Source organism: Python bivittatus, unplaced genomic scaffold (assembly GCF_059951505.1).
Source record: "Python bivittatus isolate LINGU-HERP-01145 unplaced genomic scaffold, Pbiv_v1 ctg000220_np1212, whole genome shotgun sequence".
Taxonomy (NCBI): Eukaryota; Metazoa; Chordata; class Lepidosauria; order Squamata; family Pythonidae; genus Python; species Python bivittatus.
The window spans coordinates 9,918,340-9,990,428 of NW_028277048.1; the positions used below are offsets into that span (position 1 = coordinate 9,918,340).

The following is a 72,089-nucleotide window of genomic DNA, read 5'->3' on the forward strand; positions in this document are numbered from 1 at the left end:
AGGAAGGAAGGAAGGACGGACCACTTGGAAGCTGGGTTTCAGAAGAAACAAATGAGCAATACTGTGAAAATGGCATGTGTGTTCAAAGAAGGGACAGGAGAAGTCTCAGGACCAAGGGAGTGGGTAGGAACTTCTCTTAGCCGTTCTTTCAGATTTTCAAGGCTGAGGAAAGAAGGGGTATGTGCGTAAGGAACGCATGTTAACATTTTTCCCAGAGCTTCAAAATGCCCCAACCAGTCCTTCCCTTGACAAACCTGCTATGAATATTTTTAGGCAGAGCATTTTATCTTTACAGCCAGGGGGAGTGATTTGGTGCATGTGTGGTCTGCTCCATAAGAAAAGGATGACCCGCCTGAGGCTTCCACAGAAGCCCCAGTGCCATCCCTGACTCAGTCAGGAGTGCAAGTTCTCCCCCTACTGTCTTCTTTTGAAAGAGCCTGCCCTTCCCACTCCAGAGCTCATTCTCTCCCTCAGCAAAAAAACAGACCAGAGCCCGTCGATGAACAGATATAATCTCAGCACTGTTGTTTGGTAATAGCAGATGGCTATGCTTAGCCAATCTTGAGTGATGAAAAGATAAACAGGGTTAGACCTGGTGAGTACTTGAATGGGAGGCCATCAGGAAATTAGGAGTTAGTCTGGAAATTTGGGAGAGCAAGTTTGGTGTAGTGGTTATGGGACCAGGCTAGAAATTGGGAGACTGTGAGTTTCCTTAGGCACAAAGCCAGCGGGGGGACCTTGGGCCAGTCACTCTCTCTCATCTGTAGGAAGGAAGCAATAGCAAACTACTTCCAAAATCATGTCAAGAAAACTGCAAGGACTTGTACAGACATTGCCAGGAGTCAACACTGACTCAAAGACACACACACACATATATACATTGGAAGGTTGCGGGGGGAGGGGGGGACCAGAAGACAGAGTGGCAAACCATTTCTGTGCAGCACTGTTGTCAGGTAAACCAGTTGCATCCAAATCTGAGGAGACCTCAGTTCTACTCTTTTTCTACTCTTACCTCATTTTGTACTGTTTGCTTGGTGCCCTTGAAATTCCATTGGTGAGTCTCAATGGAATTAGACTCTTCTTGGAATCTTTATCTCCTGCAACCTTTCTGAGCGAGGCAGGATCCCAGAAGACTTTGATAGCTTTCTGACCAGCCTCTTTCAACCAGGTGCCCTCCCAAAGTGTTGGAGCTCTCCTATTGTGGAAAATGAAGACTGCTTTATTTAGAGGGCACTGGGTTGGAGAAGGTGACTTGATCGGAGGAATCTGAGGGAAGCCATTCCTGATGCAAACTCCTTCCTCAGCAAGTGGCAACACCTGGCTGGGCTTGGGAGCAAAGCAAGCTGGGCCTGCTTAGTCCTTGGATGGGAGACCTCTGGGGAATAACAGGGATATAGGCTTGATGGGAAGTCAAACAACATTCAGGAAGAAGACAATAGCAAACCATTTTTGTGCTGTTGTCCCCCTAAAACTGCATGGGCATGTCCATCATGAATTTACCAGGAGCTGAGTTCTACTTAAAGGAGGCTTTATTTTCCTTTGTTTTAAAGGCAAACAGTATAGTCTCTTCCATGGGGAAAAAAATGAGTTCCTGGAAGTGTAAAACTGGATTCAACATTATGCTAAGATATAACGTATGTGTGTTTGCAAAATACACTAAACAGCAGCCAAACCAACCACATTATCATTTAGCATGTCCTCTTTGGGGGACAGGGGGACCAAAAATGCAATTAAAATAAAGGGCAGCTTTCTAACAAATGAATCCAGTAACTAAACAGCAGCCTCAGCTATAACGAAAGCCAATGGCAGGGATCAAAGATTGGGTGGTAGTGATTGTAACTATCTTCCTTTGTCCTTCAGGATTCTGGCAAACACCTTCTGGAGCTGTTACTGGAGGCCATCAAAACCTGTAGCTAAGAGTCCCCCTCAGCTAGACTCTGAAATGAAGGGGCAAGGCTGGGAATTCTGGCACTTGGGGTTCAGGAAATCCAGGGAAGGCTGGGTTGGGAAGGGCTGACCCAATGTAAGGAAGTTCAAGAGCTGCGTCCCTACAGTTGGTTCCTACACTGCAGAGTTGTAAATGTAGCCAAATGAAAAATGGCAGTCACATAGGTATTTCCCATCCAATCATCATCACCTGTGATGGAATGGGATTATGAAGGCCAGGCTCAGGGAGAATAACATTTTCTTACATCTCCTGAGGAGCATGGGAGATACAAGAGGATGAGACTGGCACCTCCCTGAGGAATTCACAGTGTTGTGGCTGGCATTACTTGGGGGCTGGGGTTTCAGTCTGGGAAGATTCTTGCTAGAGGTTGTAGCTAATAAACATAGCTGGACTGAATCTACATGGTCTCTTGGAGTTCCTTGGGCTAGGCCTGGCATCACCCCATGCAACGAGGTGCTGCTTTTGTGAGAACCTTTCATGTAGTGGGCCTCTTCTCATGAACATCCACCCACCACTCTTCAGTGCACACGTGACACTGCCCAGAGCCTCCTTTTCTAAATTTGCTATTGAGGGCAATGGATAGATTTCCTCACATATGCTGAGACCTTCCTTTCTTAGAATTGTTGTGTTACTCTTCAGTTTCAGTCAGTCCCTTGTGCCTCCCTCCCTCAACACTAGTTAAGTTCATTGCTTTTTATGATTCCAAGTATGTCAGCTTTTTTCAGAAAGTTTTCTCATTAACTTCTTGTTTATTTGTCTGTCGTAATTGTCTGGCAAGAGAGTGGGTCACTTAGGAAATCTAGTAACAAATGAGGTTGATTAAGGAGCAATTCCTTAAGGAGCTAATTAATAAACATTCTACTGTTGTCCCAGCACCTAGAAATGTTTTACTCTTTGCAGCAATCCTACATGAAACAAAAATCTACTCTGAAGTTATTAGCGTATGACCAATACCCAATATGTTAAGAACCACTTGAAAAATAAAAATCACTTGTACGTGTGAACTAACTGGGGTGTGACATGTAATTTTTTATATATATATAATTTTTATTAAAGGTTTTTAGAAAAAAAGATTAAAAACGAATGCAAAGTAATATAAAAAAGAAAAGAAAAATAAAGAAATCAAAGAGAAAACTAAAAGTACAAGAAAGGAAAAAAAGTGAAAAACAGAAAGAAAGAAAAAAGATACAAAGAAGTAGCTTCTGATCTTCTTTACAGCAGTTATAACTACTGTTAAAAATTTACCTCTTACTCTATGGTTACAACATAACGCTCTTCTTTCTATAGTCTATCCTGTGTAATCATCATAAATCAAAAGTTCATTTTTTTCTGTTTCACGCAAAAAGTCTATAAAGGGGTTTCCATTTAGCAATAAACATAGATCTTGTCTTTTCTCTGATCAAAGGAGCCAATTTAGCAATCAGCAAGTTCCATCATCCTCACCATCCATTCCTCCAATGTGGGTAGTGCCGAATCTTTCCATCTTTGTGCATGCAATAATCTCATTGCAGTTATCATGTACAAAAACAAAGCTCCGTGACCCTTTTCCAACTGTTTGTCCATCAATCCCAAAAGAAAAAGCTCTGGTTTCAACTGCGTAATAATCTTTAAAATCCTCTGAATCAGTGTATGTATTTGCGTGTAAATGCCTTTATATTTATTCTAGACAATTTCTCTGGAGACAAATACCAACAGTACATCATTTTATAAAAATTCTCTTTAAGTTTATAACATAATGTAAATTTCAGCCCTTTCAGCCACATATTTTCCCATTGATCCATCTGAATATTATAACCAAAATTTTCAACCCACTTTATCATACATTATTTCACTTGTTCTTCTTCTGTTTCAAGTTTCAATAAAAGTTTATATATTTAGCAATTACATGTTCATCATTTGTACACAATTCTATTTCACACGCAGTCTTATAATGTTCAAAACCATAAATTGTTTTGTCTACTTTAGATCTTTCTAATAATTGCAAATAAAAGAACCATTGACAAATATATACCTCTGCCACCAGTTTTTCTCTTGATTTTATTTTACATTCCCCTTGACAAAATTCTAGTATCTCACGATAAGTTAACATTTTGTGTTTCCCTATTATTTCTCATCTATAAAATGCTTTTTGTGCTGAGATCCACAAAGGTGTTTTTGGGCACAACCTGGGTTTATACCTATTCCATATTCTCAATATGGCACATCTAACATAATGGTTTTTAAAATCCACATCGACCTTGACTTTATCATTGCACAAATATCCATGCCACCCAAATCTCAGGTCATGGCCTCCTAACTCCAAGAGCCTTCTATTTCCCAGCAGCACCCACTCTTTCATCCAAACCAAACAGCAAGCTGCAAAATACAATTTCAAACCCAATCCTCCTCTTTCTTTGCCTCTTGTAACACCTTATATTTAACTTGTGGTTTTTCCCCCGCCACAGAAATTTAGATATATCCTTCTGCCACTGTTTAAATGGTGCATCAGTTGTCAAAGCAGGTACGTATTGACTGAAACAAAAACATCATTCTAGGCAAGACATTCATTTTTATCACAGCAACTCTCCCCAGCAATGACAGTTATAATTTCTCCCATCTTAACATATCTTTTTAAACTTCATTCCGTGTCTTAACATAGTTATTTTAGAATAACATACAATTCATATCTGTCATAGTGATACCCAGATATTTTACCTTCTTCTCAATCTTAAAACCGTTTTATTCCTCAATTCTGTTTGATCTTCTATTTTCATATTTTTTGTTAACATCTTTGTCTCCTGTTTATTAATCTTGAAACCTGCTAATGCACCAAATTCTTTTAATTTACTCATTAATATTCAATTCCCTTTAAAGGATCTTCCAGAACCAATAACAAGTCATCTGCAAAAGCTCTCAACTTATAAGTTTCTTTTTTAATCTTTACTCCCACAATCCTCTCCTCTTGCCTTATATCCCTGTTCACTATTTCAAGAACCAAAATAAACAAGAGAGAGGACAGTGGGGCATCCCTGTCTTCTTCCTTTTTGTATCTCACAGGGTTTTGTTAGATCTCCATTAACAATTATTTGTGCTTTCTGTGAAGTGAAAATCGATCTTACCCATGAAGTTCTTTCCAACATTCATATCTTCCCAAACCTTGAACAAGAAAGCCCAGGTCAAATGATCAAAGGCCTTCTCCGCACCTAAGAAAATCAATGTGGCTTGCTTTTCATTATGTTGCTCCAAATATTCCAAAATGTCCAACACATTTCTAAGATTGTCCTTTAACTCTCTTTTAGGCAAAAACCCACATTGATCCTCATGAATAAATTCTTGCAAAATTATTTTCAGTCTATCAGCTAGAATTATTGTGAACAACTTGTAGTCATTCTTCAATAATGATATCGGCCTATAGTTTCTTGTTAAAGCCAAATCTTGTCCCTCTTCGGGTATTATTGGTATATTGGCCTCTTTCCAACTCTCTGGCACCTTTCTTCCCTGCAAGAGGAGGAGTTCATTGTGTTTTTTAAAGGTTGTAAAAGTTCATCCTCAAAACATTTATAACAAGAACCTGATAATCCATCTGGCCTGGGCACCTTTCCTAGTTTAATTTTTTTTACAGCTTCAGAAACTTTCCTTATTGTTATAGGTCCATTCATAAATTTGTCGGGTGTGACGTGTAATTTCATAGCACAAACCAATTTCACCAGGATGTATGGAATGAATGGATATACAGTGGAACCTCGGGTTACGAACTTAATCCGTTCCGTGACTCTGGTCGCACCCCGAATTGGTCGCAACCCGAAGGAAATTTCTCCATAAGTTTCAATGTAATTACCGTTAATCCGTTCTGGCGTGGAGGACAGGGAGGCAGCTTTTGCTTGGAGGGAAAGTCCCCCTCCCTACAACCATGTGTCTGGGGCGGAAAAATGGCCGCGGACCACGTGTCAGGGGCGGAAAATGGCCGTGGACCACGTGTCAGGGGCGGAAAAATGGCCGCGGACCGTGCCACGGGAGGGAAAATGGCCACGTATCTTGTTCGTACCCCGAGGCGGAGTTTGCAAACCGAGGTAAATTTTTGCGGCTGGAGCTGGTCGTAACCTGAAAAGTTCGTTAACAGAGGCGTTGGTAACCCGAGGTACCACTATAGTAGGTTTTTGCTAGTTTAGTGCCCTTCTGCTATCTAGGTTACAGCTTCATCATTCCCAGACAGCTTCAGGAAGGCTGATTCCCACACTTAGCTGATGTTACTATTTACAGATGAGGCTGAGTGCTGATGTTCTCTGAATGGATTGTTTATTTTTTAAAAAACATAGAATAAAATGCAATAAAATCTAACAGTAAGACTCTACAATTATCAACACAGGAAAAAATACATAATCCCTCCACACAGGACACTAATTCCTCTTCATAAAAATTGTAGTCCAAATTCTAAAAACTTCCCAGTTTAGTCTATATTTTCTTGACTTTGGTGGGGATACATGGAGAAAGACCTTTAAATGACTTAGTTAGTCATTTATCATTTATGACAAGGTAATGTTTCTGTTGAGTTCAACTCCTAGTGATATCGGGTCTATGCAATTTTGTTGGGAACAATACAGAAGTGGTTCAGTGTTGCTGCTTTTCAGGTTGTCATTTTAACTTAGTCTAACCTACCACCCTAGCATTTCTTAGTGGTCTCCCCTCCAAGGGTCAGCCAGATCTGACCTGGCTTAGGTTTCTGAACTCTGTTAAGTTCAGCTAACTCTGTTAAGTTGCAGCACTGAGACATGTTCTGACCCCAAGCCATTTTAAAGGTCAGCATCAAATTTTGAGTTGCCCAGGAAATGGATTAGGAGCCATTGTGAAGTCAGAAATGAGTGTTTTTTTTTAAGAGAGTTTGTTTTGTTAAAAAAAAATCCAAACCAAAGAAAACTAAACCTGTTTCCTAAAATATTTTGGAGTTTCAGCTGGTGCTGAAGAGTGTGAACCCTATGTTATAACAGTTACTGCTTTTTCCAGGTCAAATTAAATGTGCTGGTTAGTGCCTTAGGACCAGCTTACTTGGAAGACCCCTTTATTCCATACAAACCAGCTGTACTTAACCCTAGTCTCTTAACTGGGGCAAGTAAAGCATCTTACTTAAGCAAGCCTTTAATTTATTGATCTGATTTGTCTTCTCTGCTGCTCTGTTTTATTTCTGTTTTCTTTTCTCTTTTGCTTTAAAGCTTTAACAGGTTGCTAATTTTTAAAATACGCTTACTTGATTTTTAGCTGTCCTTTGTATTGTGCACCTGTGGCAATACAAAACTTCTTATGTTTTCAAACATAAGGCAAAAAAGATTTGCTTAGGGGAGTTCTACAGAGTACTGTACATCACAGACACTCAAGGGGGCACTATTGTTCTGTTCAGATTTTGTTGAAATCCCTTTCTGATTAAAATGGGCCACTGCTTACTTGAACTTGAACTTTAGAGAAAACAGAGATGAAAGATCTGGCTGCATGAATCATCTGCGATAATGCTTATCAAGTCACACTTGATTTTTTAAAAAAGTATTGCCCATGTCCAACAGTATTAGGGTTAATAAGTTGCTGTGGAAGCTATGTTCCTTCATGTTTCCATGTGCGGTTTTAGTGGGGGGCGGGGGTTGAGATGTCCTTGGGCTGAGAGCTGTTTCTTTGCAAGTGGAAGAACCTCCTTCAATGATCAGGCTACAACCACATGGAGCCCAATGTTCTGTTTCCAGAATCAGCCAACTCAATCAGCGTTGTCTTTACTGCAGGGCAGCACTTATGTATCTGTTTCCACTTGTCTAGAACTCAGTGGGGTGAAATGGTATCTGCTGCCTGGAAAATTCTTAGAAACAAAAGAATTCTTGTAGCCTGTTGATCCATTAGAGTAGAAAATGACTTCCAAATATTTGGAAACATAACAGGTGGAAAATTAAGTATTAGTCTCTAGACTAAGTTAGCTGTTAAGATCTATAACATAGATCTAGATCTAGATATATAAGATATATCTAGATATATGAGTGGAACAGAAAGCAAGGTCCTTTTTTGCTTTGTTAAAGAAGGACTATAAAATTTGTACTGCTGAAACTGAGGAGTAGGAGTCTATCTGAAAATCACGGAACAATAAATTAGGAGATTAAAAATGCATTTACTTTTGTACCAATCAGATGTAAAACAAGCAAGGCCAGGAGCTTCCCAAGGTCACAGAATTCAGAGTTGTCACAAGTTCTGAAATCTGGGCAGGTAGGATGAAGTAGTTGGGTCTTGTGATAGCTGTGGTAGTCTTTCATGCCATAAAAAAGGATCTGTATCTCCACCTGTTGGTAAGAAATTGAAACTTTTTAGAGGAAGATTTTAAAAAATTCTGTTGATTAATTAGTGTAGAAGCTGTTTACACTTACTCATATATATCAGAAGTAGATTTGGTATTATACTGCTTAATTTGTTTAAATTTCAAAGCTGCTATATGTCTACCTTCTTTCCTAATAGTAGAGACTTAGAAAACTTTGATTTGGTTATCCGTGCTGTGCCTATCCGCTAATTGGACTGTTGGAATAAGTTCTATCTGGGGGTGCCCAAGTGACCTCTACTCCCCCATCATGTGTCTGAAATCCAGTAAGCTTCATCTATGAGGCATTGTAATAAACCACTGTAGCAAATCAAAAGGCCCCCAATGGCTAACTTTAATGCACAGTCCTGTCCTCCCAGCATACATAATATGGGGGCAACTTGCTTTTAAAATATTTTAATGATGTTCTCCAATAAAGATGACTAGATTTTGCTGCAAATAATTCACCATTCATATGGGAAGGTCAGCTTAGATATGCAGAGAAGATGATAGCAGATGATTTTTTTTTCCTGTCTAATGTTCTCATTTTGGGAATCTTAAATTCAGGATCATCTTCCTTATGGATAAATATTTATGTAAATATTTTGTTTTGATATTTGTGTAAATTACCCTGAGAATCAGGGAAACAGCGCTGAAAGATAAATAAGATATCCATGCATAAAAACAAACAACAAACAAATAAAATGTCTAACTGGCCTTCAAGGGGAGAGAGCACTCCATATCGTTGTGTACAAATTAATAAAGATGATATTTCTGCTCAGACGTACAGAGATATGATCAGGATCTGGTCTTGTAGCCTATTTGGGGAGTGCTGGGAGAAAAGGTATGTTTTGTTGGGAGAATGGGTAGCAGTTAGCAGCCTACTCCTTTTCTAATCCCCCTTTACATGAGCATGGCACTGATTTATACTCCAGAATTAGATATTCCATCATTTGAAAATACATTTCTGATATATGGATCTTTTCTGGTGGAAATGAAGGCCCCACAGGACCAAGGAGCTGAGATTTCCATGGATCATTCAATAAATGGAAGGGAAAGCTTGAGCAGAGGAAGTGGGGATGACCTTAAAAAAAGCCTAACCTAGTAACAACCTCAGATATGCGGACGATACCACCCTAATGGCAGAAAGTGAAGAAGAACTAAAGAGCCTCTTGATGAGGGTGAAAGAGGAGAGTGCAAAAGCTGGCTTGAAACTCAACATTAAAAAAACTAAGATCATGGCATCTGGACCCATCAATTCCTGGCAAATAGAAGGGGTAGAAATGGAAGCAGTAACAGACTTCATTTATTTGGGCTCCAAGATCACCGCAGACGGAGACTGCAGCCATGAAATTAAAAGACGCTTGCTCCTTGGGAGGAAAGCTATGGCAAGCCTAGATAGCATATTAAAAAGCAGAGACGTCACCTTGCCGACAAAGATCCGCATAGTCAAAGCTATGGTTTTTCCAGTAGTAATGTATGGCTGTGAGAGCTGGACCATAAAAAAGGCCGAGCGCCGAAGAATTGATGCCTTTGAACTGTGGTGCTGGAGAAGACTCTTGAGAGTCCCCTGGACTGCTAGGAGGTCAAACCAGTCAATCTTAAAGGAAATCAACCCTGATTGCTCATTGGAAGGATCGATAATGAAGCTCAAGCTCAGATATTTTGGTCACCTAATGCGAAGAGAGATCTCTTTGGAGAAGACCCTGATGCTGGGAAAGATTGAAGGCAAAAGGAGAAGAGGACGGCAGAGGATGAGATGGTTAGATAGCATCACTGAAGCAATGAGCATGAAACTGAGCAAACTCAGGGAGGCAGTGAAGGACAGGAAGGCCTGGCGCAATATGGTTCATGGGGTCACGAAGAGTCGGACACGACTTAACGACTAAACAACAACAAAGTAATTAACCAAATCCTCACTGTCCCAAATGGCTAGCCTTCGAAAAATGTGGTTGACTGACAGCATTATCTAAAGGATGAGCATAGCCATGCTTATGTCTAATTAGACTAACCTCTTCCATCCGGCACCCTCCAGTGTTGGTAGGCTGAACTCTCACATTTCTCAGCTGCCATTTAATTCCTGGTCATGTGCCTGGAAAATTCTGCTGATTGAAATCTGACATTGGAGAAACCTTCTCTGAAAGAACTTTTCTATTGTATTCTCCCATTTTTGACTGAGGGTTTCCCTCTTATCCCAGCAACAGTACAGTGTATGCTTTCATCTGCTAAGACATAGGTTGAAAATTCAGCTAGTGGTTGCACAGTGGGCCTGGGGATTTCATGTTGGAGAACCTCCACAACCCTGTAGATGTTTCTGTAACAAGATCCCTGCAGAGCTATATCCTCTTGCTGTTTCCTTCCATGGAAACCAAAGCTCACACCACTGACATTCTCACCCAGTTTCATACCACCTTTATATTTTCTTCTGTTTCCTTTTATGGGCAGTGCAATGAAACTGAGGCCCAGTTGTGCAAGATGTTCCTATCCACTGAACACTTCCACTGTGGTGAGGTCTTTATGTCTGTTTTGCATGACTTTCAGTGCTAAGGAAGATGGTTCTCCAACCTTAGACCTTCTGACCTGGAATGCTTTTCTCCTCTCTTCTCCATCTTCTTTTACAGGCAGTAGGAAATTCTAATTTCTCTTTGACCATCTACTTCACTTTGAAATCAAAATCCTCTTCCCTGTCCACTTGTACCATCTCTTGTTGCTTTGCCTTTGTGTTGGAGAGCACGAATGATTTTGCTTTTCCTACACTTCATTTCATTTGCTCATCCAGGAAGCATCCAGGCCTGGCTTTGTCAGACTGCTGAGATTCAACAGAGTAAGACTAAATTTTTCAAGTAATTTTCTCAGATGTGTTCATGTTGACTGTTTAGTGATATAAATGGAAGCTTTATAGCAAATGAACAGAACGCCCAACCAGGTATTATGTTTCAGAAACCAGTGATTACTTTTCATTCACTGAAATCCAGAGAGGGTTATCTTTAGCCAAGATTGCTCCTGAAGTTTACATTCCGCAAGTTTTTTCAATAAATGCCTTCATGTTTATCCTTCTCAGGATGCTCCAACCACTTCTGTATTATACAGAAGTCATGTTGAGTTAATTTGGCCTTGTCTCTATATCAAATCTCTGCACATACTACAGTATTCTCTTAAATGAGAGAACTTAATTTTAAGGAAATAAAATAGCTGTTCATATTTGGAATGTGCTCATTTGGATAGGAGTTCCACACTGATTTCCTTAAAAATCCACACCTCACTGAATCTATGAAGATGGTGTTTGAAACAAGTAGGAAAAAAAACACTTTATAGAAACTGTGTGGAAAAAACCTCGTATGCCTCCCCCCCCCCCCCGGTATGGAACAGAAACACCTTCCAGATTGGGGCAAAATCTGTAACTGCTGTTCTGTGAAAACGAAAATGCCCCATTTAAAAGTGTGAAGAATGTTACACGGAGTTAGATCCATCAGATTTCATTCAGGGAAACAGAGGTCATTTGCAAGGATTTCATGAGGACTGAAACATTATCTCCTCATTTCACTTCATATACTGAACTCCAGTCATGTCCAGTTTTTAGTTACCCATTAATGGAATGCTGTTTATTTTAGTGGGTTGATTCCTCTATTGTCTACTGGTTTCAATCTGCACTTGCTCTCCTTTAAATTCACCTTGTAAGACAGGGTTGTGTTCCTTACATGACCCATCTATGTACAACTTCTCCCATTTCATATCATGCATCCATTGAGATCTATGAAAGGTCATCTCGCAAGAATGCAATAGGTTTAGAATACAATGCCTAGCCCCTCTCCATATGTGTTCTACTAACTCTTTCATCCCCAGTCATACAAGTAGGATCATACTGGTTCAGGCTGAGTTACGTTGTACCTATAGAAAGACTGAATTCAAAGGACATTAGCTCACTGTTGTACATAGAAGAAGTGTTGCAGAACCTGAAGTAGGGCACCAATGTTTGTGCAGGAGAGCAAGACTCTAACCTGAGTGAGTGATTATTAGTGAAGCAGGTTTTATATCTATAATAGAATTGAAATTTAAGGAAGTCAGCGACAGAGGTAGACAAAACATGGTACAAGCAGACAAAGAAGAGACACAGAGTAAATCCTTAATTTACTACCCCTTGGAGTCAGTAGGTTGTGAGGTGCTGAAGAGTCAGTGCCATTGAATCCACATTTCCAGCAATATCCAGTGAGGGATGATACATCTCATTACTTCTGTAGTGCCCAATTTGGAGAGAAGATTTGCAAAGCCATGATCACAGTTTCCCATCCAACTTTACTTCTCTTCAATCCCCTTCTGACCAATGGACCAGTTCTGAAATGAGATTATTCATTATTACATTGGTTAGAATGTGAAACTGAAGGAACAACGATATAATCCCATTTCTTTTACTCTCATTTTCAGCTGAGCCATGGAAATGGAACAGGAGAACAACACCAACTTTGCTGGATTCATCCTCCTGGGTTTCTCCTCCTCACCAGAGTTTAAGGAACTTCTCTTCCCCTTCTTCCTCTGCATGTACCTGCTTAGCTTACTGGGAAACCTCTTGATCATGGTGTTGATCTTCTTCAGTAACAACCTTTTCCATGCCCCCATGTATTTTTTCCTCAGTCACCTATCGTTGGCTGACCTCGGTTTTAGTTCCAATGCTGTACCCAAGATGTTGCAAATCTTGGTATCCCAGAAAAACACCATATCCTACAGTGGATGCCTCAGTCAAATGTATTTCTTTGTGGTCTTTTGTACCACTGATAACTTTCTCCTGGCCTCCATGGCTTATGACCGCTATGTGGCTATCTGCCGTCCACTTCATTATACTACAATCATGAGCTACAAGCATTGCCTGGTCTTGGCTGCTGGGTCTTGGCTCCTCTCTTTTTCCCAAGGCCTATTGTATGTATTTACAATAGCTAACTTTTCTTTTTGTGGCTCCCGGGAGATACCCCATTTCTTCTGTGACCTCCATCCTTTACTCAAGCTTTCCTGCTCAGATACCTCTTCTGCAGAAACGCTGCTCATGATTGAAGGCACTGCTACCATGCTTGGGCCCCTTATACTTATCCTTCTGTCCTACATATTGATTATGTTCAAGGTGCTGAAAGTCCCTTCTGCTTCTGGGAAGTACAAAGCCTTCTCCACTTGCAGCGCACACATCACTACTGTTGCCTTGTTCTATGGGACTCTGATGGGCACCTACATCCGTCCGTCCTCCACCTATTCTGGGTCCACGTTGAGAATGGCATCAGTATTCTACACAGTGGTGACCCCCATGCTCAATCCTTTCATATACAGCCTGAGGAACAGTGAGATTCATGGGGCCATGAGGAAATTACTAAGGGTTTGGATGCAGAAGAGGGAAATCAAAGCAGAACTGAGATTACCACATAATAAGCCTGGAGCCAGTTTGGAAAACTACAAGGATGACTGCCAGTAGAATGATATATAATGTTCTTTAACCTTCATAATGTTCCTGATCATTTATTATATCATGTGCATAAAGTTACAGCAGGATGGTTATAATCTCTTACTATCTTCCAAGGATGTGTGCCAGTATGAAATGTGAATGTTGAAACTTTCATTCAGCTATGGCCTAATGCAATTTATGTACAGCATGTGTTACTTTAAGTGGTTTGTACTTCTATGCATTTCCCCAGCATTGCCCTTAATCACGTAAGTCACCATGAGTTTAGAAATAAGCTACCATTATATCCTGAAGCCCTGGGAGGAAGCTTTGGGGAATATTGAAAATAAGATTTGAATTAAGAGTGTATACATGTTAGTATACTTTTTTTCTGTTTTTAAAGGAAACATAAACTTGCCGTACTTCCACCCAGATCTTTGGTGTTGTTCCCACACCAATGTCTATGTTGGGCAGCTTAGCCAATTTTTTAATTTTAATTTAATTTTTAATTTTTTAATTTTTAATTTATTTTTGGCTCAGCCACAACATTAGAGAAATCAGAAATAGCAGAGCTTTGCAGCACTTGGACGTGGCTCCCATCTACTCTGTTCTCCCTTCTTCCTTCTCCCCTCTGAGGCTAAGGTGCCACGACACCTCACCCCCATTCACTTGCCTGTCATTGTACAGTATTTGGAAATGTAATGACATTTATAAGATATGTTATATTTACATATTCTGGTACGTATTCTAGTATGTCTGGGACTGTCTTCTTCAGGTAGAATTTGGACATCCTACATGATCTCATTGGGAGCAAATGTTCCTGATGCCCATCCTGAAAGAGATTGGGTGATTGGCATGTGGTGAATGATCTTTTCAGCAGTAGCCCTCCCAAACTGCTTGCCCTGGACATGAGATGTTCCCCAACTCTGATGGCATTTTGCAAAATGGCGAAAACAATCCTCTTTGGGATGGCATTTGGATCTACTTGAAAATAGCTTAAGTTTTTATTAATGGTTTTAAATTAAGAGGTTTATTAATAGTAGTAATGGTTTGTTTTTGTGAATGCTTTATACCTGCTTTTAAAATTTTTTAATGTACTTCATTTACATGCCAGCCATTTCCAAAGGCTCTGAGTAGCCTATAGTCAAAAACATCACAGAGTAATTTTAAGAACCTTCCAAAATAATAAAGTCACCCATAAAATAAATATATAGTATTTATTATAAACTGGCTATAACAATGAGAAGTGGCAGTATGCGTACATTGTAAAATATCAAATAAATATCAAACAATTTGTGTTGTTATTTTTAAAGTGATGTTTTATGCTTTGAATAATTTAATTGCTATGGGCTTGATGAGACCTCACTTATCTGGGGATTCCAGGAGGTGGATATTGGAAGTGAATACCTAGATATTTAAAGTCCTTAACTTGCTTTATAGGTTTCTCATTGATATGCCAGTTATGGGAAAGATTTTTATGTGAAAGTAAGCATGCTGGGATACAATTTCCCTTTGAAATTCTGACTAGCCCTATGGCATTATGAATCCCACTTATAGTCAAGGGCTGTCCTTTCTATTCTTTGAACACCTGCACTCAGGTTCCTCCCACTGGTTTTGGTCAATTGTTCACAGAACTTCCAAATAGCTTTAATGAGTAGAATGTTCCTTGCCCTCACTTTCACTTACACATTTATCTCTCCCACCACTCACCTGGCTCTTGCAACTAAGGTTGGCCAAACATCTAGCCTAAGGGCATGGAGGTCCTCTATCTGGATAGAGAAGCTCTACTGGAATCTTTTGTTTCAGGTTTGTTATAGTCTTGCCATTTGTTGGGCAAAATTGCCTAATACAATGTTGATTGATATGCTCTCACTTTAAATGTTTATTTCTCCAGCCAGCTTCCTCACTCTTCCAGGATCTGCTTTTCTAACCTCAGAAGTTTGATATGCCAAGTATCTAATAAGATGTGGACATGCTTCTCTCATTTCCAGATAATGACATCTTGAGCTCTCTTTCATTGATGTGGCTCAAGCTGTTTTGTAGCCTTCTTTTAAATTTTGTCATGGTGCTTGGATTGACAGTGTGAAACTGGCACGAGTCTAATCTCTAAAGTAATATCATAAGACATTCTAGAGAACTGTTCCAATTGAGAATCCTGTTTTTTGAGATTAGTAAATGTAATGTGGCTGCTAATCTCCAAAAAGACTTCACACTAACCCCACCGTACCCTTCCAAAGTCTGTACGTTATGCAGATTACTTGAGAATAGGTTCCATAATCTATGCTTCAAAGTTTGTGCATGTCTTTTGATATAATGTTTGACTATAGATTTTCATGTTTTCCTGTTCTGTAAAGATTAAATAAGAACATTGAACTGTAGTTTGGAAAAAACAAGAATACTTTGGACTTCAAGAATAACAAATAATCCAATCTAGATGAAGTAAAACCAGGCTTCTCACTGGAAGCATTGACATAATGCAAAATCAAGAGAAAATCCTGGAGAAGACTGATTCTCAGAAAAATTGCAGGCAACTGAAAAAGATACCAACAGATGAGGTGGTTAGATACTATTACTGATGGCCCAGGCATAGGTTTAAAAGAAAAGAAACAGTTACAGACAGACAGTTCTGGTGAAATGATACCCCTTGGATCACAAAGACGCAAAAGCAATTGAAGAATTGAACAACAACAACAACAACATACTCTAGGAACTTAAAAGCAAACATCATCAAGCCAACATCTATGTTATATCTATATCTATAACATATAACATATCTTGATGGATATTCTATTCCAGTAATGGTCAACCAGATGCCCAGAGGAACCCCACAAGCAGTATATGACTACAATAGCATTGTCCTTAATACATTCCCCAGCAACTGGCATTCAGATGCATACTTGGAGTAATGTCATCTGCTATATATTGGTAGGCCAGTGTACTCCCCAGCTAGAGGAAGTGGGCAGGAAGTGGTATGACTGCAGTTTATAAGAGAAATATCTCCATTTCAGGATTTCTGTGAACAGGTTCACACTGAGTATGAGTACCTAACTCTAGGACCAATTAGAGAGTCCTCTTGGTATTCTGACACTATCTAATGGCAACCCTTATTAAACTGATGGAACTCATCTTAGAGATGTCAATGGGGTCCCTTAGAGTTATGGTGCAAGGTGACTTGAAGAGTCACTTTGAGGTTAGTTTGGCAAGAGCGATTCAGGAATTTGTAGCACCTCTTACAACAGTGCGCCTATCCCAATTGGACACAAGGGCAATACATGATGCAAGTTACAAACTTGATATGATATTTATTTATCATGGAGGCACCCCATGCATATGTACATTTCAGATCTCTCAACTGTCACAACCAGATAATCAACTAACCAAGACTGGATTTGCAGTTGCATTCCAATTTGGGGGATGGATTTATTAGGATATTGCATAAAAAGATTATTGGGAATTAATGGGATTCCAAGACATCTTCGAAGACTTTGTGTTGTCCCAGGGGCATATACAATTAAAAAACCCTTTAACCTCCAGTTAAAAAAATCAAGATGGTGGACACAACTGTCCAATTCCATTTAGTATGTGAATACAGAAGGTGTATTAATTCAGGAACCAAATTAACTGTGTTCTATGAAGGTTGACAATCTCTTCACAATGGTCCCTGAGTCATTTGTGATTCAGAGCCTGTCTTGTTTTGGAAGGACTGCAAGAGGCCCCTCTGCTGAAAGCAATGGCCTGGCTGCCATTTTGTTTCTGGGCACCATACAAAGTGCTGGTTGCTTTTATTTTACTAAGAGCCTATGTAACATTGGCAAACATGCTAAGCAATTTACTTTCTTCTTAATTTACTGAATAATTGTTTTGTCATTATACATGCATATACAATAAGGGCAGAAAACATGCCCCTATTTTACTTATAATTAAAAAGAAACAGAGAAATGTATGGCACCATTAGATAGCTATTTGCCATTGAATATCAGCACTATAATCTCAGCTCTGAACCATTTGCAAAACCAGTAGGTATAGCATTCAGTAGAAAGATGATAAGTTTTATTTAGTGTTTGTCCTGTTCCAGTGCTTCTGTGCTCAGTATCTTTTCCTGGATTCCAGGATTCCAGTCCAGTAGAATCGAGACAGTCTGGGGTTATAAATATGTGTTTCTCCGTGAAAAGGGAAAGTGAATGCTGACTGTGATTCTGAAAGGTAAAGCTTTCCGATATAAGGCATATTATTTGACTGTCCAAATTTAAGCTGTAACTAAATGTATTTTCTCTCATATGGACAGTTTGAAGCTGAAAGTGTTTCTGTCAAATTCTTCTGTTTTGAAATGTTTGATAGCTTCTTCAGGCCATCAGAATCTGAGTCTGGACTCTATATCTGCCCAAAGAAAGAATAACTGGGTGCTTGGTATCGAACAGTAGCATAAACATTTTAAAACTCAATGAATAAACAAACAACACTTTTTCAAGGCTGATGTTGGTGATCTCAATGTGTTCCTGCAATACCTCAAAAGCCCCAAGATCTCCATAATTTGCTCAAACACAAAAAGTACCTTAAAATGTCCTGTGGCTGAGTAAAATTTGAGGAGAATAATTAAAAAACCTGGGAGTATTATCTCTACACATTGCCAGTATGAATCTATTACTGTATATATTTTGTTTCATTTCTCCCTGGCCTTAAGCAATTATATTCCTATCATGTAGAAGTATGAAATACTAGGTAAGCAGCTCATTTTAACTGAGAAGGTACAGTTCCCAAATAGGATGACCCCCAGGTCATGGAAGACCAAAAGTGCTTCTTCTGAGGGAATCTCAAGTTGTCCTGTTACAGTTTTCTCTTTTCCTGCATCGCTTCACTGCAATCTTTCAAATCCATGCCCCAATACTAAATTCTCATCCAGGATTTGTCTGTGATAGCCATTGTGGCCAATCATTCTCTGTTGGATTTCTTTCACCTAATCAAAAGCAGGCCAGCTTGTGAAGGAAGTCTCCCATGATGCTTGCCATGAATTCAGAAGTACTGTGAATTAATATGTTCATTTCTTCCCAGAGCAGTACAGCAATACAGCTGTTTAAAATAGGAGCAGGAGATGGTTCTGCCATTGTTAATTCATAGTCCTTCTTCAAAATGGTCAAAGTCAGTGTAGAACAGGAGTTGAGCTTTTTGTTTCCCTTAGCATGGTTTTTGACTTAGGTTCATTCACTGACCATATGTGCACATTACAGGGAATTTTTTTTTTTTTTTTTTGGTTTTGGTTTCCAGATAATAGTAATTGCATGGGTTCTGAGAATGTTTTAGTTATGTATTGCTTTAGCTTGATATGTCTTTGAGACTAATAGATATGGCCCCCCTGAAAATTCTGTTCAGAAGAACAACTAATAATATAAATGAAATGTTACACAGAGTTCTTCTATTCCTTTTTAACTTTCGGTTCCTTCATGTTTTCCTTCTTGAACAGTGAGTCAGTATTTACATTCATTAAGCAAGCTAAGTCCTCCATCTTGGGATGCTTTGCAACAAGATCCAGCCACATTTGAATTTCCTCACTGATTTTTAAGAGCCACTTGCATTTCCTTCCTGAGGTCAACATTGTATTCACCTAAAATAAAATGTTCCATGATGGAATGTTGAACATTAGCAAATGTTAATATTTGAAGAGACATTCTAGAATGATGGAACAAGTACTGTCCAATAGATAGCTCTGACTGTAACTCAAAATTAGCATGCTTCTATTGCTATATTTCTAGAGGAGGAAGGTGCCACTCTAACTGAAGCTCTAGGAGAGTGATGCTTTGGATTGTCTCCATTCCAGTTGATAAAAAATGTTTCTCAAAATTCACCTGAACATTTTGGGATGCTGAACATTTTCTAAATGTTTTCTCTATATTAAAATATTTTGAAATAGTAATGTTCTGACAGGACCATGAGGGAGACCACAGAGTGTAAAGGAAAGTAACACAGGCATTGTGTAAAAGGCTATAATTGCAGGACCATGGACAGCTCCATAGTTCTGCTAAACTGGAGAGAAATTTCCCGCCCATAGATCTGGAATTATTTTAATTATTTTTTTCCATACTATTTTTCTGCTAAAGCTATCAAGGGCTGTATACAACAGTCAAATAAAACTATAAAACAGCTATATCTCTGAATAAGCAAAGTAAAGAAAAAAAAAAGATGGCTATAATGGAACATTTCAAAGAAATTGATTTTTGCATAACAAAATATTTGGTCTTCAAGAAGAAATACAAACATTCTTTAAGAAAGCCCTTGTCCATCTCAGTAATGGGAAGAGGCTTCAAAATGTAGAGTTTTCATCTCACCAGATGCCAGAAGTTACTTTCAGCCTATGCTTCATGTCCAAGTATCATCTGACTTGGTAGCAGTGATAGAGAAAGAACAAGCCTTTTACAGAAGTCCCAGCCATTGAGTTAATCTAATAGTTTAGTTTATTATTATTGATGAGCCATTAGGCCATATCAAGATACAAACACATAAAACATAAGACATTATTAAGACCATATATTAAAAATAGGATAAGAGAAACAAATTAAAATTAAAATTAAAAAAGAAAGAAAAAAGATGCAAATCATATTTCTGTGTCACCCCTACAATTTACTCCAATCAGATCCACATATGCAGATCTCAACTGTACTGTTTTGTTCAAATAAAGGGCCATATTATATGTAATTTTTGAATTCTGACCGCAGATTAAATATGTTGTTTTAATATAAGGATCCCAATAGATCATTCGTCTAATGTGTGGTTCAAGATACTGATCCCTCTCTTTTTTATACAGTTGACATTCAAATAATATATGTGTCATGTCTTCTATCTCTGGAGCTCTGCAAATACAAGTGCGTTCAATATAAGGGACTTGGTTAAATCTTCCATATTTAACTATTGTGTCCAACTGCTCAAATCTTGCTCAAGTAAATACCTCCCTAAGATATTTGGGCATTTCTGTGTTTAAATACTTGGCAATTTGGAAGGTGCGATTATAATGGCTCATCCATTTCAGTGAGCCAGTCTTACTAAGGGTGGCTATATCTTTCTGTGTTTCTATATCCAAGAGTCTTTGTGCTGCAATCTTTTTAGCTTGTTCTCCGGAAACAGTTAGACATGAGACAGGGAGACCACAGCTCCTAACGTAATTTGTCAATTGTACTATCCAAGAAGTCTGTAATTGAGATTTTGTTTGTTCACAATTTTGAGAGTCTGTCAGTTTCCATAGCATTGATTTTGCACCAATAATTATAAGCCCTCATTTTAGACAAAGAACAAATTGTATGGATTCCCAATTCAGCTCTAATTACAGCAGCTTCTTTTATCCACACGCAGGATAGATGCTGTGATTGTGTTTGTTCTAATAGTGATATGCGTTTTGAGCCCCAAACTTCAGCACCATATATGAGCATAGGAGTAACCTTGGCCTTGTATGCTGTGATAAACTGGGGCTAAGGAGCCTGGATAGCTATGATTTATTAATTTGAGCAGTAAGTTCATATGTGTCCTTGCTCTAAGTGAGCTCCTTTGTTGATGAGGAAGCCAAGATCCAGTCTCAGAGAAGACTACCCCTAGGTAAGGGAAGGTATTAACTTGCTCTATTGTCTCACCATCTAATAGCCATCTATGGTTATGATGTCGTTTTCCAAAGACCATAATTTTTGACCTTGATTTATTAATATTAGAGAATTATTAAGACAGTAGGAGCCAAGTCTTCTTAACAACCTACACAACCCAACTTGCAAATATGATGGTAAAATATTGTCAGCGTATACCAAGGTGTTACAATACGCGTTTAACACCTGAGGCATATATACTTCAGGGTCCTTCATTAGTCCTGGTAAGTCATTAATATATAGGCTAAATAACAATGGTGCAAGTATGCATCCTTGTCTTACCCCTTTACAAGTATCAATCCTTTTTGTCATGGCTCCATTAATCCCAAACCCCACTCAGACTAGTCCTTTGATCAACACCAGCAGTCTGGGTTCCATTTTGAGGACAGTCAATTTCCTCCATAATATTTCTCTGTTTACTGTGTCAAATGCTGCACTAAGATCTATAAAGGCAGCAAACAGTTGTTTCTCCTTACTGATATATTTTGTAACTAGATGGTTCAAGACAAAGCAGTTATCAATAGTAGATCATCTCTGTCTAAAGCTGGCTTGTTCTTCTGTGAGATACGCTTTTCATCTACCCAACTCTCGACTCTACTCAGAAGGAACCTAGCATATATTTTAGCCACAATAACTATTAGGCTAATGGGCCTGTAATTGCTAGGGTCCTTTTTATTCCCTTTTTTATATATAGGAACTACTATTGCCAACTTCCACCCAGCTGGGATATGGTAGGTATTATTTATATGTGTAAATAAACCTGCCAATAGAGGGCCCCACCAGTTGGGATATTTTTTGAATAGCTTCTGGTGGCCAAAGAGGTGAGGCTTCAGTAAGTGATAAATCACTACTTGGATTCTTGTTTCTCAACAGGTTCTGATAGAACAAACAGGTAATGGTAGTAGTTTTCCCATTCCTTGGCAGAGATTGGTATATTGAATGCAAATCTCCATTCTTTCAGGATTCCAGCTACAGAATGCCAAAATATAGCCAAGTTATGACAGCTCAAGTCCAGACCAAATTGAGTTAATCTGATAGAGAAATAGATTATAGCATTCAAATCAGATGATCCAATTGTCTCCTACAACACCATTCTTTCTAGAGATTTCAGGACAATTTTAGAGCATTCTTCATGATCTTAGAATTAGCTAATGGTTTTGGTGTTATATTTCAAGAAATCAAGGGTGGTTCAGATAGTTTTATCTTCAGTTTTATCTGCCCACTCAGATAACCTGGCTCTATGCCATTTTGGACTTTATAAGTGATAACCAGCACCTTGAACTGCACATTTGGGAGCTCTTCACCCCCTATAAGGTTACAAACAGATATCTCTTCTTCCCATAACCCATCCCTTATCTATAAGCAAATCCATAAGTCATCAACTTTTCAATCCTGGTGTCAGCAAAAAGTCCATAAAGGGTTGCCAGAATTTCATAGAAACTTATCTTATTTTAACTTTGATCAAATAAATCAACTTTATATTCCTTCCTTTTACCTCTGAAAATTTTAATCTTTAGTTCGTTCAAATTTTGTCATAGGATTTGACAAGACCAAAGACACTGCCCCCTCCCTGAAATAGCCAACTCCACAACATGGACCCAACTGCAGGTCACCTCCTGATGGTATTAACAACCTGGGAGGGACCTGGATGTAAACATTTTGGAGAATCCTGTCCACTTCCTCAAAAGTCACCAGCTCAAACTCATCCCAGATCATACCAGTGCCTGATCACTCCAGGCACTTCAACCAGACTTGCCCAGTTGGAGTCCAACTCCAAGTGGATCTGCATGACTATCTGCCAGACAGATAGAATATTCCTCACAGCAGCCCTGTGGATGATCCTGTGGCCCATCCTTCCCCAACAGGAAACATGTCACCTAAACAGGGCTGCTGGATGACTATCGGCAGACACAATAAGGTTGGAGAAATATTGACATTTCACTGTTTTTATCATGAGTAATCCAGAATATGGGTTATGTTATGAGCATACCATCATATTTTAGCCAAGGAAGTGCAAAGTTATGCAGATAATAGCAAGCTTGATGGCTACTGTTTGCACAGAGGAGAAACCTTGCCTTACTGCAGGAAACTAGCCTCACAACAGGTAAGTGCTTGCCTTCATTTGAAAAAGAAAGCTATGGAAGAGGTCTGTCCTAAAGTATGCAAGAGAAAAATACTTTTTCCATGGGGGGAGTAAAGTAATTGAGAAACGCTAATGGTGGGAACATGAGTTACATGCCTATCAATTTTAAAAATGGTCCCTGTAACTATATCTCTCACAATAGTTTAAATGCAGGAATCATCAACCAAAGCTTTTTACGGTAAGAGGATAAAATGGTACATTCATCCCTACAAATCAAGTTATTCTGAAATGCAAACTGAAATAGCTGAGTGGAAAACAGGCAATATTAACACTGCAGTGCTGTGTTTGTTCTCAGTGTTTGCAACTGGGTGAAACTACTATGCAGTTTGACCCATTGGGTGTTGTTGTTATTTATTTAATTTTGCCAAAGTGGCTTTTTGTAATACTAGCCACAGATATTGATAACTCACATCTATCAGATGGGAAGAAGCAAGGCCTACTCTGGTCCGTAATGCTAATGTACTGGAGATAAGAGTTTGCTAATGTGAGACTGCACCACTACAACTGGTGACATGTACCACTGGGAAGTAGATTTCTGGAGATCCAACACAGTGCAAGAAATACTGTTTGCCCCAGTAAAGTATTATTCATTAAAAAAAAAACAGTTATGCTTGGTATCAGCCAACCTAGCCAATCTTAGATTGCTCGGTACTCCTGTTGAATAGTCTATCTTTGATTAAACAAGTTCCCTGAAGAGTGTCTTCATAACTTGTACTTCCTTTCCTTGGGGAACCACCATGAGGATGAATTATCATCATCTCATTACAACACGGGTCCTATTTATGCCATTGCCTGGTCACCTCTGCTTCAGGAAGGAAAATGCTACACTGCAAGGACTTTGTTCTTAGGTGAGTGATTATAGAATGAGAATCATCCCCACCAAAGAGATCCATTTTTAGTGATGACATCAAGGCTTCCAGTTCCAGTAGAGATATGCTATAGTGTCCAATTATATTTTATGGGCAAAGGACAATATCTCCTTAGCGCTTTATTCAGCATTTCCCCCCTTTCCTTTGTGTTTGCATCTATAACAACATATAACTCTGCACATCTTGCTTTCACGCTCTTTGAACTCAGTGTACTCTCAGCATGTTGTATCTGAATGAAACATAGGACAACGCTGTTAAAAGCTTCTTCTGTCTGTCGTTGTTGTGGTTCTATTATCCACATCCAAACTGCCTTTTGGCAAGCTGGGAGATATATACAGGGCTGGTATACAGTGAAGGTGTTGGTGAGAAAGCAGCCGGGAGAAGGAGATTTTGAATTGGAAAAGGATTGCCATCCCTTTGCTCATAGTGTGGACACAGTGAGGAAATAGCCTGGGTGAGAATCACAGAATAAGAAGGGCTACTGCTCAGTGAAAAAGAACCCAATTGGCATATAGTATGCCCCAAAAGCAGTCCTTGACTTTCAACATAGGGAGAAAAATGTGCCTAAAAAGCATGTGTTTGGCTGCTGCCAGTCAGCGTACACAGTAATAGGTGAGAGGAATAAATGTTCTGCACAGAAGAAGCAGGTTGCTCTATTCCCCCAAAATAAGCCATTTCAGCCTAAATAGTTACCACTTCATAGGAAGAAGGAACTGTGTTATTGGCAAAAGAATTCTGAAATCACTTTTTCTGTAACATCCTTAACTGATCAGTCCTATTGCCAGGAATGTTTCTTTTAATGCCTGTTCCCCTATTTGGAGAGGACTCTCTTTTTATGGGGTAACACTCATATAAATAATTTGCCATTGTACATTCTCCCATCTATCTGAAAACAAACAAAACAAGTCCTAACGTATCAATGAGGTCCTCAGTCGCTCAGAAAAAGTGAAAGAAGAGAGTTGTATGCAGACCTTGGGATCATTTGAGGTGAGTGTTTATTTTTTTTCAGTTGCTGGAATGCAAATTAAAATAAGCTATATCTCTTCTACAAGGTAAATTACTTTGAATGAAGGTATTTAACAGTTGTAAATATATTTCTTCCTCTCAAGCTAGTCTATTATCTTTGGGTCTAGTTGAAATACAGAGTAGAGAAGTAGACAAGAACTTGGTCCTAAATGCCTGAGCTGCACGATGAACAAGGAGCAGAAGAACCAAACCAACTTTGCTGGATTCATCCTCCTGGGTTTCTCCTCCTCACCAGACTCCCAAGGATTTATCTTTCCCATCTTCCTCTGTATGTACCTGCTTTGTCTGCTAGGAAATCTCTTGATAATCTTGCTGATTTTCTCCAACACCAATCTCCTCCACACTCCCATGTATTTCTTCCTCTGTCACTTGTCATTGGCTGACCTTGGATTTAGTTCTGCTGCAGTGCCTAAAATGCTATACAACTTATTGACCCAGACAAAAACAATATCCTACAATGGTTGTCTGACACAGATGTATTTCTTTGTGAGTTTTGCTGCAACAGATAACTTTCTACTGGCCTCCATGGCATATGACCGCTATGTAGCCATCTGTCGCCCTTTGCATTATGCCAGAGTCATGAGCTTCAAGCGCTGCCTTCTGTTGGCTGCTGGATCTTGGCTCATGGCTCATTCCCACTCTTTGTTATACATTCTGTTGGTATCTGATTTTACTTTCTGTTCTTTCCGAGAAATCCCTCATTTTTTCTGTGACCTCCACCCTTTATTGAAAATCTCTTGTTCTGACACCTCCGTTGTTGATAAGCTTCTTGTCAGTGAAGGTATAGCAATTGTCCTTGGGCCTCTCCTACTCATTCTCTTCTCTTACATCTTCATTGTTCTGAAGGTGGTGAAGCTTCCATCTAGGTCCAAAAAGTACAAAGCCTTCTCTACTTGCAGTGCCCACCTCACCACTGTGGCTTTGTTCTATGGCACGGTGATAGGCACCTACCTCCGCCCATCATCTTCCTATTCTGTCTCAAGGTTGAGAGTGGCATCAATATTCTACACAGTAGTCACCCCTATGCTCAATCCTTTCATCTACAGCCTGAGGAACAGTGAGATACACGCAGCCATAAAGAGATTGGCAAGGAATTGGTTTTAGCAGTATCGGCATCCCGAGCCACAGGCAAACAAATAAGCACGGCTGTTAATGCAAAGTTGCCCCATGTTCTTTAGCATTTAGAGTATTCCAGCTCTTCTGTTATTCTCATGTCTGTAAAATCATATCAAAGTGCAGGCAAGCTCCCTTTTTATATTAGCTGTTTCTCAGCATAAAAAGGTGCCTGAAGATCTGTCAATAGCATTACAAGCCACACTATTCCATGTCGTAAAATTAAACAGTTAGTACATCTCTGGCTTTTGGATAGCTCATTGCCTGAAAGAGCTTCTGTAATGGCTTTTCACACTGGTGGTTCTCTCCAGGCTACCAGAGCTGTCGCTTTCATCACAAGGCAGAGTTTTGTAAGTTGTGTTTGCTCAAAGAAAGAGACCGTAACTGGGAATATTATGGCTGAAAGGTATGAAGTAACTTACATTTATTGTTGCTTTTAAGGAACTGATTCTTTTGAAAAGCTACAGCTAGGGATCTCAATGTGCTTAAAATACTTGGTGTGTGTGTGTGTGTGTGTTCAAGTGATTATTGACTCCTGATGACTGCGGTTTTCTTGGCAACATTTTTGGAAGTACTTTGTTATTGCCTTCTTCCTAGAGAGAGTCATCAGCCCAAGGTCACCCAGCTGCCTTTGTGCCTGACTAGAGCTCACAGTGTCCTGCTTTCTAGTCTGGTGCCTTCAACCACTACACCAAAATGACCCTCAAAGCACTTCTAAAGTCCCCAAATCTCCATTACTCTCTTCTTACAAAAATTGGCTGGAAATGTCCATTTTTATTACTGGGGAAATTAGAGAGTACAAATCCCTCTCTCTAGAGAGAGAGAACTATCCTGCGGTTCCTCTATAACTTTATCAAGTTGGCTCCATTTTGCTGATTAATTTGTTTGCTTTTATCTTGCCCTTAAACAAGTTTTTTTTAGTATGGCTGTTATGCATAAGTGTGAAATTTATGCTAGGTAACGAGCTTCAGTTCTAGGTTACAGGAGTCTGACATTCATCAGAGTGAATCACCAACTCCTCTTCTGCCAGTTTTCTGTCTTCCTGAATCATAGCACTTGCTTTCCTTGCTGTCCCTCAGATCCATCTCCTGGTGCCAAAGATTTGTGGGTGAAATCACAGGAACATTTGAAGGATATCTTTGATGTGATTACCATATATTTGGAATTAAGTCCCTGGATCTAAAATTGTCTGCCTTTTTCTAACTCATATTTTTGGGCCAGTCGTTCTCTTTCAGCCCAACTTACCTCACAGGGTTGTTGTGGGGAAAAACAGGAAAGTGGAGATTATCCATGTTGTCTTGAGTTCCTGCATGAAATGTATGATATAAATCAAACAAATAAATATATTTCCTTTCTTCAGCCATACAATACATCAGTAGAGTTGTTCCAAAAACAGCAGAAGCAGTAAATCATATCATTCAAATCAATAAGTGTAATATCAGTTGATCTTATTGTTTCTGTCATAATTAATAAAGGGGTGAAGGTATTCATAAAATCTGACCAGCTCCTCTGTCTTCCTTTCTTTACATGTATAGATTTCAAATCCTATGATATGTGTGTCTGCACAAGCAGTTTAAATTGCAATTTTCCCCAACCTTGTGTCTTCTGAATGGATTGGACTTCAAGTTCCATCATCCTCAGCCAGCATAAAGATTGACTCATATGTATTCATGCCAAGCTGGATTTTATAGCATGTTTCTGTGTAGGTAAGAGAAATGGTGCCCCCCATCCCTTCTCCAAAAGAGATAACGATAATTTTGCAGATCTAGGAAATCTTCCAAATAGGCAGAAACATTGCTAGTTTTGAAAATCTTATTTGACTTCCAGACTGGATGTTTCTACTAGATGGAAAATATTAAACTACAAGAAAATGTTACACTGAGCACTTCTACTCAGTTTCAGTCTTCTATTTCTTTCCATTCTCTCTTCAGGTATTTCCAATTTTTCTTCCTGAAAAGTTAATCAGTATTTACATCCAATGAGCGTCGTCCTCATTGGGCTCCTCTGCAAAAGGAGGGAGTAATAAAGCCACTTGAATTTCACCACTGATTTCTAAGGGCAGTTCTCAGTTTCCTCCTTTTTTCGTTAACCATTTCTAGATGTTCTCTGGCTGATAGATCTTACTGTCCTGTTGTGACCACAAGGAAGCGCCTGGAAGAAGTTATGGAAGGCAGATGGATGCCTAATAGGTCAGACTTGCAGGACCCTGGACAGTTCCATATTTAGGCCCAACCCTAATTCCCAGCCTAAAGAGGGGAGGAGGACCCCAAAGCTATCTCATACTCTCCTGATAAGATATTGAAAAAAAACAAATGGCCTGTTGAATAAAGTAACTGGACTGCTTGTTTTAGAATTGGTACATATTTTCCATGTATATCATGAGTAGAAGAGACAGTAACATCTGTATACTACTAAAACTCTCATTGTGTTTATCTGTTTGTCTGTTTGTACTCTCAAGTTAGCCCAAGTGGTGCATTATACTGCAAAAGGTTTTGAATCAAGATACTTAAAATCTGCTAACTTAAAGAATGCATAAAAAATCCAGGACCCATTACTCCTGTGGAACTGAAATTTCCACGGTGTTCACACCAGTTTTATTCACAAAGTTGTGGCTGTTGCAGTGTCCCTGTGGTCACATGATTGTGATTTCTGACACTCCCTGCCAACTTCCCACAAGCAAAGTCAATGGGGAAGCTGGCAGGAAGTCGGAAGTCACTCCCACTGCCACCACCCATGGTCACTCTATCTATTTAGGTAAGTAAATATTGACTTATTATTGAAGTTCATTTCCCACTACAATTATTTTTATATTTATGATATATACCCTTCTTAGATGATCACAGGACTATCCAGCACTGAGGTAAAAAAAAAAAATTGTCAGCCTAAAATTTAATGTACATTCTGGTCACATCAGACTACACTACCTTTCTCTGAAAGGATGACCCAACAGGTCACAGGGTTGCCTAGTATAGCACCTTTTCAGATCCACATGCTTTATGAAAAAACATAAGCGTTCGTGAACTACAGCTCATTTCATCAGATGAATGGAGTGGCAAGACTGATGTGGGATTTCAAGTGGGATGATGCGGGGGGGGGGGAGGGAAAGCCAAGTGGTTATGCAGATATACAATAGATGTGAGACAGATTCCAAGTACCTTATCAATTAACAATTGCAATGTGTCAAAACCCCATCGTATTTGTTAAGACTTCCGGAGATGGCCTGAAATCTTTTGATATAGGGGATAAGGAAGAGATCATGCATGTCTCAGTCCCTGTCACCATCACCATGGCACAGGCATAGCCAGAGGAAATGAAGGCACATGCATCATGAAATCATCATTCAGATGATGCAGCTTACCTGCTGGCATCAAATGTTGTGACATCATACCATTTGTGCAATGAGCTCTTGATGTCATTATGGTTTGCTAGGCATGGTGGAGGGGAGAGGATAATGGTAGAGGTTTCTTGGGTGCCATCCAAACATTCATCAGCTACTCTCTAGTAACAAAATGGAGGATAATCACCTAGTTCTAGCAGTAACAATTAAACAGTTATCAGGATAAGAAAACTGTAGGAAGTGCCTGACTATCCAATGCCCATCTGACTAAGGTGCTAAATTGACCTGAACTCCTGGTTTTTGTCTAAGGTCCTGTCATATTCTAGAAATCCACCACTGATACTATAATCCATGGCATTTGCCAAGCATTTAGCAATGCCCAGTCATTCTACCATCAGTGGCAGCTGGTGAAGTTGATGGGGCCAATTAGGTGCCTTTTTTCATGCATTTACAACACATATCCTTTGTGCATGTCGGGAAGGGGGAGGATACGTAATTTCAAACCATCGGTGTATGCCAGTGAGAAGTCCTTAAAAATTCAAAGGGTGATAGTGAAGCATCTGCATTAACATAGTACACAGATCCTGACATCACTTGACTTCATTGCCCCTGGACTCCTTTTATCGTGGCTCAAGAAATCGTACTTATTGTACAATTATACTTCTGACACTCTGAAATGCAATATAAATATTAATTTTCACCATACTAACACCAGTTCCCATATTTCTCAAAGATAAAGTCTCTCGTATGGCACATACAATTATAAAAGTATAGACATTCCACAAGCTATAATTTTATCTTTCTGCAGTCATTCTTTGAAGATATGACTATGCAGCAGCCTCTCTTACAGCTGCTCCTAAACTTCATAGCAGGCTAATCTTCATTTCTATAGCAATTTTGCCTGGCATTCTTTCTGATGGGCAAACTTTTCTGTTGCCTTTTGATTAAAATTGACCATGTGCTGTATCATTTATTTTTCCAACAACAACATTGCCAAAGTGTTGTTTATCTTGGACAATCACTTCCTAGCTTGATAATAAAAAAACCTTACCCTGGAGGTAAGTATGCTAGAAGGTTTTGATTGGGCTTTCTGTTATAGGGGCTCAGCAGGATGGAGATTCAGGTGATGGTTATGTAAAGCTTCCCTGTTATCAGTGAAGAAACCTGCCTCTTTGCTGGATTATAGAAAGGCTATTAGAAAGAAAATCAGAAAGTGTCTACCCTAACGTACATGGTGATATATTGATTCTAAACTGGTAACATTTTAGTTGCTGGAATTCTTGTAACTGTTTCCCATTCATCTCAATAAATCTTGCTAAAGAGAACTCTGTAGAAATTGAATTCCATTTACCTGAGCTAGACCCTCCTGCTCAGCCTGAAAACAGCAAAACAAAGGGAAGGGAATAAACTTTAGAATTGCTTCTTCTTCCCAGAATTTCAGCTTGTCTGTCTATGTGGCCCAGCACTCATAATAGAAAGTTGACCAATCACAAAGAAATTGGAGAAATATCTGATGGGCTGGCTCTGATCTCAGTTACCTTCTGTCCAGGTGCTTCAATTGTTTTTTCAGGAAAAAAATGACTGATTCTTTGCCAGTCCAGCAGTTGCAGTGGGACATTTCTGCTTGCATATAAAGCAGCCAGTTTGGCCCTCCCTGTATTGAAAAAACTGGAACAAGGAAACTTAGCCTTTCCCTTCTTCTCCAACCAAGAGCTAGAGCAGTGTTTCTCAGCCTTGTTAACTTTAAGATGTGTAGACCAACATGGCTGGCTGGAGAATTCTGGGAGTTGAAGTCCACACATCTTAAAGTTGCCAAGGTTGAGAACACTGGCCTACAGTCATGATTCAGACATGAGAAAAGCAATAGAAAACTAAAAGAAGCTAGGATTAAATGGTAAGCACTGATGAAGGTTGCAGAGAAGTCTGTTTATTTTATTTATTTGTTTGTTTGTTTAATCTATTTATATAGCCACCCATCTCTCCACAGATGACTCTGGGTGGCTTACAACAAAGCTAAAAACAGTAAAATACATTAAAAATATATAAGACAAAATAAAACAGAGAATAAAAGGAAGTTAAAAACAAGGGAGCCACCCTTACTTAATAGATTTCATGCAGTAAAACATTTAATTTTATTTATTTCTCCTCTTTTCTTGGAAGGACCTGCCCTCAACAGGAGCCTGTTAGCTACCTAATAATTAGAAGCAAAATAATGGCATAGCAATGGCCAGGGAAAAAAAATGAACTGAAGTCCCAGGCTTGGATGTGATTGCATTTTCACAGTTAATATATGGAAAACTGAATTCTGAAGAACTTGCATACAAGGAGATGTTCATGAGGACCATCAGAGGTGGAAAAAGATGAATCCCACTCCTGACAATATCTTCAGTACAGGAGTGGTAAAGAGCTGTTAATATAATCCGCTTGAGCCAGTCTCAGATGCCTCTATGAAGTAGATTTTTGGAGGTCTGCCTAAAATGAACTACAGTTTTTTTCAGAAATCTGTGCTTGACTCAACTTTCATAATTTGTTATTGCTGTTGAATGTTCTAGCTTTAGTTAACAAGTTCCCCAAAGAGTCTTGTTTTTGCACCAGTGTCTCTTCCTTGGGGTGCCACAATCTAGAAATTATCCCTGCCTCCTTACCACATGTGCACATCTGCTTTGAGAAAGAAAATGCTCCCCCCTGAAGCCTGAGTCCTTGTTTGAAACTGAAGAAGTTATAAAGAATCTCTTCCCCATCAAAAGAACTGGACCTCAGTGGAGAGATCAAAGCTTTCTGCCAGAGGTACAGTATAACATTTGGTGATTTTTTTATGGACACAAGACAGTGAACTTTTTATTCAAGAGTTTTCTCTTTCTCTCTCTACATCGAAAAAGCACAGAACTGCACTTCATCCTCCCACACTATTTCTACCGCAATGCATCCTCAGCCTGTTGTATTTGAGTGAAACATAGGATCAAAGTAATTCCTTGTTCAGCCTTTCTCCCCCCTCCAATTACCTCCATCCAAACTGTCTTTTTGCAAGATGGGATAGTCTTACAGAGGTGGTATATGTAGGTGTTATGGGAGAAGGTGATTTAGCAATGAAAACATATTGTTATGGAGGGGGTTAAGTTCTTCCATTTAGACTCCTTGGCTAAATAGCACAGGAGGGAAGGGCTGATCCTCAGCCAGGGAGAAGAGGGTGTAGATGCTGAAAGTCACAATGGAACTCCTTGGCCGTCTTCAGACAGTGCTGGGAAAAATGCTTGTCAGAACATAGACAACCCCTCCATGTCCAGTCAGGGTATTGAAGACCGGGTAAGATGGATAAATGCTTTGCCTCAGTAGAAAGCACTCAGTATGATCATTTACATACTCTACTCTTACAAAGTACTTTCTACACAATGAGACCTCAGTATATTGCATCTGAATGAAACATAGGATGATGATGTTGCATGGTTCCTCTATCCGCCATTCTTGTTCAAATTATCCTCACCAAACTGCCTTTTTGCAAGCTGGGTGATATATACAGGAATGGTATATGGAGGTGTTGGTGAGAAAGCAGTCCAGAGAAAGAGGTGGAAAAGGACCATTATGGATAGAGTTCGGTTTGTACTACAGTAGCTAAATAGTGCAGGAGACAATCACAGAATCCGGAGAAAGGCTGTTGCTTAGTGGAAGAGAACTGCTTTGCATAGAGAATTCCCCAAACCCAATCCTTAGTCATCAACAAAGAGCCCCGGTGCTGCTGCAGGATGGATGAGATGAATGAGGGACCTGTGGCAGTAGACCTTGCTATGTTCCCAACGCTATCAAATGGGCCATTTCAGCCTGAGTAGTTATCACTTCACAGGAAGAAGGAACTGTCTTACTGGCAAGGAACAATGAAGTAATTTCCTTTGCAACATCCTGTATCATCACAATTAGCAATTTTATATATATATAAGCACACTCTGAAATTGATCAGCTTCCTCAGTCAGGCAAGTCCTGGTTCAGGAAGGCCACTATCCACTGCCACTTTTCATTCATTTCATGGCCAGCCATCTCTAAATTAGGCCTCCAGAGTGAATAGAAGAAATTAGGAGGTTTTTTGCCTGAGTATCCATGACTTTAGAATGGATTAACTTGAACATCATTTCCAATTTGAAATGTCATTCCTCCATACTGGAGAAGCCACATGAAACTCTTTGCTGTCTTTTTGTTTTGTTTTTAACTGTCCTAAATAATTAAGTGGCATTTGCTATTTAGCTACCTCATTCACAACAACACATACCTAGCCATAAATAAAGCATCATAACACCGACCCATTTCAGTGAGTCTAAGAGTAATTGCCATAGAACACCAAATGCCCAATATCAATCTTCTTCATTATAAGTTTCTGTTCTGTGAAGGAATTTGAAGAAATTTATGCAGGCCTTGACCATTGCCAGCAGTACACTGAAGTAAATATGCCCCCCATGCTCCATTTTTGGAATGCAAATCAAAATAATTCAGATGTCTTTCCCTTTATGTCTAGGTGAAATACAAACCAGATATGTAAATAAAAATGCATTTTTATCCATCTGGTCCATATTTTCAGCTGACTTATGGAAAAGAATCAGGAGAACCAAACCAACTTTGGTGGATTCGTCCTCCTGGGTTTTTCTTCCTCTCCAGAGTTTCAAGGACTTCTTTTTCCTGTTTTCCTTTGTATGTACCTGCTTTGTCTGCTAGGAAACCTCTTGATAATCTTGCTGATCTTCTCCAATGCCAGCCTCCTCCATGCTCCCATGTATTTCTTCCTCTGTCACTTGTCATTGGCTGATCTTGGGTTGAGTTCCACCATTATACCTAAAATGCTGCAGAACCTGCTGTCCCACACAAACTTCATATCCTTCAGTGGTTGCCTGACCCAGGTGTATTTCTTTGTAAGTTTCTGTGCAACAGAGAACTTTCTCCTGGCCTCCATGGCGTATGACCGGTATGTAGCCATCTGCCGCCCCTTGTATTATACCAGAATTATGAGCTACAAATGTTGCTTATGTTTGGCTGTTGCTTCTTGGCTCCTGGCTTACGTCCACTCTCTACTGTATGCTCTTTCAATGTATAATTTTACTTTTTGTGCTTCCCGAGAGATTCCCCATTTCTTCTGTGACCTCCATCCTTTATTGAAGCTCTCCTGCTCTGACACCGCATCTGTTGAAATGTTGCTTGTCAGTGAAGGCACTGCAGTTCTTCTTGGACCCCTTTGTCTGATTCTCTTTTCCTACCTTTTCATTCTATTCAAAGTTTTCAAAATACCATCAGGTCTCAGGAAATACAAGGCCTTCTCCACCTGCAGTTCCCATCTCACTACTGTTGCTTTGTTCTATGGGACTCTGTTAGGCATCTATATCCGTCCATCCTCCACCTATTCGGGGTCTAAGTTGAAAATTGCATCAATATTATACACAATGGTGACTCCCATGCTCAATCCTTTTGTATACAGCCTGAGGAACAGCAAGATGCATGAGGCTATGAAAAAAATAGTAAGTGGTTGGTTTCAGAAGAGGTGAGCTGTAATGAAACTGAGGTTGCTGCAAAAAAAACTACAAATCAGTTGGAAAACTGGTAAGCATAGCATTTGGAAAAAAGATGAGAAGTTTCATGTAGTGTTCGTTGTTCCAGACTGAAAATAGAAGCCCTATAAAATCACAAAAGGGCAAGATTCTCTAAGAAGGTCAACTGTTGGTTATACACACCATATATTACGTCTTTCATTCTGATGTGGAAAAGTGAATTCTGATTGTGACTCTGAAAGACGACATTTTTATGCTATTAATGTTACTGTGAGGTATACTATTCCACTATCTAAAATTTAACATTAGTCTAAAGACTATTCCATTAGTCTTTAGACTTACGTTGGTAATCTCAGTATATCCTGTATAACCTCTAAATTTCCCAAATTCCAGAATGTTCACATTTTACAGTTTGGCTTTCAGTGTCTGTGACTGAGTGAAATAACAAGCATGAATTATTTTATAGCTTGGGATTAGTGTATTTACAGCTTTACACCTAATATGTATGTTTCTACCCTCCCATCAAGCAAAATTTTTCTTGCATGCGGATGAGAAATGCTAAGGTGTATCATGAAGATATGGGTCTTACGAAGGCTGATTTCCAGGTCACCAAGTCCTGGAAATGCTTCTCTGCCAGATCCCCTGTTTCCCAAATTGAACCTTTTAAACTCCCTTTCAATCTTTCAGATCTGTCTACCAGTGGCAAAGACTGATCAACTTTGACAGGAGGCCTTGCTACATTTTGTGATGTATGCCAACATTTTCTGCTTTGTGTCTAATAAATGCTTTCATTTCTTCTCACAACAATGCATAAATATAGCTGTTCTAAATATAGCTGTTCTAGGAGGTACTCTTGCCTCCTATTTTCTCCGTAGCAACCTGATGAGGGGGGATGTCTTGAGAGAGAGGGACTGGCCCACCCAGCTGGCCTTCGTGTCCATGGCAGGCCTGGAACTCACCATCTCCCTGTTTCTAGGCCAGAACTTTAACCACTGCACCAACCTGGCTCTCTTTGTCATGAATGGGGGGAAATTCCATTACAGGAGGTTCAGGCACAGTAAGGGTTAAAGGAAATCCAGGCCTATCAATCTAGGTAAATGGGCAGAGACATTGGAAGTCTGGGAAAATCCATCTCATACTCAAACTAATCAGGAGAGGAAGGTTCCCCTCCCAGATGGGCTTTAAAGAAGAGAAAGGTGCAGCTCCAGTTTCCTTTTATTTTATCTTTTCCTGTCAGATCATGGCCAGCTAAAAGCTAAGTAAGAAAAGAAGGCCCATCTCATGGTTATCCAGGCTAGAGAGCAGGGAATTATATAACAGTTTAGGGACTAGTGGAGCCAGATGCAGTATTAGTTGAATTGGATTGTAGAACACTGCAATGTGTATGTTGTGAAACATCCTAGGCTAAGGGGGTCAGCTGGCTGAAATCCACCTCTTCGTGTTCACTTCTCCTTCCTCTTTTTCTGCCTGTCATTTTTCTTCAATTCTTGCATCTCAATAGGCATAATACAGACTTGATGAATCAATGAGGCTCATTGTAGGAGAAAGAACTAGCCATTAGAATATGTTTTCCCTTCTGGTGGGACTAATGAAGGAAGAAGGATCACCATTTGCCTCTTCTGGAGTAAACCAGGGCAGAGGGGGATTTCTCTGAAGTAAAATAGCTGATGTTGAGCATTACCAAATTCATTTTTCCCAGGAGTTGTGGAGAGATATATTAAGTTTGTGGGGAGTGAGTTGAGAGACTCAGTTGTGGGAGCCAGTGGGAACTAATCCACCACAATTCATGTGTGCTTGTGTGTGCACCCCATTACAGACTTCAAGTTTATTGTCCTGCTTTGCTTCCCAAATGATAGATAAGAGGCCCCTAAACATTCTATTCAGTGGAACAAGTTATAGCCTAAAAGAAATGTTACACTGAGGATGACCCTGTAAATGACCATCTTCATCTGGTAGTCCTTCTGCAACCATCTGGCAGGGGCAGGATGGGGATCGTGCATTCATCCTTACTTTGCTTGACTTCTCAGCGGCCTTTGACACCAACAACCATGGTATCCTTCTGGACTGGCTCCAGGGATTGGGGGTGGGCGGCATTGTATTGTGCTAGGTTCTCCTCCTTTCTCTGGGGTTGATACCAGTTGGTGGTGATTGGAGAGGAGAGATCCTGCCCTAAGCCCCTGCTTTGTGTGGTTCTGCAGGGTTAGGTACCCTTTCCTGTCCTTTTTAACATCTTCATGAAGCCTCTGGATGAGGTCATCCACCACCAAGGGATGCAGTATCACTAGTACACTGACGATACCCAGTTATATCTTTCTGCCCCTGGTGGATTAAGCAATGCTGTTGATGTCCTATCCCGGTGCCTGGAGACTGTGGGGGTCTGGATGGGGAACAGGCTTCTGCGCAACCCTGGCAGCGGCTCTGGGTTTTGGGGCCCTCTGGTTTAGGGACTATGCCAACTTTAGTACTGGATGGGGTTGCACTGCCCCAAACAGACCCGGTGTGCAATCTGGGGGTCCTCCTAGACTCATAACTCCTGCTTGAAGAGGAGGTGGCAGTCGTGGCTAGGAGGGCCTTTGCACAGCTTCATGTTGTGTGCCAGTTGCACCCATTCCTGGACAGGGAGGTTCTGCTAATGGTCACTCATGACCTGGTCACCTCCTGGATAGATTATTGCAACGGGGTTTACATGGGGCTGCCATTGAAGAGTATTCAGAAGCTTTAGCTGGTACAAAATGTGGTGGTGTGGGCAGTTATGTGTGCCTCTAGAATGGCACACATTATACTTCTGCTCTGCAAGCTGCATTGGTTGCCATTTTGCTTCTGGGTCCAATTCAAGGTGCTGGTTTTGACCTTTAAAGTCCTTCATGGCATGGGGCCAGGTTATTTGTGGGACCGCCTCCACCCAATTACATCCTATCTCATTAGGTCTGGCAGAAGGGATATGCTACAGGTCCCGTCTGCGAAGGAGTTACATCTGGCAGGACCCAGGAGATGGGCCTTTTCTGGTGTGGTACCCACCCCGTGGAACATCATTTTCCCCAAGGTGAGACTGACCCCATCTCTGACATCCTTCTGGAAGTCCCTTAAAACATGGTTGGGGATCTCAAGGAAGTGATGAATTAGCAAGATGGCTGTATTGCCTATAATAACTCTCTCTGCTACTCTATCACTCGTAATTCCGGTTGGTGGTCTTCCGTGTAGAATGTTTTTCTTTTTTAACTGTTAGTTTTTATGATGTGTTTTTATTGTATGCTGCCCAGAGTCATGTTCTGTGAGATGGGTGGCTATATAAATATGATAAAAAACAAACAAGGTTGGAAAATCTACTAATCAAAATCACAACACCTCTTATACATTTGGTATTACCATTGCCATACATCTCTGCCACCTAATTCAGAGGCACACTTTGTCATACTGTGTCCACCTACAATAATAAAGGAATTTGTGTCGCTTCCCATGAATAACATTGCTGATTTCTTTGGGGTTCACTGTGCAGGAAAAGCAGGGAGCAAAACCTGGAAGGAATTTTGACAACGCACCTACTTTGCCCATACAAGGTTGATCCATGGTCTTGTGAAGATAAAGCAGGAACCCTCTCAAAACTTGCTCCAAGCTTTCTTCACCACTTGCATAAGTGCACTGAGAGACTCAAACACAAAGGGGGTAGAGAAGCATATACATTTTTTAGGGGAAGGAGCAACCACTGTATCCCAAATAATGGACAAGTCAGTTATTTTGGGGTGCTGTCCAGATGAAACTTTTGTCCATTATATCCAGTCTGCTCAACCAACACCTGTTAAATCAAAACTCCTTAATATATTCCAGGAAGACCATAACATGAAGAGAGTTTTGCCTATTTAATGATATCAGTAAATTGCACTTTTAAAAATCCATACTTTGTGGTCAATCTAAGAAACTTCAGAAAAAAATGATCTTTAAAAAAAAATTAAATTAAATTCATTAATTTAAATTAAAGGCTGATTGGCTGAATGAAAAGCAAAAGATGAAACAAGATGAGTTCTTCAACATCTAGCTGATCATCTTCTGGCGGGACAAATATTTCCACTTCCATAAAGAAGAGATGAAAATTCTTCCTCTTGTTCTGGAATTCCAACTACACACAGATTGGACTAATGAAACTGAGATTCTGACCACAGAGCTTTGTCCTGAAGAATCTTGTTAGACTTCATTAAATCAGTTATACATGTGTCAACAGGCTTCCTATGATCTTCCTCTGGAATATGCCATTCTCAATCACATCTCTTCTGGTATTTATGGAGTTAATATTAATGTAATATATTTTATATTCCTACTCATTTGTATATGGACAATTGTTACATCTGACTCAATCTCTGTGACTGTTGCTTAAGTAGAAAACTTTCTTGGGTGCTATTCAAGCAATCAATTCTCAATTTTTTTAAAAAAAATCACCTCTGGTTGTACTAGTAGCAATTAAACAGCTACAAGGATAGGAAAACTACAAGGAGTGCCTGAGTACGTCAATGCCCATCTGACTGTTGCATTATCTTGATTGGAAGGGGTGGATGTCTCCTAAATGCTCTGCCGTACCGTGGAAAGCCACCACTGAAATTATAATTCATGGTGTTTACACAGGATTTAGCAATTTTCACTTATGGTACCATTATTTGCACTAAAGAAAATGAACCGAGGGGTTGGGATTGGACCTAACTGCATTTATTAGTTCAGAGTGATTGTCATTAAAAGGAAAACTGAGCTCTATAGAGGCAGCATATGGGTGAATGAATGAATGAATGAATGAATGAATGAATGAATGAATGAATCCTTCTCCCAACAATATCTCCAACACAGGAGAAATAAAAAAATCGTTAATATAATACATGAACTAATGTAATGTGCTTATTTATTTATACATACATACATACATACATACATACATACATACATACATACCATTTATATATCCGGCCATCTCACACAAGTAACTCTGGGCGGCTTACAAGATTAAAAACACCCCCCCCCCCAACAAATCATGAAGCATTATGAAGTAGATCTCCACCAAACTGCTGGAGATATTAAGTATGTTTTTCTTTTGGCCAAATTTGTCTCAGAAATCTGTGCTTGATATCAACTATGCAATCTTACATCACCAATTCCAGTCCAATTCCAATCTTACATCACCAAAACGAATTCCTTCTAACTTTGGTTAACAAGTTCCCTAAAGAGTCACTTTAGATACTATTGTCTTTTCTTTTGGGAGCAAGTCTATAAATCACCTCCACCTCTTTATGCCATCCATCCTGATTTCTTTTACTGCCTGGGTATATCTGCTTGGGAAGAAAAATGCTCCACTCTGAAACCCGAGTGTTTGTTCTTAATTGGGAAGGTATATAGGAACCTCTCCTCTGACAAGGAATCAGTTCTCAGTGGAGATCCAGCAGAGGTACAGTATAGCCTGAGCATTTCATTCAAGATGGTCTCTTCTCTGACTGTACTTTCCCTGTACTTACAGGAAACGCTGCACTTCCCTCTTCCACACCTTTTCTATCCCTGTGCATAGGACAAAGATATTCTTTATTCAGACTCCCTCCCCCTCAAAATTATCCCATCCAAACTGCCTGTTTGCCAACTGGTGAATACATACAGGTGTGATATATGGAGGTGTTGGTGAGAAAGCAGCCTGGAGAAGGAGATTTTGAATTGGAAAGGGACTGTTATCCCTTTACTCATGGTGTAGACACAGGGGGAAAATAGCCTGGGAAAGAATCACAGAATCCAGAGAAAGGCTTTTCCTTAGTGGAAGAGAACCACTTTGTGTACTGAATGCCCAGATACAGTCCTTGGCCCTCCAAAAAACCTGTGTCTGTGCCCCATGCTGCTGGCAGTCTGTATAAACAGTGGGATGAATGAAGGCAGCTTGCTATGTTCCCAGTGCTGCAGAATAGGGCATTTCAGTCAGATTACATATCCCTTTGCAGAAGAATGGGAAAAAAAAAATATTGGCAGAGGAACTCTGAAATCATCCTGTGTCTTAACTCATCATCCCAATGAAAAGGTATCTTTTTTTTTTTTTACATATGGAATCATATCATTCGAGGCTTTGAAACTGATCAGTTTGCTCAGTGAGGTAGATCTTGTTTAAGGGGAAAATGCCATACTGTCAGCTCAACAAAGTAGATCAGACTAAGAAACCAATGCAATAGAAGTCAGGACTACATTTATTGTAACCACTGTAGTAACAGAATCTTGCAAATCTGAATGTGCTTCCCCCTCCCTCACTTTATCTTTGTGTGAACTAGGGAGGAGCTTGTCTGAGATGTTTCTTCAGGATATTCTCTTGGCCCAGGCTCAAGTCCCGCTTATCTGACAATTGCCTTGGTAGCAGCTCTTCCTCCTGTCCTTCAAGGCCATTCCCTCTGCCCTCTACACCTACTGACACCACTCAATATTCCTTTCATGGTTCACTCTGAGAAGTGTGAGTTCAGTGACACTGGCTTTTCACTCCACATCCTGTTGGCCACAAGGGAGAGTGGGGCGTAAAAAGAAAGTTAAGAATGTACTTTGTCAACTTTATCTATCATTCTGCTTGCTCTTTGTTTAAAAGTTTGCTAATCTGAGTTTACTTCCTTCTCCCTTAGTTTCCAGGCATGGGTGCGCAGCGTGCTTGCTCACTCTTTCTTTTCCTGATAAGAAGCAGTTGCTGAAGGTATTAGGTTTTGTTTCTCTATTGCTATCATCATTTCTTTAAATAAATTTCCTTTCTGTCTGTTGTAGCTATAAAACCTGCTGCCTCGCTAATCATGGCTCACATTAGATTCCTACTTTCAAGAACGCTCATACACACTACAAATACTTTCCCTCTAACCCAGACCACAGCAATGAATAGAAAAATTAGAAATGTTTTTCCCCCAGGTAAACATTATTAGAACTGATGATATTGAGTACCTTTTGAAGTGTGAAGGCCCATCCCTTCAGTGAACCCCTTTGCAGTCTCTTTTTGTTTAATCATCTCAGTAATTGAATGGCATCAGCTATTTAGCCACCTAACTAATAGGAACATGTGCTCAGCCATAAATAGAGCATTTTACCACCATACCATCATACAAAGCAACTTGTACAGCAAGTGGAACAGAGTACTAAGTGCCCTGTATCAATCTTCTGCCTTACTAATTCCTCTTGCTTTGAAGTGAATTTGGAAATATTTAGGCAGGCATATGAGGCATATGGATGTGGGTGGCTTTTTTGTTTTGTTTTTATTTCATTTTTGGAATACAAAAAATGGGGTGTGTGTGTCAGATGATTTAAAGAATAGAAATCACCTGTAGCAACTTCTGTCATGCCATGAATTATTTTTTTCAAGTACTTCATGTTCCATGTACATCCTCTTTTTTGTGTCTAGGTGAAATGTAGGCCAAATACATGAATAATAATGCACTGATTTACATTTTCAGATGATTCATGGAAAAAGAACAGGAGAACCAAACCAACTTTGCAGGATTCATCCTCCTGGGTTTTTCTTCCTCTCCAGAGTTTCAAGGACTTCTTTTTCCTGTTTTCCTTTGTATGTACCTGCTTTGTCTCCTAGGAAACCTCTTGATAATCTTGCTGATCTTCTCCAACACCAGCCTCCTCCATGTTCCCATGTATTTCTTCCTCTGTCACTTGTCATTGGCCGATCTTGGATTGAGTTCCACCATTGTACCTAAAATGCTGCAGAATCTGCTGTCCCACACAAACCTACAGTGGACAACCTACAGTGGTTGCCTGACCCAGGTGTATTTCTTTGTGATCTTCATTGCAACAGATAACTTTCTCCTGGCCTCCATGGCATATGACCGCTATGTAGCCATCTGCCACCCCTTGTATTACACTAGAACCATGAGCTATAAATGCTGCCTAGAATTAGCTGCTGCATGTTGGTTCCTGGCTCATGTTCACTCCCTCTTGTATGTTCTTTCAGTATCTGATTTTACTTTCTGTGCTTCCCGGGAAATCCCCCATTTTTTCTGTGACTTTCACCCTTTACTGAAGCTCTCCTGCTCTGACACCTCATCTGCTGAAGTGCTGCTTGTCAGTGAAGGCACCGCAATTCTTCTTGGACCCCTTTTTCTGATTCTCTTTTCCTACCTTTTCATTCTATTCAAAGTTTTCAAAATACCATCAGGTCTCAGGAAATACAAGGCCTTTTCCACCTGCAGTTCCCATCTCACTACTGTTGCTTTGTTCTATGGGACTCTGTTAGGCATCTACATCCGTCCATCCTCCACCTATTCGGGGTCTAAGTTGAAAATTGCATCAATATTATACACAATGGTGACTCCCATGCTCAATCCTTTCATATACAGCCTGAGGAACAGCAAGATGCATGAGGCTATGAAAAAAATAGTAAGTGGTTGGTTTCAGAAGAGGTGAGCTGTTGAGGAATTGAGGTTGCTTCAAAAGAAAGTGTGAGTAATGAGCACACATAGCTTGCAACAGAAAGATGAGAAGTTTCATGAAGTCTTTGTTGTATTCCGGACAAGTTCGTTTCAATTTTCCACCTTTTTTGCTGACAATCACATAAGTGCAAGACTCTGTAAGAAGCCCCACAGTTGGTAATGAACACCGTATATTACATATTTCATTGTGATAAGAAAAAATGAATTCTGACTGTGACTCTGAAAGATAAAACCTTTATGCTTTCAATATTATTATGAGGTATACTATTCCACTATCTACCACGTTAGGGATAGATCATCATGGAGAAAATCTATCTATGTGGTCACTAGGAGTCGAAAATGACTTGATGGCATATAATCAGTCAGTCAATCAATCAATCCATTCCACAATTTAAAATTAAGCTTTATTTTTTTTCTCATTTGGACAATTTGAAGCTAAATGTTTCTGTGTAAGTGTTCTGACTTTTAATAGATGGTGGTTTCTTCGGGCCATCAGAATTTGTGATTCCGCAGAAGGCAGAAGAAATTTTGTAGTTTGCATCTTCCCAAAGAATTAACAACAACCCTCTTAGTTTTGGACAGCCTCATACAAGTTTAAAAATTCAATAACAAGTTTTGAAGGCTGGTAGTTATCTCATCGTGTTTCTGCAAACAGCTCAAAAGCCCCAAGATCTCCACAATTTTCTCATTATAAAAATTGGCTTAAAATTTCATGGCTGAATTAAATGGTGAGTATGAATCATTAAAGAACCTGGGAGTAATATTTTTACACATGTGCCAGTATGAATCTATTGTTCTGCTGTAATTTGTTTTATTTCTTCTTGTCCTTTGGCATGTTTTCTATTATGTAGAAGTATGAAATATGAGGTAAGCAGCTCGTTCCTAGTGAAAAGGCGTAGCTCCCTTGTAGGATGAGTTCCAGATCACAGGAAGTGGTTTTCTCTTCCTAAATCAAACTTCCATGCAGGCTTTCAGATCTGTCTCCCAGTATCATCCCAGATTAATGTACTTTTGAAAGATATTTCTGGTGCTGGATCTTTTTCTTTTTTTCTTTTTTTCCTAATTAATGCTGTTATTTCTTCTCGTAACAACATACTGTGACAGTATGGGTGTTCCAAACATGGTAGGGAGAGAGAAAGAGCTCTTAATTCATAACTGTTGTTGGAATGTGTCAAAGTCAGCACAGAACAGCAGCTGAGCTTTTCACTTCTGTAGTACATGCTGAAGTGTTGAAGGCATTTGTTAAATGCGACAATCTCCTGTCTGCTGCCTTTCTTCAGAGCTGAACTGAGTTGTGGTACATTCTGCTTTATATGTGTGTGTGTGTGTGTGTGTGTGTGTGTGTGTGTAGCAAGACATGCAGCTGGCTGAAATCAATCTCTTCAGAAGTAAATAATGTTTTTCTTCCATTTTTCCTTTCTTCTTTTGTGTTTGTCAGTTCCTTCAAGTTGTTGTGGTTGTTGCTTTAGATCTTTTTATCCCACCTTTATTATTTTTATAAATAACTCAAGGTGGCGAACAGACCTAATACTCCTTCCTCCTCCTATTTTCCCCACAACAACAATCCTGAGAGGTGAGTGGGCTGAGAGAGAGAGGCTGGCCCAAAGTCACCCAGCCGGCTTTCGTGCCTAAGGCGGGAGTAAACTCCCCGTCTCCTGCTTTCTAGCCTGGTGCCTCAACCAATAGACCAAACTGGCTCTCTTTGACCTTGATATCCATAATAAAGACTTAATGAAAAGGAACTAACTTTTAGTATATGTTTTTCTTTCTGGTGGGGCTAGTGAAGGAAGAAGGATCACCATTTGCCTCTTCTGGAGTAAACCAGGGAAGTGAGGGATTTCTCTGAAGTAAAATGGCTGATGGCAGCACTATTGAGTCCACTCTTCCCCAGAGTTGTGGAGAGATATATTAGTGTTGTGGGCAGTGAGTTCAGAGACTTGGTTGTGGGAACCAGTGGGGCCCTATGCACCACAACCCATGTGTGTTTGTGTGTGCACCCCATTACAGACTTCAGGTTTATTGTCCCGTTTTGCTTCCCAGCTGGTAGATACGAGGGCCTTAAATATTCTATTCAGTGGAACAAGTTATAGCCTAAAAGAAATGCTACACTGAGGATACCCTCAGTGAGGGTACCCTCACTGACCCTACACTGAGGATACCCTCAGTGACCCTGTAAATGACCATCTTCATCTGGTAGTCCTTCTTCAACCATCAGGTTGGAAAATCTATTGAGGAAAATCGTAACACCTCTGGTGTATTCGGTATTACCATTGACATCTGTCTCTGCCACCTAATTCAGAGCTTCTCATATTTTGTGGTACCATACAATGATAAAGGAATTTGTGTGGCTTCTCATGAATAAAATTGCTGATTTCTTTGGGGTTCACTGTACAAGAAAAGTAGAGATCAAAGTCTGGAAGAGGTTTTGACAACATACCTACTTTGCCCGTGCAAGCCTGATCAGCTTAAATATAAAATTATGCCACCACCACCCCGCAGTAAATGGCTCATATCCTCCACAGACATTGTGACCAACAGTTTAAAAAACCTTGGTTTTGGTAATAAATGTTTCTCTGTTGAAAGACTGTGAGGGTCCTGGAAGAAGCAATTTCAGCTTCCTTTTTAAAAAATCTTAAATAATACTTCCCTGTGCTTAGAAGAAGCCAAACACTTCACATGCTATGACATAAAATAAACTGCAATTAAAATAATTAATTTTAGTAACAGAGCATGCAAAAAGTAGTCACCGTACCATTCTTCTTATAGTTTTTTTTCCTGCCTTCGAGTCTTGACTCCTGGCAATTGCCTGGACAAGTTGATGTGGTTTTTTTGCAACATTTTAAAAACAGCAACTGGCTTGCTGTTGCCTTCTTCCGAGGGCTGAGAGAGAGTGACTGGCTGAAAGTCACCCACATGGTCCCCTGGTTTCTAGTCTGTTAAGATATAAGTAACTTCAGTAAAAGGAAAGAAAAAGAGGAGGAGGAGGAGGAGGAGGAGGAGGAGGAGGAGGAGGAAGAGGCGGCGGCGGCGGCAGCGGCAGTAATGGACGATTCCAGTTTTCATCTTTTCCTGTTTGCCAAAGTTGAATACAGAAAATAAATATGTGCTTACTGAGGAGCTGAAAATAAACACTTTGGCAGTCTGAAGTTGACTGAAGGCACAATAGCAACATATGAAACTTCTGACATCCTTCAAAGAGATCTCATCAGGAACATGACTTACCAGGACATTTTTCAATTTGTCTAGATGTCTGGTTTCTAGACAAAAAACAGAAGAAACGTAGCTGCATACCTAACCAATTACTGAACATTTTTCTCACCAGCTTTCCTATTTCAAGCACCTTGATTTAACAGACAATTTGGCGGGGAAGGGTGGTCCATTAAACCTGAATGTCCATTAAATATGAAACCTATGCCATTCTTGATGCCAGACTTAGGTACGGTTGAAGGGCTGTTTTTATCCTACCGCTCAGTCAGCAAAGCAAGAGTCAGTGGAGCAGGAACTGGAATGGGAGAAAGGAATCATGACTGCTATGCTTCACCACTGCTTACGCTTATTTGCATCATATCAATGGCTTTTATGAGTTAAATGAAGCCAGAACAGCTTTTTTATTTTTATTATCATGCTCACCCACTCACTTGATTTTCTCAGCATCTTATCTCCCTCCCCATCAGGCCTCCATCATCATTCCAGTGCCTCCCCAGCCTCCTTCCCTTGACTCAGCCACCATGGCCACCACTCCAATCTGCTTCCTGCTGTGCCCAGCACTTTCCCTCTCTCCCTGAGGAAGCAACTGGGGGAAAAACCTATTTCTGCTAAACGGCCTGCTAACATATACAGTATGTATCTTCAATGAGTCCTGATTTAAATAGAGAGAAGAAGACAGGGATGGAGGAGGAGGAGGAAGAGGAAGCAGCAGCAGGGGCTAATCTCTTTGCAAAAGGGACCGCTGCAGTTTATCAACTTTTGCAACGTTAAATTAAACATTAAAGGAAATAGGGGACAATCCTCATCATATTCTACATCTCATTTTGATTGCTGATGAAATGATCCCATTAGTAACTACCAGAGCAGAAGCATTAGAATAAAAATTTGTAATCCAAGAAATGCATTCAGCAGGAAATTCATTTTTTTGTCATAACTTGTTCCAAAAACTTTATTTTCACCATACTATATCAATGGCTTTTTATGAATCTAATAAAACCAGAACAGATATTTCATCTTTATTAGCTTACAATGTCAATATGCCCACCAGTAATCTAATATTGTCAGAGGCATGGCATCCTTTAATAAAATCTGACTTTGATGACTTTGATTTTTACCTTCTGTAAACTTTGTGATAAAGCGGCTCTTGAAATCTTGGCCTCGTTTAACAAAAATGTTAGTGATAGCTTACACAATTCATAAGGACCTTTCGCAGTTTCATAATACCCATGATATAAGTCTCATAGGATGATGTTGGTAGGTCCCCTTTTTCAAAAGATATCTCAGATAAAATAAATGCCAAGTTCTCATTTTTATATCACTTTGTGAGCATCCCATCCAACTGAGAGGTCTTTCTAGATTTCGTTGTTTTAATAGTGTTAAAAATTCCTATATTGTTAAAGGTGTGGCTAAATCTTTAAATGGGTATCCAACATTTCTGGAAAATTTATTCCATTTTAGAAAGCATTATTTGCTCAACGAATACATTTGCAGAATATAGGTCTGCATAAAACTCCATAAATTGGGAATTTTTCATATAATTAAGTATAAAATATCCTAAAGCATAGCTTCTTATAAATATTGGGGCATCCATGAATGAACAGGATCAACAGATTCAAGATGGTGGCCATGTCCTACTATTTCAAATGAGAAGCCAATAGTTTAACAGATTTTTCTCCTTTCCCAATACAATTAGTATTCAAGACATATAAATGATCAACCTTCTATTTAACCAATCTAAAAGCATAATACAAACTGTGATTTCCAGCATATATGTTCAAAGTTTCATTTACTTCTTTTTCTTACTTTCTATAATGGGAGTCTCTCATTTTTTCCTTCAAGAAGCATAAGCTTTCATCTTAACATGTATACAGGCTTTAAATGCATCTCAAAATAATCACATATGAATCAATCCTCTGTTTGTTTGTGTTGATTGACAAAATAACAGTAACTTGTTCAAATATTACCTTCCAGCTTGATCTTTTTTCTTTAACCTCAATGGCATTACACTGGTGTATGATAAGAAACTGCAGTTTAATCACTATAACATTTCTCAGCTAATTTAACCATTGATCAAGATATTAAAAATAGTCTGAATATGTGCCATGTGGGGATAATAAAAGTATTTTCCTGCTTGTTTGGATTTAATTGTTTCTCTATGTCCGTTACATTAAATTCACAAATGTTTGCATGGACAACATTCCATCTCTGGTGGTTTTTTCCCCCTTAAAATCTTGATTCTTATCCGCAGCTAGATCCAAAAGTTTTATCCATATAAAAATCCTCAGCTATAATTATAGTAATTTATAATCATTTGGTTGACCTATGAACAAAATAGGGTTGCAAAACAGTTATGTAAAGTTTCAGGTTTATCTTTAATTGGAACATCATAATTTATCCAGCACGCCCAAATCTAATGGCACTGATTTTTCAGCAGTTCCTGGGCTACTGATATAAGAGGGCAGTAAGGCTTAAACAGAGAATTAAGAATTCACTCAGTGTTGGTCTTTACTGTCACTCTGCCTGCTCTTTGTCTAAGACAGTGTTGTCCAAACTTGGCCACTTTAAGATGAGTGGACTTCAACTCCTAGAATTCCCCAGCCAGCATGGCTGGCTGGGGAATTCTGGGAGTTGAAGTCCACTCATCTTAAAGTGGCCAAGTTTGGACAACACTGGTCTAAGAGATTGCTAAAGTGAGGTCACTTCCTTTTGCCTTTGACTCCAGGTAAACAGAGTATATGCTCTTTGACTCTCCTCTTGGTAGGATGTAGTTAGCAACGTTCTAGGACTGGCCTCCCCCTATAATGCATTTCCTGTAGTAAATTTCCTTTCTGTAACAAAACCTGCTTCACTGATCATTGCTCAGATCAGATTCTAGCTTTCAGGAGCTCTCACACATACACATAGAACACTTCATCCTCCAACCCCAACAGTCTCCATGATCAACTATCAGAATTATGTAATACCATATGCCAGTGTCAAAAATCTCTAGTTCAATTATGAAAATAGAAGGTTTCTTAATGGAAATCAGTACCCCTCTGGCAGATTTCAAATTTCCAATTTTGTGGATCTGCTAAAATCCTGCTGGCTAAAAGATATTTTTCATCAGGGAGAACATGAGTTTCTTGTAAGAATAATAATATTCCATGCGATGAAAATTGATGTCATTTAATTTTTTTTTAATATGTAATTTTTCAGAGTGAAGATCAGGCTAGATCCTGTGTCCTGGGACAAGAGTACAGAAGCTCAAAAAATGGGAGACTTTGTCTTAATCAACCCAGCAATCAATCTTAAAAAAGAACCTCTGTCAATAGATATAATATAAAAAGCATATAGCAATACAGAGAAAATGGAAATCCTGACTATGATAACAACCATAGCATAATTATAGAAAAATCTACATACTACATGCTTAATTAAAAAAAGAGAGAGCAAAGATTTTAAAAAAATGAAAGAACAATTAACTGAAATTAAAGGGAAAAATATCTGTAGGTATTCCCCAGTAGGGACATACCAAGATGATAGATACTGTACTCTCCCTCCCTCTGAGCTGAATCTGAATTGCATGAGGAAAAAGATAAGGAAAAAAAGAAGAAAAAAAAGGGGGGGGGACAGAAAAACCCTCACTCCCATTTTCGTAGGCCATAAGTCTAAAGGACAAAGCCTCTAGTCAAACGAATAATTTCTCAGCAGACGATTGTGGTGTTCCTATCTAGGAATCTTTATTTGAAATAATTACCAACCATTTTTTCCCTTTTATTTTTGTGAATGTGTATTGTTATAGGTTTTAACTGTATAATTATTTATGGTTTTAACGTGTTGGGAGCCGCCCAGAGTCCCCCATTGGGGGGAGATGGGCTGGGGACAAATTTAATAAATAAATAAATAAATAAAATGAATAAATAAAATTTCTGGATTACAGAATTTCCTCACAGCAGAATCCAGCTAGGCCAAAAATGGCAGGCTATAGCAAAAACAACAACATTAACCAAACACCAAACTTCCTAATGCCTCTTTACCATTCTTAGGGGCAGTTCTGGAAATGACGTTAGATTTTTGTTATCCCGTTCCAAAACATTTGCTTTCCTGGCAGGCTGTAATTTGTTATTGCGTACGGAACTTGAAAAAAATTCACAACAACAGGATTTGGACTTTGTAGAGATTTATACCTGGAAGATGCACAAACGTCTCTATCAGTGAAATTATTGCAGTATAGTCTAATTGGAACAGCTCTTAAAAAGACTATTTTTGATCTTCTAGGTAAAGAAAATTCACAACACATTTCTCCTCCTGCTTGCTTGTCCTTGAATCTAATCCAGTTCTTCTTGCCAAGCCAACAACTGTTTTCATGTTAGGTTTAGTTATTCTATATACAACAACCTTTTCCTCTTTTATCTTAAAATCTCTCTCTCTCTCTCTCTCTCCCTCCCTCCCTCCCTCCCTCTCTCTCTCTCTCTCTCTCTCATCTTTTCCCATATGTCTATTTTTGCAGCATATTCCAAGAGCGATCTATTAACAGCCTGTATCACAACCATTTTGTTGAAATACGTTACATTTTGGACTTGTACATTGGAAGGAACTTCTCACTGCTGGACTTAGAATGGTTTTCTGTGTATCTCTCATTTGAACTGGAGTTCCAGCCTATGACCCCACCTCATAAAAGGATCGTTAATCGTTATGACAATACTGGGAAGGCACACTTCCCAGCTTTGCAATGACATTCCCTGAAGCCATAGTTAAGGCAGGCTGTTCAAGAGTAACTAGCTGTTCAGTGGAGGGAGAAGGCTGTTTCTGGTATCTGTGATGCATTTTATCTCCCAAAGCATTTCCAAAGTGACAGAGAATTTTCTAATTAACAATTCTTATCATCACAAACAGTCCAAATACTTGTTTCCCATCTCACAGAGGGAGAAAGAAATAACTGTGGCTTAGCAGATCACCAGCTTGCTGGCAGTCAGGTTTCTTGTACCAAATGTCTTTCTATTTTGTGGGACCTTCTTAATAAAATCTAGCAAGATCATAAAATGAAGAACATAACATTCTTCTGTCCACAGATTGGCCTTTCTTTAAGATTTCATACTCTGTGGCAAAGATGGAAGAAATACTCCAGACCTTCAGGAGATTGACTACCCACCCAATGGGATCAATAGACAAATTAATAAAGCCAGATCAGTGTCATGGAATTTTTGCCAAAGACAGGAGCACAACACTGAGGAGAAGAACCATGTTTATTGCAATGATCATTGGGTGCCTGTTTTCCAAGAAAGAGGGACCCTGAACAATAGAAAAGCATAGAATTTATAGACTTTTGAGGTTGAGAGGTGGGAAATCTGAGGGATCTGACTGGAGGATAGATTTGGTTAGGTGTTAGATGGGGGATAAATGGTTTTTTCTTTTGTGAGATAAGAACCAAAAACCCTTAAACAGCCAGGTGATGGCCCTCTCATTGTTTCAGTATGAACATGGTCACTCGTGGGTCATGCAATAGCTTGGAGCTAATCCAACTTTGCATGAGCAAAGAATGGCAGGAGGAAGTGGAGAAGAGAGATTGCAGGAGAGGCAAGGGTAGGGGGCAGAAAGAGAGACAAGGGAGAAGGGGGAGTAAAGAGTTTGCTGGAGAGGCGGGGGTGGGGGGAAGAGTGTCCAGCTTTATTTTATTATTTTTCCATCACATCAGTTTGCAGGGAGGACCCACTGGTAGGCAAGAGACAGGCAAATCCCACCCCCAACGACAGGACACCATTGGTTGTCATCTATAGCTCATGGTTCAAACCACTAGGCATGCAGACAACTACCAACCTGAAGCAGATTTTCACAAGCAACAGGAAACAACAGGACAAACATGGAAACCAGACCCTGCAACAATCCCTGATGTCTACTTTGCCCCCACACTTACACCAACAGCATCATCACAGACCAGATAACTACACACACAAGATTGGAGGTGCCTTCACACATGGTCTTCCTCTAATATGACATACGCCATTACCTACCAGCAATGCCTCTCCAGATTCTACGTAGGATAAACAGACTAAACTTTGTGCAAAAGAATTAATGGACACAAATTTGACATTAGGATTCAAAACAAGGACAAAGTAATGTCAGAGCATTTCAACCTCCCAGAACACTGTATTGCAGATCTCGAAGTAACCATTTTGGAAAAAATAAACCTTAACAGCATAGTTCAGTGAGAAATTGCTCAACTCACATATATCAAAAAGTTCAGGCAATCTCAGAAGGACTCAAGAAACACAATGGATTTTTAGCACATTACGACTGTTAATTGATAATATACTTGTAATTTGTTTCACATGTAACCTGTATCCATATAAACTGCTTCTCTTCTCCCCTCTTCTCCTCACATCATCCCAATTTAAATCTTACATCAGTTTAGCCACTCTGTGTATCTGATGAAGTGAGCTGTAGCTCATGAAAGCTTATCCCTTTTAATTAACTGTTAGTCTGAAAAGATGCTACCAGATTTCTTCTGAGTTATGGCAAAGACATTTCACAAACACACACACAAACACGCACAGATAGCCAAGGTTTATCTGCTGAATGAAAATAAAAAACTGAAACTGATGGGCTCTTCAACATCTAGCTGATAAACATCTGGCATGACTAATACTTCATGTATTTGCTTTTCCATAAAGAAGAGACTAACATTCTTCCTCTTGTTCTGGAATTCTGATAACACATAGATTGGACTGAGGAAACAGATTCTGACTTAATCCTGAAGACTCTTATGAGACTTTATTAATTCAATTACACATGTGTCCACAGACTTTCCACAATCTTTCTTTTGAATCATTCTGTTCTCACCCACATGTAAGCTGGTTCTTATAGAGTTAACATTATTTTACTATATTTCATATTCATTCTCATTTGTATAGAATAGACATCATGTCAGTCTCAGAAAGATGGTGGTAGAACGTTCTTGGGTGCCACCCAAGCAATCAACCAACAGACACTTTCCAATAACAAAAGATAGTCACCTCTTTCTAGTTCCAGCAGTAGTAATTAAACAATTACACAGAAAACTTCAGGCAGTACCTGACTATACCCATGCCCATCTGATCAAGGCACTATCTTGACCAGAAGATAAATCTGGTCTTCACCTAACTAAATGTTCTGCCATACTCTAGAAAGCCATTATTGATATTATTGACTTATGGTATTTACATAGCATTTAGCAATTTTCAGCCATGCTCACTTTATTAGCAAGAAAACAAGGAACGTATGTAGCAGTGACCACGAAAACTGAATTGAAGTTCTAGGATTTGATCGCATTGCTCTTACTGATTTACGGTTATAAATATTACATGGAAAACTGAGTTCTAAAGAGCCTGCACATGAGAAGACGTCCATAAGGTCCATCAAATGTGGAAAAAATGGGTCCCACTCCTGTCAATGTCACTAACACATGAGTGATATAGCGTTGTTAATATAATACCCATAAACTAGTGTCATGTGCCACTACGAAGTAGATTTTTGGAGGTCACCCCAGTTGCCAGAGATATTGTTTGTGTTATTTTTTGGGTGAAATTAAATACTATTTATTCCAAGATCTATGCTTTGCATTCATTTTCCAATCTTATGTCACTTGTTTTTGTTGAATATACTACCAAGTTCCCCAATGAGTCTTTTTTAAAGCAATTACTCTTCCTTTGGGAGCCAGCTCTACCTCCTTACTGCATGCATTCTGGTTTTTTCCACTCCATACATATATTTGCTTTGGGAAAGAAAATATTCCACTAAAAAGCCTGGGACCTTGTTCTGAGTTGGGCTGGTAGATAAAGAATCTCTCAACTAAAATAGAATCAGTTCCAGTGGAGATCCATCAGAGGTGCAGTATAACCTTCTATGATGTTTTATGGATAAAAGGCAGTATCTCACCGAGCATTTTATCCAAGATACTTTTCTTATCTATCTATACCTACAATTGTATGGAACTCTGCACTCCCCCCTCCCCCCCGCAATTATCTCCATCCATGGGGGTGATATATGTATAGGTGTTGTGGGAGAAGGTGATTTAGCAATGAAAACATATTGTTATGGAAGAGGTTGAGTTCTTCCTTTTGGACTCCTTGGCTAAATAGCACAGGAGGGAAGGGCTGATCCTCAGCCAGGGAGAAGAGGCTGTAGATGCTGAATGTCACAATGGAACTCCTTGGCCATCTTCAGACAGTGCTGGGAAAAATGCTTGTCAGAACATAGACAGCCCCTCCATGTCCAGTCAGGGTATTGAAGACTGGATGAGATGAATGAATGCTCTGCCTTAGTAGAAGGCACTTGGTATGATCTTTTACACAAAATTAAACTCTTACAGACTACTTTCTACACAATGAGCCCTCAGCGTGTTGTATCTGAATGGAACTTAGGAGAATGATGTTGCACGGTTCCTCTTCCTGCAGTTATTATTTTTCAGTTATCCCCATACAAACCTTCTTTTTGCAAAGAAGGTTTTTCTTTTCTTCTTTTTTATACAGGGGTGTATATGCAGAGGTTGGTGAGAATGCAGCCTGAAGAAGGAGACTTTGAGCTGGGAATCATTAAGAAAATGAGTTCTGTTTGTGGTGTAGACTCAGTGGCTAAATAGCATGGGAGAGATTCAGAGATTCACATTGTGTGACAGTCAGGAGAAGGACTGTTGCTTAGTGGCAAAGAATCGCTTTGCATACAGAATGCTTCAGGCATAATCCTTGGCCATCAACAAAGAGCCTTGGAAATACCTATGTCAGAAACCCTAGTATTGCAGCCACCCAGTGTATACGAAGATGGATGAATGGTTTTTGTTAGTAAAAGGCGGCTTGCTTTTTCCAGTGCTGCAGAAAAAGAATAGGCCACTTCACAGGAAGGGGGTAATGTGTTATTGGCAAAGGAATTCTGAAGTTAACTCTGTAGTATCCTGTGACATCACAATTAGTAGAGGCTTTTTTCTCTTTTTTTACATATGAATGTGTATGCATGTGGAGTGATAGTATGAAACTAGTGAGACCCCTTCAGCCAGGTAGGTCTAGGCCTCTTTAAGTTCTACTTCAGTAGACTTTTGGCAATCATTAACAACTGCATCTCTTTCTAGTTATCATTTTGGACATTGTTTCTCAGAATTTCTCAGATTCCCTGGATTCTTGTTTCACATTCTCATGCCGCTGAAATATATCTGAAGTTGAAATGGTGAGCATCAGTGTGTGTTCAGAATGGCTGGTGGCAGAGGCAGAAGCTGTCAGTTGGCACAGAGGTAATTTTTTTTTTTTCACCTTGGTCTTCTGAACTTTCTTGATGCCCAGATTTGGGAGATTTGCAGAATAGCCTTCAGCATAGCCTTCAGCATGAATTAAGAATTTAGGAAGAGTTGTGTGTGGTTATTTAACTATTGAAGCCAGCATTGTAGGTCAACAGAGTCAACCACATGCTTATGGGAAGTCTACAGGCAAGAAATGAATAGCATGGCAATCTTACAGTCATATTCCCCAATAAGGAGAACTGAGAATATACTGCCATGAATAGGAGAGTTAAGTACTGTCATCATGAGAGTAGCTATTCATAGCCTTCTCTTCCATACAGTTGCAATCAAATTATTTTGCACTATGTGACAACACACTTCATTCAACTTTACTAGATGACCCTGGGTTGTCTAATTTAAAAAGAAAAAGGTTTTCAACCCATTTTTCCTTACACTGCATAGCTTTGTATCCAATATCTTGTCCCCACTCACATCCCCGTTTTTCTAAGATCCAAAGCTGTAACCTTTCTCAAGAGGAATTTGCTTCAGCTTTCTTTCCAGTTCTACAATATCTTTCTCACATGTGCTGTTCCGAACTATACACAGTACTGTAAATACAGCTGCAGTGTAAAGGCATTATGATATTGACCACTATATTTTCTATTCTTTTCCTAATAAATCCCAACCTGGAATTTGCTGTTTTTCACAGCAGCTTTCCATCACCACCCAATATTTTTTTTTTCTTTTCTGGCCAGCTATCAGTAGAACAATCCTCAACTGTGAATAAAAGAAATTAGGTTTGTTTGGACCCAAGGTACCTTATTTTAGGATTTAATGACTTACAGTATGTAGAACAGAATACTAAATGCCCAACATAAATCTTCAGCATTACAAGTTCCTCTTCCTTATGAAGTGAATTTTATGCAAAGCTTTATGGAGGCCTTCATCATTCTCAGACATATAATGAGACAAATGCACCCCCCCCCCTTTTTGATGAGTCAAATATTGTCTTAAAGAAGAGAAATTACTGTAGCAATTTCTGTTACATCCTAAAGTATTTTTTCTCCTTCTTTCGGTCTAGATGAAATACAGGCCAGAGATATAAACAGAAATGCATTTTTATCCATCTGATTCACAATTTTCAGATGACTCATGGAAAAAGAACAGGAGAACCAAACCAACTTTGCAGGATTCATCCTCCTGGGTTTTTCTTCCTCTCCAGAGTTTCAAGAACTTCTTTTTCCTGTTTTCCTTTGTATGTACCTGCTTTGTCTGCTAGGAAACCTCTTGATAATCTTGCTGATCTTCTCCAATGCCAGCCTCCTCCATGCTCCTATGTATTTCTTCCTCTGTCACTTGTCATTGGCTGACGTTGGATTTAGTTCTTCAATTGTGCCTAAAATGCTGCAGAACGTGGTGTCTCAGTCAAATACCATATCCTTCAGTGGTTGTTTGACACAGATGTATTTCTTTGTGAGCTTCGGTACAGCAGAGAACTTTCTCCTGGCCTCCATGGCATTTGATCGCTATGTAGCCATCTGCCGCCCCTTGTATTACACTAGAACCATGAGCTATAAATGCTGCCTAGAATTAGCTGCTGCATCTTGGCTCCTGGCTCATGCCCACTCTTTATTGTATGTTCTGTTGGTGTCTGATTTTACATTTTGTAATTCCCAGGAAATTCCCCATTTTTTCTGTGACCTCCATCCATTATTGAAGCTCTCCTGCTCTGATACCTCATTAGTTGAAATGCTCCTTGTCAGTGAAGGTTCAACCGCTCTTCTTGGACCCCTCTTACTCATTCTCTTCTCCTATATCTTCATCATATTCAAGGTGGTGAAGATTCCATCTAGTTCTGGGAAGTACAAGGCCTTCTCCACTTGTAGTGCCCATCTTACTACTGTGACCTTGTTCTATGGATCTCTGATGGGCACCTACCTTCGTCCGTCCTCCACCTATTCTGGGACAAAGTTGAGAGTGGCATCAATAGCATACACAGTGGTCACCCCATTACTCAATCCTTTCATATACAGCCTGAGGAACAGTGAGATACATGCAGCCATAAAGATATTATTCAGGAGCTGGTTTCAGAAGAACTGAGTCAAAGAAAAACTAGGGTTGCCACAGAAGAAGCTCTGAATCAATCTGAAAAAATGGTAAAGGCAGCAATCAGTAGAAAGATGTCTGATGTTCTCTAACCTTTCATCTTTCTCATACTTTCATTATTTCATGTGCACATAATTACAGAATGTGGTAATGTGTTCCATCTGTTGTTTAAAATTGTTTAAAATAATGTAAGACTATTTGCCAGTATAAAAATAGTGTTGAAAATTACTAAATTTACTGAAATACACTAAAATTTTAGTGTAAAGAATTACATGAGTGCTTTTGGGGACTCATGCTTTTAAAAGGACAGAGGTAGCAATTTCAATTTGTTCTTGCCACACTTTTAATGTCCCCATATCTCTGTAATTCTCTTTTACAAAAATGGGACAGGAAATGTCATATTACTCAGGGAAGAAGGATGGGTGAATCACTAAATATCCTGGGATTTGATATCTCCATATGTTTTCTAGTATGACCCTTTTTGATTAATTTGTTTTTTCCCTGCTCTTGAACACATTTCCAGCTTATTTCTACAGGGAAGATAGAGTTAAACTGAGCCTGTATATTTCAGCTAAGGTAGTCCTAAACACCTTCCCCCATGAGAAATTGTCAGGGTCTCCTCTTCCTGAATCATACCTTTCTGAATCAAACTTTGCAGTCTTTCACATCTGTCTGCCTGTGCCAAATCCCCATCAAAGCTTATCTGTATGTCCAGCTTTGTCTGCAACAGCTCTTATTGTCAGTTTTCTTCCCACAGCTAAGAGCTGAGCAATTTAAAAAGAGTTAAAAGCTGTTGCATCTTCTGTTGTGAAATAAAACCTGGATCTAAACATTACTGCTTTCTCAATAATTAATATTTTCATTTTTTTCAAAGTGCTGTCTAAAAAGCAGGGCATAGAAAAGGTACCAATGGTAATTCAAATCCATTTCTCAAATCAGTCAAAATAAATTTAAAAATACTGGATGCCTCTTTCTTTCATACTTAATACAGTTTGAAAACATTTATTAAAAGAGATTACCTTCTTTTCTGCCTGCCCTTATAACTCTGTGTATATTTCTATTCCTTTGTCAGCATTGCCCACCTAAACAGTATACACTTTGCTGGTGCACATTTACTCAAGTTGCTGCTTACTCAAGATGAACTGGACTTCAACTCTCGCCATCCTTAGCTGAAATGATTCACTCTCTGACCCAAAGGGTGTGCCATGGGGGAGGGAGTGGATGGTAGGCTTTCTTTTCCAAGATGGTAATAATTTTTCAGAGCTGGGGAATCTCTCAAATATGTAGAAATTGCTACTTTAATTTTGATCATCCTATTCTGGTTCTGGGTTGGTAGACACAGGACTATTGACGGTTGCTCTTAGATGGAACAAGTGCCAGCCTAGAAGGAAATACATGGTGCCATGGAGATGGCTGATGACCAGCTTTAAGAAATTCCTGTGCAATCCAGAAAGTTAGGTTTGGGAAATAAATACAGTAAGTGGGTGCAAACTGTTTATACAGGATTTGTACCTGGAAGATGTTAGAAGCAGAGGAAATTGGATCGTTGGATGTGCTCAGGTAAATAGTGGTAGAGATCAAACACAGGGCAGACCATATGACCCCACAAGAAAATCCAAATTGAGGGCCCCCACAAGGGAGGAGTTGCTCTATAAAACTGAGAAGGGGAAAACAAAGTTTGGATGAGTTAGGAAAAGTAAAGAAGGAGTACAGTGTTTCTTAAACTTTTTTTCCTCTCAGGACCCCTTCCCGCTTTTAAAAATTATGGAGGACTCCAAAAAAGCTTTCGTTTATATGGGTTATATTTATTGATATTTACCACATTAAAAATTAAAATTGATGCATTTGCTGCCACTGCCGCTTCTCATGATTTGATGAGATTTTAATATTATATTATTTTTCAACATAGGCTGGCAAATAATTTTGATGTTGAGAACCCTTGAGAGGGCCTTGGGGGATCCCCAGGGGCCCTCGGACCACCCTTTGAGAAACACCGAAGTGGTGGACTTGTGGATGCAAGAGACAGTCACAGACAGAGGCACACTGATGCGAACACATTTAGGCTATGTGCCCTTGAAATTAAAGCAGCAACTGGAATCTGCTTATAAGTAGAACTAACTTTACTAAATGATAGTGCTATCAAATGGCAGTAAGTACTTCAGCTCCACAGTATTGGAGTAATACCACACAATTGGTTCTACAAAATGCAGCACAACATAGCAAAATACATACCAATGAACAGCTATGCTCCATCATAAGGTTATTGGCTTATTAAAGCCAAAGGTTTGATGCTGGTAACCTAAGGAATGTACAGATCAATATACTGTAGCCAGTTTTACTATCCATATGATCTCCAACTGTTCCTGTTCAAAAGTTTCCCAGAACTTTTATCCCCCCCCCTTTTTTTTTAAAGAGGAAGTCTCCATTATAAAACCTTCCTGAAAAAGCAATTTGCCTTTGCATTTCTACAAATAGTTACTGGAAAGGTTGCTCTTAAATATCCTTAAGAAATAATAACAATAACAATATTACATTTATTACAATAAATTAAATTATTGTATTTTATTTTTTAAATTATTTTTACTGAAGAATTTTACCCAATAATCAAAGCAGTACAAATTTAAGAAAAAGAAAAAGAGTAAATAGAAATAATGAATAAAGAAAGGAAAAAGGAAGAAAAGAAAAAAAAGAAAGAAGTACAAAGAAGCAGCTTCCGATCTTCTTTACAGCAGTTCCAAATAAATTTATCATCTATCCTCCCTCTTTAAGACTACATCATAATTCCCTTCTTCCCATATTTTACCCCATCAAATTCATAAATCACCAGTTCATTTTTTTCTGTTTTCAGCAAAAAGTACATAGTTTCCAGTAACTAATAAGTGTACTTATAGTCTCCTCCCTAACCAGACAAGTCAATTTTGCCATCTCTGCAAATTCTGTCATCTTCACCAACCATTCCTCTGTGGCGGGTAGAATAAATAAAATGATTAGATTTTATATAATAATAAATCATATAATTTTATTTCAATTTATTCTTACTACTAATGATATTAATATCATTATTATATTATACTTTATTATAATTCTTTTGAATTATACTAAATCTAGTATAAGTATCTAATGATACTTTTATTGCCCTGCCCTTCCATCAAGTTAATAGGCTGACTTGTAATAAAATATACAGAAAACTAGAAAGTAAAATATATTTAAACTAATCTATAAAAGCAGCAGAACCATAAATTATACACAGACAACCACAACAAAAAAACCCTCAAACTCATCAGCAAAAGTTAAAAAGGATATGAAAGTAGCAGCAAGAATAGTTGCTTCAGGATCCTGGGCTGTTTGTCTTTCATTCCATTCATCCCCTTTCATTCCATTCGCCATGCCTCTGCGTGCAGTTTTGGAGTGGCGTAGCAGTTCCCAACTATTTCCCTAGCAGACTTTACCAATGGCATTCTATTCCTATGGAGGAGATAGGAATTCCCTTATTAGGGGACAGTATGTGACTGCTTTCATCCTATATTGGGACTCGTCAGACGTATGTCTCACTTGTATGTCTGAACAGTCCCAATATAGAATGAAACCGGTCACATATTGCCTTCTGAGAGAAATCCCTGCCCACTCCCAGAGGGCTAGTAGAAGTCATGTAAAATCTTATACATGGGGCCATAACATAATGTAAATGTGAATGTCTTTCTCTCTCTAAGAACTTAATGAAAGGTGGACTGTATATACCTTTCAGATATAGCTTATTAGGGGAGACGTTCTCATCACTACAATAATCACACATTCATTTAATACTTGCTCATTCTCCAGCAGGTTCCAGCGAATGTAGCCACAAGCAACTGTACAGTACCTGTAGTACCAGCTCATGCTACTGTATTTTGTCTGGTTTTATTGCAAATCATCCCCCCCCCCCCAATCGACACAGACACAGACAGAGACACAAACACACAGAGGCAAAAGGATGGTGTTACATCCTGTAAGTTGCTTAGATACGAGCATGTCAGTATATCTTCCTCAACTGGGTGCCCTGCAAGACATTTGAATGACAACCTCTATTCAAGTTATGATGCCTAGGAACGATAGAAGGTGTAGTTCAGTAGATTTAGAGGTTTGAGAAGGTAAGTATGAATGCCACTATTCTGGAAGTTCTGAGGAGGAAAACAAAATTGCTATTTTCAGTAAGTATCCCACCTCCATGAGAATTAAGGCATATATTAGTCAAAGCCAGAACATTTATTTTGGTGATGCTAAAATGAGTTGCCCAATCTACTCAACCAATTATGTGTGTCTCATTGTAATCTACCTAATTTAGAACTGCTTCCAAAGGGTTCCCCCCCCCCCCCAAAGTCAGCCCAAGTATGGCAAGGGTGGGAGAGAAGAAAGAGAACTCTTGTGGACCAAATTTTCAGTGAGATCATAAACCCATATATGTCCTTTATTGCTTCAGACTGTAATGGAAGTTTATATGGTGGAATATCTATTAAGATGTAGGATGCTAGTTTATTTTCTAATGTGGAGTCCCCTCATCAGTCTGAAGTCCTAACACCAATCAAGGTCTACTCAGAGTTAGACCTACTACAAGTTTTGCTTTGTATCAGATGAAAATATCCTCATAGCACACTCTTGACTTGAATAAGTGGATGAATCCTAAGAGAGGCAATGTATCAGAATTAACAAGATCCCAGTGGCCTAAACCATTACATGGGAAACAGGTTACATCCAGAGAAATATTCATTGGCATTTAGATATGTGTTCTTCCACCCTGGAACCCATTTAGTGCCCAAAAGAGGGAGAGAAAACTCTTTGTAATGTAGAGAATGCAGCAGTTATGCCACTATTGTGTGCCATCCATCTTCCCCTCCCTCTCTCCTTATTATAGATCATAGTATTTTCTAAAGCAGGGAAGTCATAGCATTCACCAAGAACTTCTAAGAGAACTACACATGGATAGTTGCAAACAGCAATTGCAAGTGTGTGTGTGTGTGTGTGTGTGTATACATATATGTATATAATCCCCATGATTGCAGTTCCTTTTCAAGAACTGAATTTACTTCCCTTGCTGGAACCTGGCGGGCACTTGCACTGTAGCCTTTGGACTGTCTGCAGCCTGAACACTTCCTCCATGGGACAAGGTTTGTAATTGTCCTGGAATTCTCTGCATTGAGGTCTCTGGGTCCTCTTGCTTTTTGTGCTATGATAAATAAGTATGTTATTATGTGAGATTTATGACACTTTTTAATATGGCTGGCTTGATTTCATCATTATCGCAAGTGACTGGTTTATAGGCTTCATCTGCTCTCTTGCTCTCCTGCCTTTCATATATTCCATCAGAGAGATGAAATAATTCAACCAGTTTGATGCTATAGTATGACTTTTGGGGAAGTGCCATTGTTGAAATGACTATAGATTAACTCAGCATAGATCAAGTATAACACAGAAATCAAACTGTCTCCAAAAGAAGAAAAGGAACCAATTAGGTAGAAAATACCCAAGTTTATTTATGATTAAATGTATTTACTTTCATATCTCTCCCTTCCAGGTGACACATTAATGTCAAAAGTTACATTTAGAAACATCTTGGATAGCTTTCTGAGGGCTCTAACATTGTAGATATCATTTGTGGAAAGAAGGTTCCAAGAAAGATATCCTCAGAACCAGCAGGAATGAATGAGGTAAACTCATCTTCTATTTGATGATGTGAGCCATCATGCCTTTCTTTTTTTTAAGTCCCCCCACCCTTTCTCCCTCCTTCTCTTTTTAAAAGTTTCCCATGGTTTCATTTCTAAATGTAAATGTTAAATCAGAAGTAAATTCCTCCACAAAGCAAGAGTTTTGTAGTTTAGAAGACTCAAGTGTAATACCACTGAAATGTGTAACAGCAATATTGCACACCTATGGAACTTCCAGATCATATGAAATTAATCTTTAGTATTAACTAGGTGTCAATATGTCATAACAAGAACAAATGTTTTAAAAGTATACTCCTACAATTCAGCCTTTGAATATTTACAGGAACAGGCATGTAAACTCAGCCTTGAATTGTTTTCTTTAGGGCTTTTATGATCCACCTTTCTTTCATCATATACCTCAAAGCAGAATGAAACATATGAAGATGACTTTGATGTAGTTTTTAATTTTTATTCCAGATTAAAAAAAACACATTTGATTCAAAAGCAGCCTTCTGCAATTTTCAGAAAAATCTGAGGTAGCTTTCCAAGTGCCAGCCAAATCCAAATTTGCTTTGTGTCAGCAAGCTGGCTGCATCATGCACCTTCAGCTGTGCCTGGGTTCACTCTTCATTTTAAATCTCTTTACCCTGCCTATTGAGATGAGGCAGGAGGGGGTCTCGCCCATGTTATGGCCTGCCTTGCTCCTTGTCAGATGCCTTCCCCTCTTCTTTCCTCTCTTCTTCCTTTTGTCACATTCATCCTGGTATCTTTCTGAATGAACTGCATATATCTACATCTTTTTTATTCTCTTCCATAGTTGAGTAATGGCAAGACAGAACCATACGGACTCATCAGGCTTCGTTCTTATGGATTTCTCTGTCCAGCCAGAGCATCAGCATCTTCTTGGCTTGCTCTTCCTAACCATGTATCTCCTGACAGTCCTGGGAAATTTACTGATTGTTCTGCTGATTTGCTCAGATGCTCACCTTCTCCAGACTCCCATGTACTTCTTCCTCAGCCACCTTTCTTTGGCAGATGTGGGCTTTGCATCTGTGACTGTCCCCAAGATGCTGCAAAACCTTCTCTCCCAGGTCAGGACTATTTCCTATAGTGGGTGCTTGATGCAAATGTATTTCTACATGACTTTTGCCAACACAGACAACTATCTTTTGGCTGTGATGGCCTATGACCGCTATATGGCCATCTGCCACCCACTGCATTATGCCACACGAATGAACCACAAGCACTGCCTCTTACTCGTGGCCAGCTGTTGGCTCCTGGCATCTCTCAATTCTGTGCTGTACACATTGATGATGTCCCTTCTCTCCTTCTGTTCCTCTCAGGAGATCCCCCAGTTCTTCTGTGAGTTCTTCCCTTTGCTACGACTTGCATGCTCAGACACAAGCATTGTAGAAATCATTTCCCTAATTGAGAGCTATGTGGATGTACTGGGCCCATTTGTCCTCATTGTGATCTCCTATGTATGCATTTTCTGCACCATCCTTAGTGTCCCATCCACCAAGGGGAAGCAAAAGGCTTTTTCCACATGTGGTTCTCACTTGGGTATGGTAGCCCTCTTCTATGGCACCCTCTGTTGGGTCTATTTGCAGCCAAACTCCAGGAATTCGGAACAGAACATGATTTCTTCTCTCATGTACACAACGGTGACTCCCATGCTCAACCCATTCATTTACACTCTTAGAAATACAGAGATAAAGGCTGCTTTGAAAAGACTTATTGGAAGATTGGAAACTACAAATAGAATTATGTATAAATGGTGAACATGTTATTGCTAAAATGTACAAACTTTTATTGAAATTTGAAACACAAGATGAACAAGTGAACGAATGTATGATAAAATGGGATAAAAACTGTTAGTATAATATACAAATGGAACAATGGGAGAATATGTGGATGAAAGGGTTGAAATTTACATTGTGTTATAATCTTAAAGACAATTTATATAAAATGAGGTACTGTTGGTATTTGTCACGTATATATTTGAAATATGAAGGTACTTCGAATGTATGTTGGAAATGTGAAAACAAGAGGGAACTTTTAATCATGTTTGGTGGACATGTAAAAAAGTTCTAAAAATTTGGACTCAAATACATATATATTAATTCAGAAGATCTTAAAGACTAATATACAATTTAAACCAGAGACATTTCTTTGGGAACTGATGGAGAAACAGTTGGAAAAAACCCATGCAACGAGACTTCTATATGCACAGCAGTAGAAAGATTTGACATTACCTACAGTGGAAGAATGGATGGTGAAATTGATACAGCTGGCTGAGATGGCAAAACTGACAGCTTTGATTAGAGAAAAGACATTGATACACTTTAATGCTGATTGGAAACACCTTTTGGACTTTTTACATGAAACAGAAAAAAATGAAATCATGATATATGGATCTGATGACTAGAAATAACAGTAGACAATACAAAAAAATGAAAGTTATGTTGTAAACCTAGAGCAAGAGCTTAAAGCAACTGTATACGTCTATCTGTTGTAAAAAAAAGTCAGTTGTCTTTTGTATTTCTTTTCCTTTTTCTTTCTGCCGTTTTGACCTTGTTTTCTTTTTCATTCTTTACCTTTTTCTCTTTGCTACTTTCTATCTTAATTGTTAGCTCTTGTTAGTTTTTATCTCTTTCTTTTAAAAATCTAATAAAGTTATTTTTTAAAAAAGGAAGGTTGAAAACTGCAGACTTAAATCAGTTCTTTCTCTGTTTCTCAAAATCTGTATTTCTGTGAGAGAGGGGATGGAAATCTCAGCAGCTTGAATCATGGATAAATCCCAATCTGAATTTGTACCATGGATATTACCCTAAGAATTACAATTTCATTTATAAACATGGAATATCCTGTTGTAGAAATCACAGAAAATGTTAAATGCTTGTTGGATGAATACCTATAGAAACAATAAAGAAAACAAAATTAAAGGGGTGATCATTTGATGGTTATAGTTAATGGTACATGATGAACAGAAGTCCACGAGAATTAAAGTGGATTAGTATACAGGAAACTAGATTTGAATCTTGAAAGAATGAATTGAAATCACCACTGTGTGATAGGCTGTCATCTCTAGTAAATAGATCCCCAGTTTTCTCATCTGTAGAAGATAAATGGTTGCAATCATGTGGCATTATTTTGAAACTAAGTATAACAAAATTGTAATCATACTCTCCCTCTTTGGTCTAATCTGGGCTCAAGCTGCAGTGGGTGTGGGTAGTGTCTGTAAGCATGTTTGTGAGTTGAATAGTTGTGAGAAAAAGATGGTCCCTCCTTCATTTTTCCATCCTCCCAATCCATCAGTTAGCAAGCATCCTGTGGCCATTGAACATGCAACTATTCCATACAGGTCCCTTTATATTTCTCCAGACCGTGGTGTTGCTCCTGGGCTGCTGATGCTTCCTATTGTGTGTGAATAGTGCGATGTTTGCTACTTAAAGTTTCAGCATTCAAAAATGAGTTTGCTATTAGTAGGTAAAATTTCTGGTACTTCTCTGTTGAGTGAAAGTTGAAAGGTCTTCGCATAAAACTATCCTCTCAGACGAACTCTACAAAACTGGCAAACATTGTTATTGGCTACAGAATTTTACCTTTCTGTTTACAAAAAATGTTAACAACATTCCTGTTCTTTTATTTGCAAAGTAAGATCATCTGTAAACCATGCCCACCCCATATTCACAAGTAATAGAGTAACTTTGCAAATGGTGTCTTCTTGAACAAATTTAAAAAATATGCAAATAATGCAATAACATGAATTATTTAAATTGATTTGATTGGTATTGTGAATGGAATGGTATTACTTGGATTCCAAGATCTGAAATAGGCAGAGACACACAGAGCTTTCCAGGGTTTTTTTTTTAATGTATTGATTTATTTTTTAAATGTATTTACTTATAGAAAATTTGGGATCTATTCTGATGATTCTTGGACATATCGCAGTCACAAGGGAAATTTTCTGAGAGACTGCAAGTTTATTAGGCTGGTCTAACTTAATAAAGCTGAGATGCAATCCATTAAGGATAGATGAAAGAAAAAACTTATCTCCCCAAGGGATAAGTCATTTATGAATTTTAACATTACCAGATATCTTGATGGCAACAAGCCCTGATGGATTTTCAGATAGAGATGGGTGGCATTTTAAAGGAATATGTTGATTTGGGATGGATATGCTGAAACCATAGGAGGACTTGGAATACATATGCACCACAAGCTCTGACTTCAGAATGTTGAGATCCACTTCACACACACACACACACACACACACACACACACACATGCACACGAGCAAAAATGCATATATGTGAAGAAAATAGGCATGGAACTATTGTCTTAGAAAAAGTATGCACAGAAAATGTATTTCCAATGAAAACTGTTCTAAAATCTGTACATATTTGAAAATATGCAAAAAGCATACATTCAAAGAACATGCAACAATGCATCAAAATATGTAGACAACACTTTTTCTGCTGGGTTGTATGTAGTGAGGCTGAAAAGATCTTGCAGTCTGGTGGAAAACCAATTGGCGAATTCTAGAATGATAGATTAATCTCCTGCTGCAAAGGCAACATTCATTGTAAAAGAGAGAGAATAGCAAGTCATTGTGTTAAAATATGTCTCTGAGTAGCATCTCCTCAAGAAAGTTGAATGCTGCAGGGTGGACAGCAGAAAGTGATATTCTCTTTTCCCTTCTCAATCTGTTTTTGGGCTATCAAAGAACATCTGAGTGGCAGCTGTCAGGAACAGGAAACTGACCTTGACAGATGCTTGGATTGACCTGGCAGGGATTTTGTTATCTTGCTTTCTGTCCTCATGTCCCGGGCACATGCATTTTGCACAGTACTAACTTAATAAAAAATGGTTGTAGATCTTTAACAATATTAAATTAACTTCAGTAGATTTTAAATTAAAACTGACTCATCAAAAGATCTTATTTCAAGTTTACTGGATACCCCAAAGAATGTATTTGAAGGGTTGGACATCAAGTTTTCCCTACTGGCAATGCAAAAAAATTGAGGGGTCATTGACTCATATGATTTGTCCTGTGAATCATTGATATCTTTTTGGATTAATATTTTAAGGTACATAAATAGATTTATGGGGAAATTGGAAGTTGTTAATGTTACGTTAAATTAAGTCCTGAAACTTTGGAATCCAACTATTCTTGAGGAGTTATGGTTGTATCAGGCCCAGGGTGTTGCTAAAATAATTATTCTGAGATATTGGAAAAGTAGTAATAAGGACTGCATTCAAGACATGTGTGATCTATTTTTAAAAGGCAATTTTATCCAATACTCAAAAATGACTCAATGTGTTTTCTTGTGGCACAGATTTTATGATGTTTTGTAATGTTAGTTAATAATTAATCCCCCCTCCCCCAGTAGATTTAGAAATGTGTTTAACATTTGATTAATATGTGACTTATATTGTTTCTCCCTTTTCTGGTTTTTTTTGTGGGGGGGTAGTTTTTCATGTATTTCTTTTCTTTTTTGTATTTGAATGTTTTATTATTATTTTCTATAAAACCCGTTAAGATAAAGGATTTAAATTACCCCCTCCCGCATTCGTTCTTGAGGCAATTGTCACCACAGAAAAGGCTTTCTTCACTGTATGAGTCACATCCTCAACTTTTAGTAAGGATTTTTCAGTTGATGGGAATCTGCCTTGTAATTTACAACTGGAATTCAGGCATTGAATTGTTACAGTCATTACTGCTGTTGCTACTGTCCTCCCACCTCAACTTTAAATTTAGAAACACAAAGGTTTGCATAAGAATCCTGCAAAACAGATTCCTGTAAGTCTTGTGTCACCTAACCAAGATCATTCCGGACAGATTGCTTTTGCTATACCTATTCAGAGCATCAACATATTGTTGATTGTAGCAAAATTTTCCTTATCACATGCAAAAGAATGTAAATTGAAAAACATTCATAAATGGGATAGTACACCAATTATATTTTTATGTATTAATAAAATAATCTCTTTGAATTCCTGCGTAACTAAGAGAACTTAGAACTTAGCCTTGGAAGTCCAGACCTCAATGGAAGATGGATAACTGGCAGATATGGATCTTGCTGCAAAGATCATACTGGGCACAGTGGACATAATCTGTGCACCTCAAATGATGAGAAGTCTTTACCAGCAGATTTGGAATTGGATGGAGATGCACACACGTAGATATGATGAATCAAGTATCACTGACATGAGAAGCTAATAATGTTTTATATTGCATTTATTTATTGCACAAACATATTTTAAAAACATCCTCTTATTTACTGTACTTCATCTTGACACAATCAAATTGAAAACTCTAACAGAGAAAAATTAACTCTTCTTATCTGTTCTTGTGAGTGACAGGGAAATGTATCAGTTCTATCCCATCTTCATCTTTCTTTCATTCCTTTTTACAGCTGTGAAATGGCCAACCAGAACCAAACAGACAACTCAGAAATAATCCTTTTGAGGATCTCCAGTAGACCTGAACATCAGACTCTTCTCCTCCTGCTTTTTCTGTGCATCTACCTGTTGAGCCTACTAGGGAATTTTCTCATCATTTTGCCTATCCGCTTGGACAACCGCTTAAGCCGAAACCTCGGAGTGTAGGGGGGAAGCAAGTAACCTAGGCAGTGGGGGAAAAGGTTGTCAGGAGGGGCTGCAGGAGAAGCAAGGCCATCGCTACTGATGAAAGGCAGAACTACACCAACTCCTTGGAAGAGTGTAAGGAAAAGCTGTTGAAGAAGGAAGGAATAAGAAGAAGAAAAAGAGACAGAGGCCATGTCCCCACTTGCACTTAGCCATAGCACTCTAATGCCTGAAGCCCTTCCTCACTTGCTCCTAATTGTGGCAGAAAGATGGCAACAACTTTTTTGTGCTATACTTTTATTTATTTATTTGAATTATTAAGAAATAAAATAAATAAAACACAGTAACTGGGAAAAACACAATCAAGATAGGATAAGGATGGGTAGCAGAAACAACCAGTTTCATGGCAGTATTGTTTTCTCTTACTTAAGGGTAAGCAGAGAGCTTTTCAACCCAGCCATAAAGAAAGGACCAGTGACTCAAATATTAGAAAGAAGTGGTTTTCTAAAACAAGATGTGACAGTTTTTAAAATAGAAAATCCAGAAATCTGCAGAGCTACAGAACACCTTGACACAGAGGTCCTTACTTGACTCCAGAAGTTCACTCCTGGTCATCTCAGAACTTTGGGTAGAGGAAAGTGGAGGAAATAGAACAAGATCTCTGATATCAGACAAAGTGATTGTCCAGGCAATGGTGCAACTCCATTGGGATGACATAATACTTCCTCTTTCCACTATTCTCTTAAGACCACCATCAAGGGTTTGAATTCATGACCCATCCTTGTAGGATACAGATGCTTTATCCATGGACTTTTATCCTTTTTGGCCCATGAATGTTACTTCAGAAATGTCTGTCTATCATTCTCTCATCCTTCAAGAAGTGATCTGTGGTTCCTTTGGTAGGGGTATGTGAGACTAGGCTGAAGCTGCCATAACCTAAAGATGAAGCAGGCATGTAAGCAGAGAGGACAAAAGCCAGGAATCTTGTCTATGAGATCCCTTCAGGGAGGAAGATAAGAAGGAAGCAAGTCGTTAAGGAAAAAAACAAAGGACCTGAACCAGAAAAAAAAGTTGGGCCTGAGCACATGGAAACCCCAGTCCCATCAACAACTGCCAGACTTGTGAATCAACAAAGCAAGGACTTTTGGGGATAAAGGGGTCTCAAAGCCCGCCCACTCTGAGTTGTCTGAGTTGTCTGAGCTGAGTCATCTGAGTCACCTTTGATCCAGACTTGGCGGCTTCCGTCCCTCTAGCTAGTGCCTGGCAGCCTAGTTGGGAAGGATGTGGGTAAGTGTGTGTGTGTGTGTGTGTGTGTGTGTGTGTGTGAAAGAGCAAAGGTACTTTGCAACCAGTAAAGTTTTGCTGTTACTTTAAATTCACTGGGTCTCCGTGTATTACCAAGAACCTCTTGTGCCTCATTGTTTGGTTGGAAGTGATTTGTGTGTATCCCCAATTATTTCCCCGCTGTTGACCAGGGCTGTGTGTCTGTCTGCTCCAGCCACACCTATCTGGAAAACCCAGGTAGAAAGCAAGGGGGGGCTGACAAGATCCGCGTGCCTCAACAGGCTAT

The 72,089-nt window shown here is 39.2% G+C and overlaps 6 protein-coding genes across 6 annotated transcripts in view; all 6 read left to right on the forward strand.

Annotated features, from left to right (window-relative positions):
- The window catches only part of LOC103053324 (olfactory receptor 1L4-like), a 15,941-nt gene extending 2,076 nt beyond the window's left edge, over positions 1-13,865 (forward strand). Inside the window, exon 2 of the mRNA XM_088137853.1 lies at positions 12,669-13,865. Within this exon, the coding sequence (XP_087993979.1) occupies positions 12,676-13,698 (1,023 nt within the window). The 5' untranslated portion in view covers positions 12,669-12,675 and the 3' untranslated portion in view covers positions 13,699-13,865. The remainder of the gene's footprint in view (positions 1-12,668) is intronic.
- Positions 13,866-25,487: 11,622 nt separating this feature from the next.
- On the forward strand, positions 25,488-26,426 carry LOC103053559 (olfactory receptor 1L4-like). Its single transcript, XM_007440202.1, has one exon. The coding sequence runs from the start codon at positions 25,488-25,490 to the stop codon at positions 26,424-26,426; it is 939 nt and encodes a 312-aa protein (XP_007440264.1).
- Positions 26,427-34,343: 7,917 nt separating this feature from the next.
- On the forward strand, positions 34,344-35,291 carry LOC103053800 (olfactory receptor 1L4-like). Its single transcript, XM_088137856.1, has one exon. The coding sequence runs from the start codon at positions 34,344-34,346 to the stop codon at positions 35,289-35,291; it is 948 nt and encodes a 315-aa protein (XP_087993982.1).
- Positions 35,292-42,731: 7,440 nt separating this feature from the next.
- LOC103054035 (olfactory receptor 1L4-like) lies at positions 42,732-43,685 on the forward strand. Its single transcript, XM_007440204.3, has one exon. It carries the CDS (start codon positions 42,732-42,734, stop codon positions 43,683-43,685), a length of 954 nt encoding a protein of 317 aa, XP_007440266.3.
- A 13,608-nt stretch (positions 43,686-57,293) lies between these two features.
- Positions 57,294-58,241, forward strand: LOC103054278 (olfactory receptor 1L4-like). Its single transcript, XM_088137855.1, has one exon. It carries the CDS (start codon positions 57,294-57,296, stop codon positions 58,239-58,241), a length of 948 nt encoding a protein of 315 aa, XP_087993981.1.
- A 6,508-nt stretch (positions 58,242-64,749) lies between these two features.
- LOC103054525 (olfactory receptor 1F1-like) lies at positions 64,750-65,706 on the forward strand. The gene has a single exon (XM_007440206.3). The coding sequence runs from the start codon at positions 64,750-64,752 to the stop codon at positions 65,704-65,706; it is 957 nt and encodes a 318-aa protein (XP_007440268.1).
- Positions 65,707-72,089: the final 6,383 nt, after the last annotated feature.

Bases quoted from the DNA above. Each gene is read 5' to 3' on its own strand.
- LOC103054035 (XM_007440204.3), top strand. From the start codon at position 42,732: ATGGAAAAAGAACAGGAGAACCAAACCAACTTTGCAGGATTCATCCTC.
- LOC103053559 (XM_007440202.1), top strand. From the start codon at position 25,488: ATGAACAAGGAGCAGAAGAACCAAACCAACTTTGCTGGATTCATCCTC.
- LOC103053800 (XM_088137856.1), top strand. From the start codon at position 34,344: ATGGAAAAGAATCAGGAGAACCAAACCAACTTTGGTGGATTCGTCCTC.
- LOC103054278 (XM_088137855.1), top strand. From the start codon at position 57,294: ATGGAAAAAGAACAGGAGAACCAAACCAACTTTGCAGGATTCATCCTC.
- LOC103054525 (XM_007440206.3), top strand. From the start codon at position 64,750: ATGGCAAGACAGAACCATACGGACTCATCAGGCTTCGTTCTTATGGAT.